General features: G+C 44.7%; 2 protein-coding genes across 6 annotated transcripts in view; both read right to left on the reverse strand.

Moving 5' to 3' along the window:
• yjefn3 (YjeF N-terminal domain containing 3) overlaps positions 1 to 2,385 on the reverse strand; it is a 43,167-nt gene extending 40,782 nt beyond the window's left edge. The window contains exon 1 of the mRNA XM_072660230.1: positions 2,170 to 2,385. Coding sequence (XP_072516331.1) covers positions 2,170 to 2,228 — 59 coding nt within the window. The 5' untranslated portion in view covers positions 2,229 to 2,385. The remainder of the gene's footprint in view (positions 1 to 2,169) is intronic.
• A 7,230-nt stretch (positions 2,386 to 9,615) lies between these two features.
• On the reverse strand, positions 9,616 to 37,042 carry gatad2ab (GATA zinc finger domain containing 2Ab). 5 transcript variants are annotated; one of them, XM_072660620.1, is made up of 11 exons: positions 36,914 to 37,042; positions 20,813 to 21,038; positions 16,304 to 16,430; positions 15,247 to 15,378; positions 14,837 to 14,908; positions 14,629 to 14,742; positions 14,334 to 14,531; positions 13,678 to 13,945; positions 12,949 to 13,379; positions 12,073 to 12,307; positions 9,616 to 11,504 (listed from the first exon to the last, which is right to left on the reverse strand). In XM_072660620.1, the coding sequence occupies exons 2-11, from the start codon at positions 21,028 to 21,030 to the stop codon at positions 11,371 to 11,373; spliced, it is 1,929 nt and encodes a 642-aa protein (XP_072516721.1). In that variant the 5' UTR covers positions 21,031 to 21,038; positions 36,914 to 37,042; the 3' UTR covers positions 9,616 to 11,370. The 5 variants fall into 5 exon arrangements, with proteins under 5 accessions (XP_072516721.1, XP_072516719.1, XP_072516720.1 ...); XM_072660618.1 differs by lacking the exon at positions 36,914 to 37,042 and adding an exon at positions 22,451 to 22,581 and having other exon boundaries at positions 15,247 to 15,375; XM_072660619.1 differs by lacking the exon at positions 36,914 to 37,042 and adding an exon at positions 22,451 to 22,581 and having other exon boundaries at positions 14,349 to 14,531.
• Positions 37,043 to 72,089: the final 35,047 nt, after the last annotated feature.

The following is a 72,089-nucleotide window of genomic DNA, read 5'->3' on the forward strand; positions in this document are numbered from 1 at the left end:
TGTTTTTTTACTTCATGCCACATTTCATTCGTCTCTGCTTGAAGAGAAACCCACAAATAAAACACAACCGCAGGGAATCACTCATCTCAGGAGAAGACGGCCCTTATGGTCAATCATCTACAGGAATCTTTTTTTAAGCTCTGTCGGCTCGTGTAGAATATATGATACCAGACTGTCCTGATTCAGCTTTAATATTTGTCAGTGGTTATTAATGAGGTCATAAACCCCTTACAGATCATTACTACGCAGTTATATTGCAAATAAAAAGGCCAACAGTGCCCTGCTCTAACCAAACACTGACCAGCTTCCACGGATCCTCTTATCCTCTCTTTCAGTCAGTGCTAAACCTCCCAGCTTCAGCAGACCTTTATTAGTAGGTTTCTACCATTGAACCCAAATCAAGATCAGCCTTTTACTCACAGATCATCACCTTCTCATTTCCTCCTGTTCAGTCTGATCTTTCTTCATCTCAGATGCTCCATGTCTGTGCATTAATGAGTTATTAACACTCATCAGCGTTAGTTAATGAGCTCCAAACATGAAGATCAGCACTGCTGAAACTGTGAAGCTCAGCAACATCTCTCAGAGCTCAGACTGTGAGAGTACTCTCTTCATATGTTACTGAGCTGATCAGATGATCATTAGTGAGTAATTAAAGCTCCTGTTGGGGTTCAGCTGTAGTCAGGTATTAACAGATCTCTGCTGAAGCTGACAGCTAGAACACTGGCTGATGGAGAACGGACTGACAGCTCATCTGAAGTGGCAGCCTCTCAGTCATCCTACACCACAGCTCACCAGTGTCGCTCAGCTCTTTTAGAAGAATTATAATATGGAACTATTTGAGCAGTTAACAGATCATTATTCTTACATATACTCATATCCAAATATAAAATTAATCTTAATCTTTCATATATGGCTGATCAGGAATCTGCCCATGTACACTACATGTCCAAATGTTTGGGGACACCCCTTCTAATGAATGCATTCAGCTATTTTAAGTTGCATTCATTGACACAGATGTGCAAATGCACACACAGCTTGTCTAGTCCCTGTAGAGAAGAAGTACTGCCAATAGAATAGGACTCTCTGGAGCAGATCAACATCATGACCCTATTGGCTCCATGCTGCCTAACGCCAGGCGTGGGCTAGAGGGGTATAAAGCCCCCCAGCATTGAGGAGCTGTGGAGCAGTGGAGGAGCTGTGTTCTCTGGAATGATGGTGGTGGAGCTCCATCCAGTACTTTTGGGATGAGTTGGGGATGATGTGTGGTGGAGATCATCCACTATCACAACCTCACTAATGCTCTTGTTGCTTAATGCAATCAAATCCTCACAGCAATGCTCCTCCAAAATCTAGTAGAAAGCCTCCTTCTCTGGACAGTAGAGGCAGCTCTTTAATATCCTTGATTTCAGAAGAAACAATGAAGGTGTCCCAATACTTTTGTCCATTCAGTGCCTTCAGATGATTGTCTGTGGTGGTTGTCTGTATGCTGCAGATACTGCAGAGAAGTTTGAGGCTGTGGAACGGTGAGGTGTTGCTTTAAAGAACTGAGGTACAATAAGAAGCTCAATCTGTTGAGCGCTCTAGTGAACCCGCCCAGCACCGCAGCTCTCGCTCTCACAGGGCACTGTTTTACCCAGAACCACAAAAGGAGGAGACAATACTGGATTAATAGTCAACGTTCAGCCCACACATGTTTACAGAGCGAATCGCCGGCTGTGACGTTACCATCACAACCAAGAGTGAAATGCCACATCGGTCACAGCGCAGCATAGAACCCAGCTGAAGCGAAAAGCACCGCTCAGGCCTGTCGGTTCTAGTGCTTTTAGAGCCACGCCAGGGTTCTCTGACTGCTTGCTGAACCACTGAACTGAAAATGTGTCAGAGTAAACATCTCATCCCTCAGGAGAGCATTCAGTGCTGTGCAATCTGTCACTGGCTCTGCATGCAGGCAAACACGTAAAGCACACCTGGACTGAGCACGACCACAGAATAGGCAAGGAGCCGGAACACAGAGTGCCTCCACCCAGACCAGGCAACCTGGCATCACCTGCCTCAGAACAAAGAAACCATACTGGAGACCATGGTCCACCCATCACCCTTCTCAACAACTGAACAATCACCAGCCCCAGCAGTGGTCCTAGGGTGGCAGCGTGAGTCTGGGCTTACCTGAGGTAGCGCAGGGGCTCTATGGTCTCTGGCTCTTTTTCACTGGAGCTGTGGTTCATGGTGAGCAGGCAGTGAAGCTCTGGATACAGGTGATGAGATTCAGCAGCAGATTCTCCTGCGCCAGTCAGTCTGCTCTATTTCTATGTCTCTCGCTCTCTGAGCCTCTCCTCTCTCTCTCTCTCTCTCTCTCTCTGCTTGCTCAACGGCTGATAAATCAGGCTTCACGCGTGGATCCGCTGCCCTCACTGCCAGTGGCAGCCAATTAAGAAGCAGGCAGACCCGATGAGAGGTGTGTGATTGGCTGAGAGCCTCAGCGCTGCGAGCTCAGCCAGCCAGAGACGTCGCCTGCCGAAGCAGCATCCTCAGAGCATGCACACACACACACACACACACACACACACACACCAACCTGGTTCATCAGGGATATTTTGGAGATCATTTGCATGCTGATAATCCGAACACAGAATTCCTAAATTGTCCGGGCGGAACGCCGGCAGCACAGACCGAGCCCTCAGTAAAGGAGGCCTTTATCCAGCAGATGAATAAACTGTATTAATCACAGGCGTGAGACAGGATTCCACAGCAACACAGCCGAGGGGGCTGCCCTGTTACCCTCTCCTCAAACAACAACAACAACATTAGAGGTTTTCTGGAAACAGGAAGGAGGGAAAACTAGGACAATTACGAGCATCACTCAGGCAGAGGTAATTCTGCTCCTGTGGGGGAACACTGATCTCACTGAGAGCAAAGAAACTGATTTCAGCCTCAGGGGGATCAAAGCACTGTTACTAGATTTAGATCAAAGCCAGAAAGTAACAAATAGGTTTTAATTACAATAATAATAATAATATTAATCACCACAATGAGAACTATTAATGACAAAATCCTTGTATCTCCATTTACACGTGTTCTCCATAATGTGAATCTGCAGTTGTTCTTTGCACTGTATCAGAATTTCATTATGAATGGACCAATAGAAATGCTCCAGAATGTGTTCAAATATAAATAAACATAAAACATAAAATTACATTGACAATCACATTAACATGGACAAAAAAAACACCCCCCCCCCCCCAAAAAAAAAATAAAGGGTGTTACCCTACCCTACCATCTGGAATGTGTTCCTGTCTTACACCCAGTGATTCCAGGTACCCACTGGTCTCTGACCAGAACAAATAAATACGATGAAAAAATGAAATTAGATGAAATGTATTAAAGAAAAATCAAAGATTCAGCGTCAGGCATCTCCACTGTAAATGACCTCACCCAGCCCTGTCCTTATCCCACCATCACACACTGCACTGCTTATTAAAATTAATGATGACGCTGATATAAATATTTATAAAAAGCTAAAAATGTTAATATTAATTAAACCCATCTGGATGGTCAGAACATTGGTATTAGTAAAGGTTATAAATGCAGGAAATTCAGTAAAGGCAGATTTCAGCAGGACAGTCCAGCATCACCTAAACACACAAACACACAACAGCTTAATAAATATTATTATTATTATTATTATTATTATTATTATTATTATAGTGTAAATTAATACTGTTAATATTTTAATGCTTTATGATTAGCAATGATCATTTTGATAATTCTGTAAAATGACTGGGTTTATATCTTATAAATGGCTGCTGTTTTCATTATTGATGATAATAATAATAATAATAATAATAATAATAATAATGTTACTGTTATTGCAGTTGATGATCTTCTCAGAAGGGAGGGGTTCTAATGGAGAGTCAGGGACTCTGCTCTGCCTGCTGGAGCTGAGGGTGAATACTGCCTCCTGCAGCTCGTCTCCTGTTACTGCAGTCTGAGTGGGGGGCCTGTAGGAGTGAACAGTGGAAACTGGGCTCAGACAGCTGGAGATAATGAGGCATTATTTCTGTTCATTAGACACACACCGCCATAAACCCAACCGACTGTACACACACTCCACAGCTCGTAGATTAATGTGGGCGATGCTGAGACCGGACAGCTCCTCCTCCTCCTCCTCCTCCTCCTCATCTCACTCAGGAATTACAGAGCATGATAAAACCTCTCAGCATCACAAACACAGAGCTGCCCCCCCCCCCCCCCCCCAAATCCACCCCCCTCCACAACCCCCCCAACTCAGAGAGGGAGTTCAGACCCAGACTGCAGAGCATTAAAGCACGAGACAGAGAGGATCAGATGATAGAGGAGGAAGACGCACGGATTCCAGCTGCAGATGCTTTGGACTGTGTGTGTGTGTGTGTGTGTGTGTGTGTGTGTGTGTGTGTGTATCTGAGCAATTTTCACAAAAGATGAGAAAATATCGATCATAAACCAGCTGTACTGGTTTATGATCGATTATGATCAGATCATGAAAAGTGCAGCTAATTGATTTATTATCAGATTCAGAATCAGATTTATTGGCCATGATCACACAAGGAATTTAGTTATATTTACATTTACATTTACGGCATTTAGCAGACGCTCTTATCCAGAGCGACTTACAAAGTGCTTTGCTATTTACCCAAGAAAACCTCAGCTAGTTAGAATAGACTAATAATTCAAAAGATACCTCTAATCTTAGACATTACTAAACACAAAACAATAAGGTGACCATAGAACTATTCGTCCAAGTACTCTCTGAAGAGGTGGGTCTTCAGTCTGGGTTTGAAGACAGCGAGTGACTCGGCCGTTCGGACACCCAGGGGCAGCTCGTTCCACCACTTTAGTGCCAGGACAGAAAAAAGCCTGGACGCTTGTCTTCTGTGGATTTTGAGGGATGGTGGGTCGAGCCGAGCCGTACTTGAAGCTCGAAGGGCTCTTGGTGCGGATCGGCTTTTGACCATTGCCATCAGGTACAGAGGGGCTGGTCCGTTCTTGGCTTTGTAGGCCAGCGTCAGGGTTCTGAATCTGATGCGGGCAGCAGCTACAGGAAGCCAGTGGAGAGAACGCAGCAGTGGAGAGAACGCAGCAGTGGAGTGACATGGCTGAATTTAGGGACATTGAAGACGACCCGTGCCGCTGCATTCTGGATGAGTTGCAGGGGCCTGATGGTGCGCAGAGGGAGACCAGCCAGAAGAGAGTTGCAGTGGTCAAGTCTGGAAGTGACGAGAGACTGAACAAGCACCTGGGTGGCCTCTCTAGAGAGGAAGGGTCGAATTCTCCGGATGTTGTACAGGAGGAATCTGCAGGACCGAGTTACGTTTGCAACATGACTTGAGAACGATGACTGATCATCCATCACTACACCAAGGCTTCGGGCTTCAGTAGAGGGAGTGACCAGTGAGTTCTCAAAGGTGATGGCAAGATCTTTTTTTGGTCCAGCAGTTCCCGGGATGTACAGCAGCTCCGTCTTGCAGGGGTTGAGTTTGAGGTGGTGAGCCGCCATCCAAGACGAGACGTCGGTGAGGCATGCTGAGATACGGGTGGAGACCTGTGTGTCAGACGGGGGGAAAGAGAGCATGAGCTGAGTGTCGTCGGCGTAACAGTGGTAAGAGAATCCATGGGAGGATATCACTTTACCAAGAGAGTGAGTGTACAGTGAGAAAAGAAGAGGACCAAGAACCGAGCCTTGTGGAACGCCAGTGGAGAGACTACAAGGAGCGGACGTGTCGCCCTGCCACGTTACCTGGTATGAGCGTCCCTGCAGGTATGATGCAAACCATCGCCATGCAGAGCTGGTAATTCCAAGACCGGCAAGGATAGACAGGAGGATCTTGTGGTCCACTGTGTCAAAAGCTGCGGAGAGGTCAAGAAGGATCAGAACCGAGGACAGTCTGGCAGCTTTAGCTGCATGGAGCTTCTCTGTAACTGCAATGAGAGCAGTTTCAGTAGAGTGTGCAGCTTTGAAGCCAGACTGGTGGGGGTCCTGAAGATTGTTCAGAGTGAGAAAGAGAGACAGTTGGTTGTAGACGGAACGTTCGAGAATCTTTGAGAGGAAAGAGAGAAGAGAGATAGGTCTGTAGTTGCCGATGTCCAAGCTGTCTAGAGTTGGTTTCTTTAGGATGGGCACGACTCTGGCAGACTTGAAGGCCGATGGTACCTGACCTGACGACAAAGAGCTGTTTATGATAGAGGAGATGAAGGGCAGGAGGTTTGGAGCGATTGTTTGGAACAGAGGGGAAGGAACAGGGTCTAGTGGACAGGTGGTAGGATTATTGGAGGTGAGAAGATGTAGGAGGTCACCTGTGGAAAGAGGAGAGAAGCAGGTCAGAGAAGAGGGAGAAGGAGGGCCGAGTGTAGAGAGGGGGGTAGAGGCAGGGGGGGAAGGATCGGCGGATCTTGTCAACCTTTTCTTCAAAGAAGGAGACAAAATCTTCTGCAGACAGGTTAGTGGGAGGTGGGGGAGTAGGAGGGTTGAGGAGAGAGGAGAAGATGGTGAAGAGTTTGCGTGGGTCGGATGCAGATGATTCCAATTTCCCCCTGTAGTAAGATGCTTTAGCAGCAGCAACTTCCGTTCTAAACCTGGAGAGAATAGACTGATAGGAGTGGAGGAAAAAAAACAGATTTTTCTATAGTCAACTTTCTATGATATGAATTTGTTGTTCTAAAGATTTAGATAAAGCTAATTATGAGTTTATATGTATTTTACACAGTTTAGTCAAACACAGAGCCTGTAATCAAACATGTTCTGGTTCAGAATTTACAAATGAACTTCAGTAAAAAAACAACTCGTAACTCCTAAATGCTTCTGATCTTTCAGTGGAAGTCAGTGTAAATATTTAACTCCAGATAATTCAGGAGCGTTTCTATTGGTCCATTCATGATGAAGTTCTGAGACAGTATGAAGAACAGCTGCAGGCTCATGTAGATGAGAGCTGAGCTGAGATTAGCTGGGTTCTGATCTACGTCTACATCTTTAAGGTGTTAAGGCTGAAGGTTAAGGTGGTTGGCAAGCTGGGCATTCAGGTGGACTAGGCCAAAACATTCGCTATGCTGGTTGACCAGTTGGTCAGTTTGGTTATTTGGCTAGTAGACCAGCTGGGCCCTGTGCTGGATAAGCAGCCGTTTTACATTAGTATTAAATCATAGAAGCAGGGGGACGCTGATATTTGTGGATGTGCACTACACTGTTGGCACTGGTTGCACAGCTCGTCCCTGCAGCGTCCAGTTCTCCTGTATTCAGGGTAAGGGTAGTGCAGATCCTGCTGTTTTAGCTCTGTATTTATTTCGTACTGAATTCAGGTTCTTTTATTTGATAAAGCCTCTTCTGTCTCTTCTTCTATATATTCTACCTTCTATTCTCTCCTGCTGTTTGATGTAAGCGGACAGTTCTGAGCCTTTTACTGCTGGCGGTACTGTGTAGAACTCTGTACGGGACAAAACTGAACTTGGACACAGATTAGGGGACACGCTGGACTACGGAGAATCAGACACAGATATCCAGCAGTAAGAAGGGAGTCCAATATTACATGGAAAATGATTATACAGAGCTCCTCAGACCGGACACACGAAGCTGGTATCTGAGATGATTAAGAGTCACGGGTTCGAGCCTCTGCGTAACAGGACGAGCACCTTTTTATAATATAACATATTCTCAGCCTATTTTCACGGTAATATTAATTCTCCCTTCAGTTCCTCTCCACTGCTGTGTGGTTATGATTGAACCCGGCAGCTGTGACTCTTCCCTCAATATAACAGCGAGGTGTGTGAGCAGAGCCGAGCTATTTAGGACCAACTTCAGCACAACTGCGCTCTTATTTTTACACTGAGCTGGAAGGCCCTTCAGTCCACCAGCTATTTTTGAACACTGTGAGAGAAGGGTCACTGGGGGTGCGAGTCAGGGCCTCTTCTTGGCCTTTCTCTCTTTTCAGCTCCACTTTTCCTCCTCCTCACTTTTCAGCTACTGCTCATCACCACAGTGACTGGAGGGAGTAAGCGAGTACGGGATATTTAGGCTGCGTCTGAAACAACGGCTGTTGGGATTAGTGTGTAAAGGAATACTGACGGCTGACAGGCTAAAGGCTAACGGTCAGCACCTTTCTGAATTCTAGCCTTTGTGATTCGGTTCTAGAGGCCTTCATCACTAATCTGCCCTCTTACACACTTCTAAGACCCGCACAACAGCGAGGTATCAAGGAAGCTACCTTCAGTTTTAGACACTTCCTTAGCTACTGGTTGAGCTAGTCCTGAGGTACATTATGTCCAAATGTTTGTGGACAGCCCTCCTTTAAGCTCTCATGGACCAGGATGAGAGCAAGGGCTTCCTGTTCAACACTCAGATGTTCAGGGAGGGTATCTGCAGCGGTTCTCACGAGTCCTGAGTGGAACCAGTAATACTCTCGTCAGTGGAGCTGGAGCTGGAGGTGTAGTTGGAGGTGTAGCTGCAGGTTGTCCGGGTGGGAAAGCCTACATCCGTTCCTAATCAGACTAGTAGCTCAATCCCAGCAGAATTGAGCTGTGTGTAGACCTCGGTCGGATCAGACTATTCTGTGCACAGTCTGTGTCTGATTGATTGATCGAGGGGAGTGGTCTGTTAAATAATCTGTTAAATGGAAGAACAGCCGCCATGTAAACACCTGTACCTGATTACTTTCCCAGAGGGAACGGTTAATGTTCTCCACGTGTACAAAGCAGCACACCATTACTGGAGTAGGGCTCCTCTCCTATTTTCTGTAAGGAAAGACCATCTTTCAACAATTAGCATAAAATCATTTCCTTCAGTCCCACTTTCACCCAGCAGTCTTTGATGCAGAGGTTTTGTCTCATCAGTGGTGGGACTGGCTCCCAGCTCAGGACAGGACCTGCTCCTGTCGTCCGCAGTCCGAGGCCGCAGTCGTCTTCAAACTACTGAAACACAGAACTGCTGCTACTCTGACAGGACTCGCATAATGCTCGTTGCCATGGTAACAAGTACATTAGTTTTCACACTAGAGCTTTTGTCCGGACCCAGGTCTACTTGCTCCCAGAGTTCGGTACGTTGCTGTACTGAGAGCACCGAGGGGGGGATCTACTGCAGGTGTGTGCTGCCGCACGTGGAGGTGTACGATTGGTTGATTTTGTCACCTTCTCTTCTAGGACGGCTCCTTGTTTGCAGGAGTTCCTGCACAGTGAAATCAGTCTTTACTCCAGAAAGCTGTTCTTCACTGCTGAATGTTTGCATACAAGGAAAATTATGAAAATCAATAAGCAGATGAACTGAAGTCATCCTGCTTCACAGAAAGTGTAAGCCCAGTACCGATCCTGGGTGCAGGCTCCCAAATGTATTTAGGACAAGTGGGTGGGGGGGGGGTTCGGATTTCTGGATCGGATGACTTGCAGTTGTCATGTAAACAGAGATTTATCAGATTGTTGATTAGAGTCTACATTTAAACACATCAGAATGAAGTCAATCAGTTTGGAGAAAGTCTTGCAAACACAGCCACTGAAATGTTTAGTCTCAACCCGGAGTCTGGAACCCAGCACATGCGCACCAGAACAGAGGTTACCAGACAAACTAACAAACAAACAAAAAAAAAGACAAAAAGGTTAAATTTAGTTTTTATTATAATCATTAACTGATAGACCAAAAATAAATGGAAAAAGGGGGACCTTTCTGTACAATTCATAAAAGGTACGCAGTGCAGCAAACAGCACTAACATCCCTGGACAATGGAATGGTGTTAGTTCTCAGCAGCAGCAGCAGGCAGTAGTCAGAACAGCAGTGTGAAACAGAGGCCTCCATATCCTTCAGGAAGCTACAGCCCTGAGGGAAGGGCTCAGGAAATAAGAGATTAACAGGTCAAAGATGACCAAACGTTGGCTATAATCGTTTACTTTGGGTGGGGGAGACAGAGGTCCCATTGCTAATCTTGGACTTAACCCCCCTTCATCTCAACTGCATTTAGAGGCGCACTACCAGCACCCTAATCAGTTTCCGAATATCAGAGGGAAGAAGGGGGCCATCATCTCAGAGTCAAATCTCACCCAATATGCCATTCAGTCCCACATGAGATCAGTGACTTACTGTCTCAGAAACTCGAATAAGCAATGACTGATGTGTGCTGGCTCGCACACCGCCTTCTCACAAGCATTACATATTATATACCTGCCCGCTAAATCATCTTCTGACAGGTTTATATGGAACCATCGAGAGTTCCTGTTTGCTGGAAACCCTGAAAAGAGGTGATCTAGCAGTACAAACAATTTGGGCCACTGGAGTTTCCTTCATTGTACGTGAAGTTTGCAGATGTACAGTTTTAAATATCCCCATGTAGACAAAACCTAAAAGCATTAAAACAAAAAAGAAAAGAAACGAAAGAATAAACACCACAAACTTAACCTAAAGCTTCATAAAGAAGTCCCATCCGTACCCCTACTCCTCTGCAAAACCATGCCATCATGTCCAGGTTTGGGGGGTTGCATTGTGGCATTAAGTAATCCCTTTTCCCCCAAAAAACCTTGGTTACATTTTTTTTTTCGTGTTAATTTTACGAAAAAGAATTTCAGTATTTAAAAATACACACTAAACTGGCAGATGTAAAACCACCTCAACAGTGTAACTAAGCTTTTTTTGTTTGTTTTTTTTGTTTTTGTTTTTTTAACGTCGGCCCTCAAAAAAGGACCGCTCAAAAAGTCAGGGGTGGAATAAGTCCACAAAGCTCAAAAAAAAAAAAAAATCATCATCATCATCATCATCAGAATTACATACTTGTACTCCCAAATCATTGTTTTAAGAGGCAGAGAGAGTTCTGTGCCCCACTGAAAATTTAATTTTTGCAAAGCTGAAGCAATCTCACAGAAGGTCCACAGAGTCCGAAGAGAGACCACTCCTGGCTTTATGTGAAGTCCGAGATCCTCTGCCCCGTCTAGAGGAAGCAGGCATGTTCACTAAAACAGAGGAGGTCCATCATTCAGCTCGTACACCACGACCATCCTCTCCCCTGCAGAGCCATTAGCAGCCACAACCAGAAGTAGAGATGAGCGAGACAGTGGGCAGTGGTGGGATCACTGCAGCCCTGCCACGGTGCAGTGAACAGACTGAATACACACAAGGCCTCTTCAAAAGGTCCCCGGATCTCTCTGCCAACGTTGATTTTTGGACCCAGTCTCTCAGGACTCTGATCTCTAAGACCAGACTAAGGGTCTCCAAAGACGCAGAGAGAAAAAAAGGTTTTGTGGTTGTATTATTGCTTGATAGCTGGTTTTCGGTTATGGATCCAGCTGCTGTCCAAAAATCAGGATTATAGTAGGGAGAGATCACTTCAGTGAAAGGAGGGGTTTGGGGAGGAGGGGGGGTAGACACTATTTCCATGTGTTTGTTGTCTGGGAGATTGAGCGGGAGGGGATCATGTCTAGGAGGTACTCTCGCTGACGGTCTACTGGAGAGGTCGTCTTGTGTACAGACAGGCTGGGGTTGACATAGGCCATAGTGACTCCTGCAGAGAGAGGGGCAGTGATCAATATCAATGAAGAAAGGAAGTGATTGGGTAGTTCAACCTAAACACAATATAAATCACCTAAAACATCTGGACAACATCTAGTTCACAGCAGCAGAGCAAAGCAATATTTCTGCATCAGTTCAAATGTTCACTTCTGAACTGAAAAAAGCTTTTAGTATCATGGAGCATCAAAGGATCCACAAATAATGTGGGAAAAGAGTAAATAAAGGTTTACAAGTTGACTAGTTATGTTGCTAGTTCAAATATAAACTATAAAAAAGCATGAAATAAATCTGTTAAATACATTTCTAATAAATGCTGATTTTTATTTTATTTCATATTTTAATATTGAATCCTATATAGTGAGAGAAGGTAAAAGCTGTTCTACATTTAGACGTAGGCATCTGTTCTTTTAAACAAAGTGTGCGTAGTCAACTCACCACCTCAGTAACCCCAATAATGTAACAACACACTCAACAGCAGAATCAGAAACAGGGACAGGAAAGAGTAAAAGAGCAGAAGGCAGACAATTTGGAACTGTCTGGGTTCGGACGGCATCATCTACCTGCGATGCTGCTGTTCTGCTTCCTCCAGGCACTGGTGGCGGGGTTACCGCTGCTGCTGCTACTGCCGCTGTTGCCTTTTGACCCCGCCCTCGCGGCATGCTTACCTGGTCTGCTGACCAGCGCAGCGGCTGCGACAGCGTTCTGCAGCTGAGAGGACGTGGAGAAGCCGTGACTCAGGCCACGCGAGCTCGCGCTGACTGCCTGCTGCATGCTCCGTGACAGCTGGCCTGGACTCTGCTCAGACAGGGAACATGTATTCAAGCATTATGGTGTGAATGGTTATGTTTGTATTTAAACCACATGCAATAATCAGAGGTTAGGTGTTTATGAAACAAAGCTGACCCGTTGCTCTACAGCGCTCTGTAATGTTCATTTGAGGGGTGGTAATAAAACACAGTGAGAACATTCGCAGCATTTCCGTGACTTAACGGTTTAACACAGGACGCAGAATGAACAGTTAAGCCCCTTTCAGACATGCACAGCAACCCAGAACTTTACCAGACATTACCCAGACTTTATCCTGCCAGCCCCAGTATAAAGTCCGGGTGATGTCCGACTGAGCTCATGTGAGAGCAGGTAATTCTCCAGAGAGTTCACAGGGGGCGTGCTGAGGACGATTCTCGAGAGGCACAAAACCAAGATTCTGCTTTTAACCCCCACCCCACAAAAGCTACATTGCAATCAATGTGTGTATGTGTGTATATATATAGCTGGTATATTAACTTAACTGCTACATTAAGAAGCTGTATCATCTAAATATATGCTGATTAAGAGGAGAGATATTCAGTGAAAGGTAAGACTAGACGGATGTTCTGAAGCCAACATCTGCAACCATGTAATATGTGGTTGTCCTGTGGGTTAAAGTGAGACCTCACCTGCTTGATGGTGCCGGAGTGGTAGCGGTTGGCTGTCACTGCCCTATTGGCTTGCTGCTGCTGGGGCAGAGAGACGCGGGCCGGTTTATACTGCTGTGACACCAGCACATGCTGTTCAGACTTTACTACTGGTGAGGAGGACGAGGATGAGGAGGTCTTGGGGCTGGGCGAAGCAGTCTGCTGAAGGATGCGCTGCTCGATCTCCTGCTCCTGCTGCAGGGCCTTGACAAAGGCTGCCTTCAGCCGATTGGTGTGTTCTGCCTTTAGGGCTTTCTTCTGGTTGGAGCTCATGCACTGCTCGCACAGGATGGTGCTGCTGCCCTTCTCCTGCCTCCAGCGTGAGGTGAAGTCTGTCTGGCACTGTGCACATGTGAACGGGTCCTTCACTGATGCCGCCAGAATGGAGGCGTCCTGCTGCGGCTGCTGTTTGCCTAGGATGAGGAGTGACTGTGCTTAGTACAAGAAAAGGTATGATTTGGGACAGTGGTGCTCTAAGTGTATAGCTCTAGTTCTGTAAAGGTTGCTAAACACTTGATTCAGTTCACGAAGAGACCGATAACGAACGGCCGTCTGTTAGTCACAAGCAGCACAGACTTGGCGACCAAATAAGCTTAACCATTCCTCAGCATGGACAAGACCAAAAACCAAGGACCCCTGAAGCCCACCGAAGATGCAACTCTCCATTGAGAACCACCAAAGCAATTCTTACGCATAAGAAAAGGCACTCACTCTTGGTCAAATCCAAAAGGTTCTGCACCACCATCTCCAGCCCCACTAGGTAGATGAACTCATTGTTGGCAGCAGAGGGCAGGAAGTTGAGCTCTGGTGCAGGGGGTTTTGGAGGAGGAATTTCCAACAGGGTCTTCTCTAGCTGCTTCCGCAGGGCCAGCTTGGCAGCAGCCTGTCGGCTGGCCGGGGAGTCATTGACTGTGGAGGCGTTGGTGCCAATGCCTGACTGAGAAGAGACTGAAGAACCCTTCAGAGCAGTAGGTGAACCCTGTGGACAACAATAAACAATCAAACCCTGATCATTCATCAATCAGATTCCTAAGAAAGCAAAGGTAAACTTCCTTTTTGGGTGGCATGGAGCTCTGAACGGTGTGCCAGCGTGTGAAGCTACAAGGTACAGCATCCAACAAACTGTTGTGTAACAGCTTTACACGTTAGCTGGCTGCCAGCCGAAGCACACAAGGGCAAAGCAACATGAATTGCCTCCCCCACACACACACCTTGCCAAAAACTGCAAAATGGTAATGCAATCTATTCTGCCTCATAATCTGAGTGTAATTGTAAGTGATTAAAATGAGGTTTATAAAATATAAACATCAATTTGTAAAAAGGACGAATGTGCAAAATAATGGACATCATAACTACGTAAATCTAACCTGTGGAATATTCACCAGGACATTGGTGTTGGCTACATTGGCCACGCGGATCAAGCCTTGCTGGATGATCCTCTGGCCCTGCACCTGGACATTGGGAACAGAGGTCCGCGGGCCCAGCAGGAGGGGAGGAGGACCTGAGCCAGAGTGTTGCTGCTGCTGCCGCAGCGAGGCTATCTGCTGAGGAGTCACGGCAATGGGCTGGACAAACACAGATCAATTAGTCAAGTCAGAATTAGGACACAAGCTTCCTTCAAACAAGTGTGTGCGTGAGTGAGGTGATCTGTACGCTGTGTACCTGCGAGCCTCTGACTAAGGGTGGCATCACTATAGAGCCATGCTTGGAAGCCTGCGTTCCCCCTCGGACCAGAGGAGGAGGAATGACCGTGCCTGAGCTTCGATTAGACGACACCTACACACAGCCAGAGGAAGAAGAAGCGTGCAGAGGTGTTACTTATTCTTATGAACACTGAAAGTGAAGATTTAGGAGATGCAGGTGTACTGACCTGCAGGGGTCCTTTGCTGGATGAGATGCTGCCTCTCACAAGAGGTGGAGGGTTGGATGTGGAATTGGCCGTCTGTTCACACAGGGGGGAAAGGGGTGGCAGATGAAGGTGAGAGGTGGAGATCATGTATGAAAGCTGGATGATACAGACAAGGTGCTGGATCATGAAACACACTGCACTATGCTTTGTTTGATATGGATAAACACTCTTCTGCTTTATCTATGTGTGTGGACCATATGAACATCTTGATTCCTCAAAATATCCAACAGCATTAATCAGTAAGGTGCGATTAGTCAGGATGCTCACAGTAAACCAAACTGAGTGACAAGCCAGCTCATCTGCCATCAGTACTGAAAAAGGTCAGTAATAAAGGAACTAAGACAACACACCATGTACCCATTTAGACTTACCTTCTGTACCACGCTCTCTTTCTGGATCTGGCTCTGTCTGAGTTTCTTCAGCAGGACCAGCTTTGCCTCCTGCACACGCAGCTCCTCCTTCAGCTGCTTGATAATGCTCTGGCGCTCCTCAGGGCTGCTCTTCTGTACACAACACATGGGAAATGGGAAAAGAAATCTCTGCATCATGCTGTAGATGTTTATCACTGCACTTAATAAATGTAGCCAAGGCTGGAAGAGCTAAACCAGGGCCATGCCATGTGTACTGACACTGCAGCTTTCAGATCCATTCAAAGCAGGGCAATGATCCAAAGCACACAAGCAGATTCATCTCAGTGCCCAAGTCAAAGTCCTTTAATGAATCCTATGGAGATACTGTGACAATTCCTCCACAGCAGACTCAAGAAGACTCAACACAACATATCAGGACTGTTAGACTGCAGTTGTTACAGCAAAGGATGGAACAACCAATTAGAGGTGTGGGGGGCGGGGGGGGGGGGGGTGTACTGCCAATAGAATAGGACTCTCTGGAGCAGATCAACATCATGACCCTATTGGCTCCATGCTGCCTAACGCCAGGCGTGGGCTAGAGGGCTATAAAGCCCCCCAGCATTGAGGAGCTGTGGAGCAGTGGAAGAACTGTGTTCTCTGGAAGGATGGTGGAGGAGCTCCATCCAGTACTTTTGAATAGGATGAGCTGGGGAGTTTAATCCAACCAAATCCTCACAGCAATGCACTTCCAAAATCTAGTAGAAAGTCAAGTGGAGAATCAACTCTTCATCTGTACTCTCCCTGTATTTCAGAAGAAACAATAAATGAGCAGGTGTCCCAATACTTTTGTCTATACAATGTATAATGCATTTCTGATGGAGAAGGATCCCACATGATGTATAGTTTAGCTTCATGTTAATCATCACTGAACTACTTTGTCTGAAGGGGAGAAACAACCATGATGTCACAAAACACAGTAGTTGTCCAATGGCAAGAAAACAGGGTTCTCAAACGGATCCAGACTCTAGGCACTGAGACAAGCTGCAAAGAGAAGAGAGTAGTGAACACAAGCTGTTACCATAAGCATTTCTGTGTCCGCTTTCTTGATGCTGTGGCTGATCCCGTTCATACACGGACTGGAGGGCTCGTTGTCGGACAAAACGATTACATCATCCGGCGTCGGTGGTCTTTCCTTCTTCACTTCGCTGCAAAAGAGACAGAGGAGAAAACATGAGACCAAGCTTGGAAATGCACTTCATCAGAAGAGCTTCTCAAGTCACTAAAAAAAGCAACTATATAAATAAATAAAAAAAGAAATAAATGGCAATTTCAAAACAGTACAGACTGGCCACAAGAGGGCAGCATAAGACCACAAGTTCTGGTTCTTCCAACAAAGTCCCCGAGTTTGCCACGGACTGGCACAGCCTGCATTTCTAAATTCTTCAGCACGTTAGTGTGCAGGTACTGTGGTGATCATTACTGCATGCTCCCATTGGACTTTTGCGCGCACACACACGCGCGCACACACACCTCAACAGAGTAAGACCCACATTTCAGACCAGGCCGAATACACGCTGCCTCTTCCACAGCCCTCAATAAGACAGACGAGATAAGCTGCTCCCAACACATCTGCCTTCTCTTTTCGCAGCAGGGCGCAACGGCTGCTTTGCATGTTGACTCTTTGTCAGGACAATCTCTCCGTGCCCGGAGCGGCCCTGAGGCCCCTCCCAGAGCCTAACTGTTCAAGACAGAGGAGGAGGGGGATGGGAATGGCTGGCGGCCAGACCATTGTGTACGCTCTCCATCTTCAGCTCTCACTGCTGGCAGGCCACCAGTTTCAAAAAGGATGATGCACGACATCTCAGCCCCTGCTGGACACCACAGGGCTTGACCTGGCGGCAAAGAAGGGGGTTGGGAATTCCGGATGAAAGGATGAAGAGATGAAGGTCAGGCCAACTGTACTGGAACAACTGGTGTGACTTCAGGAGTCCATCAAATAAATCCTTTAGATTTTACAGAAACGGGTCCAGGTATCAGCAGGACCGCAGTGAACGATCTGTGACCAAGCAGTCGTCTTTCCTCCAGAACAAACAGGCACAGGTTCCATCTCTGCAGAGTTTCCGAACTTCAGCTGCAGATAAAAGCTGCTGGAGCTTTATGTGGTGATTTGAAGGCCACTTTTTACAGCAGGCTTAAACAGTACTGTAGGTACAGTATATACACACTCCATACCACACCAGGTCAGCACTGTCAGAGGAGCAGACCCACACCAAAACCTCCAATCCACCTCTTGCTGCTTGTTGTTCGCGTCTGTTCAGCCTGCTTTCTGGTCAGCTTTCTGGGTGGTCAGTTTTTGAGGTGCATGAGGTGTCAGAGTCCAGCACCCTTTCAGTTCTGCTTTTTGGTAAATAATTCCACACTTTATTTTAGTAAGCTGGGCCAGGTCAACATTTTCCTGCATTTAAAGAGTTTAGTTTCACTAAAAATGAGAAAGGTGTTTATTTATTTTTGTGTTTTTACATCATACAACCATTTTTTGCTGCTTTCATGTTCATATGACCTTATCTGTGTGTACGTCCTACCGCTTTGTCTTTTAACCCTCTATGAAAGGTGCTCTACAAATAGAGATATTACAATTAAACATTTTTCTGTATTTAATCCACCAAACATTTGGTGTTTGTTCTGTGAAGGGTGCTTTATTTGTAGCCATAGTATCACCATAGTATAGTTGGCCATGCCTTTGAGCCTTACACTACTAAATTTAGTATCTGTATGAAAATCAAAACGCTGCGAATGCCTTGTGACAGGCCGCGCTAGTTCTACTCTCAAACTTTCTTTGCTATCTGTTTCAGTAGCATTTGTTTTGAGCTGCTGACAGTAAGCCTTATGGAAGGTTAGGGTTACATGATGATCATATGTAGTTTATTCAGCTCTGTAAATGAGGGATTAGATGCCCGTGGCTCTTCAAACACAAAGGCACTTCAAAGCAAACGGAAGATAAGCACAGTGCACACTTCTGAACAGCACTCGAAGACAAACGAGGCCTTAAGGCAATACAGACACACATCAAACAGGCTTTTAGTGTGCTACTCCTCACAAGGGCCTGCTTTATAAGATGTAGAGTCTGAGCGGTACAGTATTCCCAGCCCAGTTACAGGAGGACCGGAGGAGCTGGAGAGTGGACCGGGATTGGGAACTCTCGGCTTCCCAGCGTGAGACCAACCCAAACGTTAACCCTCCGGTGATCAACATCACCTGGTTATTAATCAGCACCTAAGACACCACATGACCTGAGTGTTTTCCTGTGATCACATGACTTGCACTCTCCCTTCTCTTCACGGTTCCTCCCACTGTGGAAACCATAGCAACAGCCGGCTGGAACCAGTTTGTGACACATAGGCAGGGTTCAGGTGCAGCAGAAAATGGAGCTGCCTAAAAGTTTAAGTGGAAGACGCCGCTGGGCGAAGTGTTGAAAGCTGGGTGTCGATGCAAAGGGTCCGCATGAAGGAGAACTTTTAAAGGCTTTGGCAGTGATGGGCACCACGCCTGGTATCATTCATTCCACTTTACACCCTTCCCCCCAGCTCCCACCCCCCACAACATTAAGTCCCCCCTTTGTCCTGCTCTGTAGGAGACGTCATGAAGCCATTCGCAGTTCTCATCTGGGTTCATCACAACTGTGCTCTGCTGGGAGTGGGTAAGTTCATCAGGGGGACGTAACAAGCTCCCATATCTGAACGACAAAATCATCCCAGGACGAGAGTTCAGTACCAAACGTTTGCATCAGAAGATCCCATTTGCTTCAAAATGAAAACGGCTGAAGAGACTTCAGCTCTCATTTCAACCTGCATGTCCAAATGTTTGTGGACACCCCTTCTAATGAAAGCATTTAGCTACTTTAAGTTGCACCCATTGCTGACACAGATGTGCAAATGCACACACAGTTTGTCTAGTCCCTGTAGAGAAGAAGTACTGCCAATAGAATAGGACCCTCTGGAGCAGATCAACATCATGACCCTATTGGCTACATGCTGCCTAATAATGCCAGGCGTGGGCTAGAGGGGTATAAAGCCCCCCAGCATTGAGGAGCTGTGGAGCAGTGGAGGAGCTGTGTTCTCTGGAATGATGGTGGAGGAGCTCCATCCAGTACTTTTGAATAGAATGAGTTGGGGATGATACGGTGGGGTGGTGATCATCATCCAACATCCTGACCTCTTGTTGCTTGGAGTCTGGTTTAGTTTGATGTACTGCAGTGTACGTCGTATCGTCAACATACTGTGATCTAATGTATACCATATGTCTCACCCCTAATTCAAACCTCAGCCCAAGTTACCTAATTAAAGACTCCGTTTTGAATACAAAACCTCTGTTTACGGAGTAAACACATGAAAGATTTACTTGTAAACAGAACTGTCATACTCCTGAACGTCAGCACAGCTTCTACACCTTCTCAAAGCTGCAGTTACAGTGCTGTGCCGAGACTAAGCATCCCTGCTACTGTTGTCGAACAACTTCTCTTTAAGTGAGATATTAAAAGCTCACTGAACGAAGACATGTTATTTGTACTGACAGTTTAATGTGGTATAAGAGCTGAATGAACTTTTTGCTAAAGCTGCCTGTAGCACAGTTTATACATAAAGACGGGCTGGCCTGGCCACATTACCCACTACAGTTGTTGTAGCTGTTCACATCCTGTACGAAAGAGCCAGCAGGAGCATCTCTGCAGGATGACTACTTTCACATAATACTCTCGGAAAATACGAGGTGGTTCTTTGAGCCATGTATGAGTGTGAAGAACCTTTTAAAGGTCTAGGGGGGGAAACAACTTCTTGAGGTCAAAGCTGTTTACACACACACTCACACACACTCACACACACTCACACACACTCACACACACAGAGAGAGAGAGAGAGAGATAAACATGGTTCTTTGTGGAACCAAAAGTGGTTTTATCTGAAACACCATCTAAAACACATGTACATAACTGTGCGTGTGCATTATGAGCAAAGGCAGGGCCTTTTCAAAGAGATGATCATCAAAAGGGAAGAGAAGCCTGTTCAGAAAGCACCCCAAAACTACACCTACAACTCCAGGGCTCCGTAATCTCATAACCCAACAACAACCATCAGGTGTGTAATAGAACTCCATTATCATACTGTGATACATGTTATTATGGTACACAATATGCTGTTATGAGTATATTGTGGATATCAACAGCGCTATAGGAGCACTGAATAACTGCACGATTCATTATAAAGAGTGTAATCAGTCCTCTCTCATTGAACGGAGTGCAGCATATTCTGAGTAAAAATCACAGTGATCAGTATGGGAGAGTATTTGGATAGCAGTTTTAAAATATTTACGCTGTTGGTGCATTTTGTCAACATGAAAAATAGTGATATCGTATTTCTTAAAACAAAATCATTAAATATCATGCTATCAATTTTTCCAAAATTTAGTTCTAATCTGAATAACCATGCAAAATTATTAACTGTACACAGACCCCGATCAGTCAGTTTCCATTAATCAAACTCATCAACATCTAAGATCACTTTGGGCAGAAATTCTAAATCATGCCCCGGCCTACCTCTTGGATGTGCTCATGTCTACAGGCTCATCGCTGGCTTGCACCTCCACTTTGATGGTGGCCTTCACTTCGCCAGCCTTCAGGATGCTGGCCACTTTGCCTGATCCAAGTTCTCCCCTCTCCAGCTTCACTCGCTTAGTCTCTCCATCCAGAGCAGGGGTATCTCGCTCCAGCGCCCTCTTCTGGCTGCGAGTCTGGCGCACCACCTCCTCAGACATCTTCTCAGCTGGAAAAGAGATCGGCAGCAGGTTAGAAACATGGAGGCAATTCATCCAAATAAACACGGTGTTCGCTGCGTAAAGCTTCCCCAACACTTCACGAAGTCTGTCTAAGACTACCTAATACTACCTAATGACATCAGCACTGATCAGCAGAGCGTCAGCCTGAACAGCCTCCACGATCAGCACTGAAACAGATCAGGCTGCAGGACATTCGGTTTTATTTTCCAAATTATCGATGAGCTTCAGGGCCACAACAATGTAGAATAAGCCTTTAAATCCGTGAGGAACACTGCAAACAAACATCAGCAACCCCCACATTATTACAACCCTAACGTCCGGACCCCTAAACCTCTGATTTATTAAATGATCAGTACCTCACAGCCCACAGTGGACCTGCTCTGAGGCCTACCTGTCTCATACATATCGGATACCTGGCAGTCAGACGGTGAGCCGAGTCAACACTGAGGCCTGCTCTCATCTCAGTGACATCACTAGGGCTCCACATGACCCTTCCCAAGATTCCACGGGACACACAAAGCACTTCCCTGAAAACCAGTTTAAACCGGTCTGCGGACGCAGCAGAGAGGCTGAGGCAGGTTTTTAACCCCTCGAGAGACGGGCTGGCAGCGAGTGCGGTCACACACACGCCTGCGTTTGCCCGGGGGGGAGGGAGGGGCTTCCAGCATTCCGAAACACAAGTAGGTTGGAGGGGAAGAGAAAGCATCTTCCTCCCTGCTGTTCGTCAAAGAAAACCTGCAGACACACAAAGCCCTCGCAGCCCCAACTCACCCCAACTCAGCCCTCACAGAGACCTGCAGTTCAGGCCTGGCAGAGCGTACCAACCGCGTTACTTTAACTAAAGAACCTTTCTTTAAAGAGCGGAACCGTGCCAGCAGAACCAAAAGAGCTCAACAGGACGAGTCTGAGCACCTCCGGGAGGCTGCAATGTAAAGAGAGGAGCATGTCCTTCATCTGCTTCCAACAATCTGATGATCTGATGATGAGGGAATCTATACTAGCTTTAAACAAGACACAACTACAACCCTGGTTCTTGCAATCTTTCTGAAACACAGCTGGCATTTAGGGCAGGAAGTATTCAATTGAAAAACACTGGACACAGATTATGAAACTGGGTCAACAAGCATGTTCACTTGACACCATACATCCGAGAACCAGTGAAAGAACATCATTAAACAAAATGCTATTTTTAATAAAGAACTATTCATTCAAACCAGAAGAAATTTCTCAATGGGGTCCGGAGGTCCGTTAACACGTGGCATTAATATGCATTTTGTATGTGGATAATATCTGGATCCACTTTGGCCGGATTCTGTTCACACTCGCCACTGAAATGCCTCTTCAGTGTAAGCAGAGGATCCTATTTTTTTTATTTAACTTCTGTGCTTAATTTCCGTACCTTTTACTTCTTGTAAACAGCGGCTTCTCATCAAGGCTGTCCAGCTCTGAGAAACGGTCAGCAGTTTAGCGTTTCCTCTCGCCTGAAGGTCTCGATCGGCTTACAGAATCACACTCCGTTTACACCTGAATCAAAAGTGTTGGAGTGATCCAATCTAATCCAATCACAGTGCACTCGGGGAGTGAAATCTGAATCTGATCCGATCTCCAAAAAGGGTGTAAACTGGCTCCTGGCGGCTTCATCGGCCGTTTCTCTGAACTGAGCGCTGCTTTGATTATTTTAGTCCCGTTCAGAGTCACATCTCGGATATTCCAGGCAGCCGTCGCATCATGTTGGGAAAAGCTTTTGGCTGCTTCTACGTGCCGCACCGAGTCTGATCACACATTCATCAGATCCACCAGTAGAAGTTAAACCACTCTCAATCACTAAACCTACTGATGAAGTCACATGGTTGTTGGAACTTCACCTTAAACTGACATACGAGCCAGACTCTTTCCTACAGTGTCTCTCAGCCATATGGACCCAGTGTGGCCATGTGATGTAAACATTCGGGTAATAAAACTCACTAATCCTGATTTTATTGCCGTCCGGATACAAGAGTCATCACAGCACAATGTTTATTACAGACTGATAAACTATTCCAATCCCGATTGGGTTTAAGGCATCCTTTAATAAAAGTCTGCATCTTCTGAACATGATGAACAAACACAAATAGAAAAAGCTAAGAGATCAAGAGCCTCACTAATCAAGGTGTTCACTCTACAACCGCACGGACGCTGAAAGCTCTATGAATTAGCACTCAGAAAAGAGCACAATCAACCTGAGTGCAGTGAATCCACACACACACACGTCTGTGCAATGACTGAGCTTAGCATCTTCACACCACTGCAGTATAAGGATGCATACAGGTGAAGCAGAGAGGTTACCCGTACCAGGATTAGCTAGAACGTCTGTATAAATACAGCTACTGGAACGTCACAAAGAAGAGACAAGTGAAGTACGAACTTCCTGTCTGAGCGTGAGTCATCAATGCTGGGAGGATTTCCTAGCTTTCACTTTGAGCATGCTCTCTAGGCCTTCAACAAATCAGTGAATTATGGCGTTTTCACACGCGAACATCCGGACCAAATCCCGAACCAGGGCTTCATGTCTTGGTTACGTTGTTATATCTGGTCCGGTTGGTTTTGGTTTCACGCTGCAGTTTAGTGAGCACTACAGAACTTCCCCAAGTCCTGTCATCACCACCGAAATGGGCTGCGTCTCCCTGTACTCGATGCAGACTGGTTTGCAGAAGAACATGCGTCAGACTTCACAGGTACGAGCAGCGCCTCGCAGCAGAAGCAGCGGAACCCATTACCCCCGGTCCTTTCAGTTCTGTTTAGGAAGAAGGGTCCATCTACAGCTAGAGTAGCTCCAGGAAACATGAGGGTAATCTGCTGTGCCCACACTGCTGCAGGACACGCAAAGGGGTGTCAGATCAGGGTCAGATCTTCTGCTGTTTAATGGGTGGTGACAGCCTGCCTCAACCTGCTGTAAGTGGTCCAAAAAAGTCTGAATCATCTAAAAAAAGGTGTTTTACAGTTACAGAAAGTGCTTTTTGAGATCAGGTGTCTAAAGAAAGAAGGCCCATGTGTCAACAGTACTGTAGCGGTTGGTAAAGCGGTGTGATCTGCTGGACGGCATATTTTTGTAAACAAGGCATGTTGAGGGCTGAGACATGCAGAGTCCTTAATGCTAATTCACTAAAAGAGCCAACGACTAGAAGAGAAGTGCTGCTGCTCTACATCCGAAAGGAACGTCTTCCAAACCCCAATGAAAACCTCTCAGTATTGTAAATGTTCACCAATCAGAAAGCAGATTAAAAAACCTTTATCTTTGTTCTGAATCATCTAAAGTAAGTGTTTTCACCAAGCAAACCAAGCGAATTACGGTTCAGTTGATCCACATGCTCCACGGCACACCTGCTATTCTGGTTCGTACCAAACTGAAACGGTCCAGATCAGACAAGGTGTGAAGGCCCCCCTCGTCTGTCAGCTCACTCTTTCTGTAAGATAATAAAGGACCAGCACTGACGCCTCATGCAGCCCGAGCATCCTCACCGCAGACGGACGGCATCAGTGCAGTGCAACACTCATGCCAGCTGTGCCAGCACTCAGAAAGTCTGATAAAGCACGGAGACGATCAACACGGCAAAACTGGATATGTTCATGGTGGGGCTTTTCTGGGGTTTGGCAAACTCTGACAGACACCATGCATCAGGAAATCAGCAGCGGCATGTTTACAGTTGCTCAACACTTCCAGAACCATGATTTCAACAGGAGCAGTGAGCAGCAGGGAGCACGGCAGCACAGCAATGCAGATCAACAACCAAGATGAAACAAGGAGCTTTATGAGATTTCTCTCATTAAACCTTCTTTGCTCTTTCTGTGTGAGGCTACAGCAGGTCGCACCTACAGGCATTCAATCCCCAACAGCACCTTACAGCACTTCCAGAGCGCTGCGACCGTCCAACTAGATCCGTTTAGAGTGTGGATGTCCGTCTCTTCTGCCTGACGTAGAAGAGAACAAATCCAGTACCTGTTGAGGGAACGCTGCATGCTTTTACAGCCTGACTGTACTGCCGAGTCACATTCCTTATCCACAAACACATGCCATAACATTAAAACCACCTGCTTAGTACTGTGTAGATCCCCCTTGTTCCCCTTTGCTCTGACCTATCAAGGCATGGACTCCAAGTAAGCTTTGTGCTACAGTAGGTTCTTTGTGGGATCAGACCAGACAGGCTACCCTTCACTGCTTGCGTGCAATAATGACCCTTCGAGGTTACGTTCACACTGTGGACTCTCTAAGCATGCTCCTCACCGCTGCAGCCTGGGAATAACGCCCCTTAACGACGCCTAGAGGACGAGCTGCTAGAACAAAGCGGTAAAAACAAAGGATCAGAACTGAGCAGGACTTATAATAGCTGATATCTGATCTTTTAAAACATGTTTGGATCTGATTTAAACCTCCCTAATCCCAAAACACCAGGACTGATGATTTACATTCATTGGGAAAAAGTCAACACCAACAGTTTCAGGAGAGGAGAAGCCAAACATTGTGAATTAAATGAAGCTGCCAACTGGTCTTTCAGGAGTGTGTTCAGCCACAGCTGCATCACCACACATAACGCATTGTTTTAAGCAACGGGGCCATTCGAAAAACAAGCCTCTGCATGCCATAGTGAGGTGGGCTGAGAAAGTAGTCACTGCTTCCTCATCTGGCCTCAAGACACAGTAATGACCGCCTGTAGGGAGCAGGCTGAACAACAGAGCCTTCTGAGACCAAGCACAACAACTGCAGCGTACTGGAAGAGCACAAACACAGACCAGTAGCAGGACAAACAGCCAGTCAGCCTGAGGATCGTGAAGTATAATGAGATCACAGCACAAGAAAGATACTGAAGTCAGAATTAATACAGTTACAGAAAGTGCTTTTTGAGATCAGGTGTCTAAAGAAGGCCCATGTGTCAACAGTACTGTAGCGGTTGGTAAAGCGGTGTGATCTGCTGGACGGCAGATGAGACATGCAGAGTCCTTAACGCTGACAGCTAATTCAATAAAAGAGCCAACGACTAGAAGAGAACTGCTGCTGCTCTACATCTGAAAGGAACGTCTTCCAAACCCCGGCAACATAGTTTTCCCCTAAAATGACACCAATGAAAACCTCAGTATTGTAGATGTTCACCAGTCAGCAGATTAAAAAACCTTTATTTTTGTTCTTATGTTGAAAAATCTACAGCAGCTTTCCAGGAGAGGAGAAAACTCCTTAACTCTGAATAAAGAGAACGTAAAAATCTCATGCTGGAGCATTTCTATTGGTCCATTCATCAAGAAATTCTGACGACATAAAACCAGCTGCCAGATTCACACTGTGGTGAGGAGTGGAGACGTGGATGTTTTTGCTTGGCGTATCACAGTGTGAGATCCAGCGCCCGTCTTCACTTGATCTTTCCTGACCAGCTGTGTTCTCACTATCCTGTTTAGCAGAACTTCCTCAATCTGTCCATAATCAAAACAATCAAAAAGTTTCTCAAAAAAAACAAAAACAAAAACAAAGGTGTTAGAGGATGCATTTCTATCTCGCCTCTCCGTTTCTCCACGCTGGCTTCTTCCTGTCCTGCAGTCAGCTGTGAGGCTCAGCGAGGGTGCCCCTGCTGACTCAGTCGTGCACATCAAGGGTTAAGCCCTGCCATTTTAACACCACTGTCAGATCAGGCCACGAGGGTGTTACCTAACAAAATGGACGTCTTTAACCCTGCATCTGCCACAGGCTCCACCTGGTATTGCCCCTAGCAACAGGACAACGAGCGCTGAGCCAGGAAGTGTAGCCTATGTCTCTTCATGTGGGCACAAAAGAATGCTCTCACTCAAAGAACATAGCCTCAGTCACCCCCCACCACACCACACCCCACCCCACCCCCAACACCCCCTTACACTCGCGTGCGCGAGTGCGCACACACACACACACACACACACACACATCGGAAAATCACCTACCCATCCCCCACATTCACACAGATCTCAAACAGACTACAGTGTAAACTGCACACACACACACACACACACACACACACACACTCTCTGAAGCAGTGGATCTGCCAGCACATTTGGAGATAAGACTCAGAGGGAACCCAGAGCAGCACAGAAACACTCTCGTCTATATTTAGCCACGGGACACAAAACCCTCAATCAAACCCGGAATCATTCATTTAGGAGTAAATCCATCCTAACGGATCCATCAGGACATTCTCCATCATAATCCGGTTCCTGAACTGAACCAATCAGCTGATGGCGGTCCAAAAGCCTCAGGCCTGTCTGTGAAGGCCTGGATTCTAGAGAAGCTGACGGAGAACCCTGAAGAGATCCAGACTAAAACAAAGGGATCCAACAAAGCTCAGTAAGCAACTCAGCGACGTCTGCTTCATACAGGAACAGCCCGGACTCCCCAGCGCTCTGACCGACGGGAGCGGGGACTGCTGGATATCCTTCAGCTGGTGGTTGAAGCAACATCACTGGAATGATTCAGTAGAGCAGAGTGTGTGTGTGTGTGTGTGTGTACACATCTGCTGTAAAACAGAACTGCACCCTCATCTTAGGTTAATTCGGCGTGGGCCCCAGGTCAAGAAGCCCATTTTTCTAAAAACTGAGAAGCTGAAAATAACAGCAGCCCACAGTAAACAAACTGCTATTAAAAAGCATCGGCCAGAACTTTAGAAGTGTCTCTGCCTCCCTCGTCCCATCAAAACCGCTCTGACACGCCACCTTCAGAAGGCGTCCTGTGGTATCTGGCAGCAAGGCTAACTGGAAGTTGTGAGGTGGGACCTCCGGGAGCATCAATGAGCCTTGAGCGCCCATGACCCTGACGCTGGTTCACCACTTGTCCTTCACTGGAGCACGTTTGGTAGGTACAGACCAGTGCTGGGCGATACGACTTCAAATCAGAATCAGGTTCATGACTGAATATTTTACCTCGATTACGATTAACGGACAAATACACAAGCTGCTCGAGCTGCTCAGTCGGCTCCGTGTTCGAGTTCTCCTACACTCTTGCTTCCATGTTGCAGACTGGACGGACAAAGACACGCGACGACATACGCAGTAGTATGTTTTTAAAGGGACAGTATGTGAAAACACAGCAGGGAAAGTATTAACAATAATAAACTTTTAAAAAATCGTAATAGACACGTGCAAGGTTACATTAATCACGCCTGTCCATTTCTCCTGCTTTAACACCTTCAAGAACTGACTGTTCACTGGCTAATATACCCATATATATTCTGTATGGTTTTAATGTTATGACAGCAACTCTTCATGTGCTAAAGATTGTTGGTGATCCTGTATCTTATGTGGTTTAGTTTGTACAGCGTACGTTAGGGAATTCAGCAAGGATACGAGCACCCTATTACTTTCACATCAGCTTCAATTAGTGGCAACAACCTGATTTCTCCCTCGTTATGATCGACTGGTTTAATTTGACATCAGTTCCACCTGAATCAGTCCGGTCAATCCTAGCAGTCCAACCTATCAGTGCCCAAATCAAAGGCTCGGCTGCAGCTCATCTCAGAGTGTTAGCAGTCACTTCTCAACATCTGTAAAGAGTCAAATGTTAGTTCTGAGGAAAGTGCCGGCGTGACGCTCATTCGCTCATTCGGTGCGGAAAATGCAGCTTGGAAATTACTTGGAAATGAAGAGAGACCTGTGTTTTTTGCCAAACCACAACTGTTTGGTGCTCACTCAAGTACGGGGGCGGCGTTCACACCTGCCAAAACACACCGAAGGAAAGAAAGCCTGATTGGTGTGCACCTAAGGCAGGTATGAAAAACGTCACTGGATTTCTGACTTTATTGGGATTCAAACTCGATATAATAATAAAAACTATAGTAAAATAGTTTATTATGACACACTGTGTCTAAAAGTTTGTGGACACTCCTAATTCAGCATCCAGCTACTTTAAGCTGCACCCACTGCTGACACAGCTGGTCTAGTCCCTGTAGAGAAGCACTGCCAATAGAATAGGACTCTCTGGAGCAGATCAACATCATGACCCTATTGGCTCCATGCTGCCTAATAATGCCAGGCGTGGGCTAGAGGGCTATAAAGCCCCCCAGCATTGAGGAGCTGTGGAGCAGTGGAGGAACTGTGTTCTCTGGAATGATGGTGGAGGAGCTCCATCCAGTACTTTTGGGAGGAGTTAGGGAGTTGGAGATGGGATGTCCTTCAACATCCTTACTAACGCTCTTGTAGGTGAATGCAATCAAATCCTCACAGAAATGCTCCTCTAAAATCTAGCACAAACAACACACACCTGTAAGGGCTGTGTAGGTACTCCTCTGGGTCCCTGACAATAACTACCTCTGGGACAGTGGTGGTAAAAACGGCTAAGCCCTGGCTGTTCTAAGTAAAGGCTGAGGGAGTTTGGGGGCAGTCTGTCATTATGGAGGTGAGCAATCCCTAGTGTGAATAAATTTCTCATAGAAACACATGAACACAGCCCTTCTCTAAGGCAGACAGAAGACGGGAAAGGTGAATATTCCTGCCGACAGGTAAGATATGTTACCCACTGCCACACCATCTAAACTACGAGGTCCTGGTTCGAGAGATGGTTTCCTTATAAATGGATCAGGAGTGTAGTCCCTGTGTTTTGCAGTGAAATGCTGCACAGCGACTCTCCTTCACAGGTCATTAGCAGCTGTCCTTCTCTGCCCAATTCGAACCAAAGGGCAGGCAAGCCAAGATGACCGTGAGCTCTGTGTGTTTTACACATTTATTATACGCAAGAAATTCTTTGGGTTATGACAAACAAAGGCCGCTGCAGCTCTCGCCCACAAACACGGACGCCACAATAAGCGCTCTGTGCCTTTTCCGAGGGAAGAGGGAGGGAAGTCGTGTGCTCCTGGGTGAATACCTTGGTGGTGCGTTCATGTCACTGCAGCACACAGAGAGTTCCAGAGTTGCCCTGTCAGCAAAGTCCAGCTCTAACACACGGTGGACACCGGCGTGGTCACGTTCAGTCCAGAACTTCTCCAAAGTGAGCATCTTCTAGAGCTCCATTCCTCCAACACAGGGTTTAAAATCATTCCTAAGTATCGGACACTGAAGCTTCAACAGCCCAGATCCTAAGCCGTTTTCTTTTCACTTCGTTAACCTTAAAATAGCTTTTGTGTGGATATACGCTCGTGGGCACTTTATTAGGAACACTTTACCAATGCTGGGTAGTTCCTCCCTTTCCAAGGCCACAATTCGTCATGACATGGATTTCACAAGATGTTGGAAACATTGCTTTGAGATTCTGATCCATGTTGATAAGACTGGGCCACAGTTCCAGCAGGTTTTTCAGAAGCACTTTCAGTGTTCTACAGGATTCAATAGCTGGAAAGGCCTCTGGACACCACTGAGCTTGTTGTCATATAATGATGAAACCAGTTTGAGACTGCTTTTTCCCCTCATCCAACCCCATCCAAAGAGATGCTTTTCAGTGATTATCTGAGTTACTGTAGCCTTTCTGTCAGCTCCAACCAACCAGTCTGACCATTCTCTGCTGACCTCTCTCTCATCGGCAAAGCGTTACCGTCTGCAGAACTGCTGCTCACTGCATGTGTTTAGAATTACTCAGAATGGAGCAATAACAGAGACTGTGCCCCCACAAATCTGAGGGTTGATGTGAACATAATCTGAGGCTGATAATCAGATCTGCATGATGTTGTGTGTTCAACAGCTGCCACACGATTGGCTGATCAGATAACTGCATGAGCGGTAGGTATAAAACCTCTTTCCCCTCAAACTCAAAGATCTCTGTCCCAATAGACTGCCCTGTAAGTCACTAATTAGGCAAACCAGACTGAAATGGGTTTATACTCACAAAAAAAAAGCCATAATTTCACGTTCCTGAAGTCTAGCTCCCATACGTGGACTGAGGAATGAAGGGAATGCGTTATCTCCCACTGCATTTACACACTACACTAAACTGCCTTTTCAAACAGTACAGAAAAGCAGTTTTCCATGATTTAGACTCTTTATCTGCTCTTAGAGCAGTTCCTGTACTACAGCCGAAGTCGTCTTTCACTTCCTCAACTATCTACTCATCAGTTGATCAGACTACACTTTGACCCCAAACGAACAGCCTCTCGCTGAGTGACAACAGAAATCAACAGTCCTCGAGGACCTCCTATGTGGTACAGGAAGTGGAGGTGGAAGACGAAGCTCTTTCACCCAGCTGCTTTAGCCATGCGGCAATTTCTACAGTTTCCTGTTTATAACAGGACTCCATCTTTGATGCCTTAAGCACGGTCTCTCAGACCTGCTTCTAACCAGGCCTACCCAGACTCCTCTAAGGGGGGCTTATTATAGCCAGAAGTAGAAAATCCAGGCTGGGTGTCACAGGACTTAAGATTTAAAAATAAATAGACAAAACAGTCTAGTCAAGTGTCAGCAGACAGAGCACAGGTCTGCAAGACGAGGCTCCGCAGCGTAATTAGCAGAAAGCTCGTAATCACTGGAATTAATCTAACGTATAGCTGCTCATTTGCCTCAACTGAAGTGTTTTAAATGCTGATAGTCACAAACAGGAGTCTCACACCCTTTAACTGCCAAAGAACCTAAAAGCCATTTCATCACTGTCTAGTTTCCCGCCGAGCTACACCATATTAACCCCAGAACAAGATCACAGGAACCACAGTAGGTCAACATGCTAGTCAAGTTCGGTGTGCAGGACCGTGTATTAATTTACCTGTTACTAATCTGCTGTCTCTGACTCATTTTAAGAGATCAGCTAAAATGAACAGTCTGGATTTGGGGTTCTGTCCATTTCTGAGCTCTCTGTGAGCAAGTGTTAGAGAGGAGACGTCTCTACTGCCTGTGATGGGAGCTTACAATCCTACTTGGTGTGATTTGTCTTCATTTAAAGACATTGTGAACACTGTTTCTGTACACTACTTAGCCAAGAAATGATACATTATGAGTGGACTAAATGGCAGAAATACAGCAACACTGTACTTTTAGATGTTTTTATAATACACCCAACACATCATGATTGGTTAGTTTAAGAAGTTTTTGAATAGAATCAAATTAACGTAATATTTCACAACTGTGCGAAGCTAAAACCAACCCAACAGCACTAAGTTCACACTCATTTCACTCTTTCCAAACTAAAATAAATAGAAATATTTAAATATATGCAACTGCGATCTATTACCCCCCACCAGGACACACATACGTTCATGTTTGATTAGACTGGTGTTTAAAGGGCTTACTATCCTGAACAGTCTGTCCAGTTCAGATGAAGTTCAGATACTCCCCAACAAAGACTTCCAAACTCAACCTCGAGAAACTCCAGCCTAACTCTTTAAGCTCTACTCTGATACAAAAAAAAACAGCTGAAGAGTTTAGGAGGTCTTCATGAAGGAGGGTGAATAAGAGACGCTTGGACAAAACTGGGCACATCACCGATAATTCCAACACGCCTAACCTTCATAGCACGCTGTATTAAACCGCTACACCCTTACCACCAATCCAGCTCCATCACTGCCTGTTACCCACCTCGCTCCTCATCCCAACGTGCCCACAGACGCTCGTCACCACAGTCGGCTGTTTACAATTCAAACTCCAAGTATTTTTTTTTTTTAAGATGTCCACCTGCAAGACTGACCACGTCAGCACCACTAAACCTGCTTTACTGAACTGTCATTCGCTGGATCTTTAGTCAGCGAAGTCATGCCTGTCTGGCCGCATTACTCTTCAATGGTTCTCTCGTGGAGTACATCACTGTTCTGCAGGCGAGTCCTCGGCTCTCCGTGAGATTCAAACAGACACGTGCCCTCCTATGAGCCGAGGGGTGCCAAGAGTCTGCGCTGGTTCATGGACTGTAAGGGCTCTGCAACACCTGTCCTGCCCCACTTATAACAGTCGTTGGGGAACCGGCAGGTCTGGCAACATTTTTATGCAAATGAAGAGAAGAATAATAAAAAGAAAAGGGGGAAAAAAATAACCCCACTGACTTCCAGCTATTAGTGACTTAATACATCTCTACAAAACTGAAACTGCACTCCAACAACCTTCAGGAAAGCTTTCTCTCCCAAAACCATGTCTGGAAGTAATTCCATGTGGACTTTTTTTATTAAAAAACAACTTTACACACGTAAACCTTTGGAACGGCCATGAAAACAGAGCACATCTACGTTATAATAATTCTCTGATAACTGATTTCAAACCCCTTTATCTGCACAATGCTGATTTCTCCAGCAGTCACACACTGACCAACAACACAATAGCCCTGACAGCGCCGCTCGGTCGACTGTACACCAGGAAACGGTCTGGGGAGAGGTCAATGCTAAAGCCAGATAAGAAGAACGCACAAATCAGACCTGAAGCAGATTCCCAAAGCTTCACATCACTGAAGCAGCAGATTCCAGATCAGCACTCCTTCACACACAGGGTGGTGGTGGTGTTTTCCTTCAAGTAAAAGAGGTCAAATAAACCAAGCCAAAGACCAGGAGCGTACCAATGCAGGCCTCACCCAGTATTTAGAGGTGGATTATATGACAATATTTATCATATTGTGATCAAATTGATCATGGCACATTATTTTTCACTGGGGATGTCATTAATGCTTAGAGAACAATGCCCAGCTAACGCCTCTTCGTTATAGATTAGCGTAAAGATTAGGTAATTGATGCCGTTTAGCTGAATAAGGATCAGCAGATTCTGAATCTCTGAAAAATATATACACATAGGGGTCGGCAATATGACAATATTTTATTTGTGACTCATTTTAATATAGTGAAACACCATATACAGGCAAGCATGTATGTGTTTAAACATGTGTATATACATGTTTCAGAAAAAGAAATTAGTGCTGTTTAATTGTATGAAGTGCAGCACATTGTAAATAAAATTCACTGTACTCAGTACGGTATTTGATTTCTGATGAATTTGCCACTACGGATACATTTTGTGTCCAAATATCACAATAAATTTGGTGTATCCTGAAAATGACATATATATAAGTATATATAATATCATCATCATCATCATAATATTTTATCATATTGCCCACCCCAGTACGGAGTATGGGACAGTAGTTCTTATTTACAAACAATATCACAATATGATGAAATCTCTCATATTCCTCTCCCGTCAATACAAAAATATAACAGTATGAAAGTAATAATAAAGTGGTAGTTGGAGCAGCGTAGTGGGTAACACCGCCTCCTGCATGGCAGACTAGGCTTTAATGCACCAGCCAGACAAGCACACCACACACTACCAACTACAGTCCTCGGGCCGGACCCCTACCTCTGCTTCCTCCCACCTGTGTAACATAGCTCACATGTAGGAGCTCCGGATAACAGTCAGATAAATGTGGTCAAAGTAATTGCAGTAAGATGAGTAAACAGTAAAGGGACATTAATTAATTATTAGTAATTAACTTAAAATACTCAAACGACTCGTCTTTCTTAAACAAGAATTTCTACCAAAACATCACCCAACGAGCTGAAGGCAATACGGGGCAAACCAGCCCTAAAGCAGCTCAACATAAAGACCACAGTGTCTCAGCTGACCCTGTCTGACCTGCACTCTCCTCTCGTTCAACCAACACCTCCCTTACAATCACAAACCAGCTGGAGAAAACTAGCAGTGTTTTGGGCCGTCCAGACAGAACAGGAACCTTTGCTCATAAATCCAATAATCCTGCCCTTCCAGCAGGACCTGAACTACACTGCCCCACTCTGAGAACGTGTCTGTGTTTATGACACGCCGGCTCGGCTTCAGGGTGACCGAGGACAGACAGGCAGCTGAGAAGATCCTGCTGTGTAAAGTCTGAGAGCCTCCCATACGACCTCCAACACAGCTAGAGCCTCCTGAACCGGGTCACATTTATTCTGTTCTGTTCTGGTGTCGCTTTATATTGATCCACATAATAAACCATCTTGATTTGACCTGATTTCATCCATAATACTGCAAATTGCTCCTGGACAGAAATACAACAACCCGGCCTAAATGGGATGAAGTGTGATCACCAGATAACGAAATTCTACACCTCCTAAGACCAGTTAGCCAAGTTACCCATCGAGAAGACCGCTGTTCAAATGGGTCCTGTTCTGTTTCTTCATTTATATTACTTTTATTTTTACATGAAATCATTTAAAAGCCACTTAGTCTAATATTACACCAGTCATTACAGTCATATCTAAAGAACTGAACTCATTTTACTAACATAACCCCTCAGACATTAGCTACTAATATTTACTACTAATATTATTAGATCTATCAGATCTATAACGCCATTCTGACTAATACAAATTCCACTAATTCAAGTCTAGTCAGATTTATTTGTAGAGCTTATTACAACTGTTGTCGCCACAAAGCAGCTTTACATAATTAGTACTTAATAAAGGACAGAGACAGAGAAGAAATAACATGAAGGATCAAAGACCCCCTGTGAGCAAGCCAACGGCGACAGTGGCAAGGAGAACCTCCCTCAGAGCTGGAGGAAGAAACCTTGGAGGAACCAAGACTCACAAGGGGGACCGACCCGTCCTCCTCTGGCCAGACTGTTTTAAACATTAATGATTAAAATGACCAAAGCAGATACAACAGAAAGTTAATAGTGGTCAAGACCTCTGATTTACTTTACTTTTAGTATTAACAGGCATTCACGCAGCTGTTCAAATATAAACTATTCATAAATGAAGAGATCTACAACTCTTTACAACGACTTTAATTAGGAGTGATAACAGTACCGATATGTAGACCTGGGCTTTTTCTTAGAGGAGTCAAAATATGCTCAATATACTGAAGTATTGTGATATAATGTTTAATACTGCATCAGTTCTCACACATGGGACTGATTTTATATCTATATAAATAATAGTTCAGGTGTAAAGACGGTTTATGGTGTAGTGTTTTTAAACCCGACCACTACAGCACAGCCCTGCACTGCGTCTTCAGACCCGCCGTTCAGCTTTTCTTTACTCAGATTTTATGAACATTGTGTTTTATTAAACTAGACTGGACTCTTTCTAAAATTTAAATTTAAAAAAACTTTTCTAAGCAACATATTAAACCATAGCTCCTGTATCGTGATGCCAGGACTTCAGCAAAACCCAGCCCTGAACTTTCCCAGTCAGAACTACAGAGGACAGAACTGGAACTCCACTTCCTCCCAGTAAAGGCTGAGGATGCCCGTTACTGGACCTCTACTGGTGCCCTGCACTCACTCATACGGGTGAAAGTCCATATTAATCAATAGTAACAAAACACGCATGGTCAAACTAGGGTGTGTGGTTCTGATGGTGGGACTAGAACTGGGTCTGCGGGTCTGCTGGGTGTTATGATCGAGCTGAGCTCAGAACCGCAGAGATTCAGCAGTAAAACCTGAGTTCGGATTCGGATCACAGGTTATTAAACTGGGCCAGTCAGAACCCCTCTCTGAGCAGCAGTCAGCTGGGCCAGCTCGGGCTGAGGGCAGACGGACAATGTTCAGTCAAAAACAGCTAACTTAGCTTAGCACGGCTCTCTAATGAGGCGGATAAAAGAGCGGTCCATTAACCCCACTTTCAGAACCATCCACACTCAAAGTTGCCCGGTTCCGCTCCTGAAAGAATGCCTGTGTCGATCCACGACGAGTCTCCAAACTATGAGTCATTAGTGAAGCTGTGTGATGATCGATTTCCTGAAGTGCGGCTAATTACAGAGTAAAGCGACACACAGCAGGCAGGGCTAGGCTAGGCTAGGCTAGGCTAGGCTAGGCTAGGCTAGGCTAGCCCAGTTAGCCGCTGAGCTAACTCCCCTCCAGCCTTCCTCCGCGCGCTCTGGCTGTTAGCTTTAGCTTTAGCCGCGCGGCTCGAGCTCCAACTTGTGAAGAACTTCAGTTTCATTAAAGTGGCGGAAAACCGCCCGAACAAAGCCCCGAACCCGGACTCACCGAGAAGGGGAGATGTTAGACGCCGTTCCTGGGAGCTCGACGCGGCGAGGTGTGCTCTGGTAGCCCGTGCGGGTGAGAGGAGTCCCGGAGATCCGCTGCTCCGCCGCTCCGCCGCTCCGGTTCCGAATGAGCCGCGGACACACTGCAGTGCGCATGCGCAGTGAAGGAGGCTTCACATCCTCTAATCTGGACTGACTACAGTCCCTGACCAACAAGCCTTCCCTACGCCATCTGTCCAAATGTCTGTGGACACCCCTGATAATGAAGCATTCTGCTGCTTTAAGCTGCAGCCATTGCTGACACAGATGTGCAAATGCACACACAGCTTGTGGAGCTCCTGTAGAGGAGAAGTACTGCCAATAGAATAGGACCCCCTTGGCACCATGCTGCCTAATGCCAGGCGTGGGCTAGAGGGGTATAAAGGGGTGTGGTGGTGGAGCTCTGTTCAGTACTTTTGGGATGAGTTGGGGAGTTTGGGGATGATGAGGTTGGGAGGTGATCATCCTGACCTCACTAACAAATTTGTTGCTGAATGCAATCAAACCCTCACAGCAATGCTGCTCCAGAATCTAGTAGAAGTAAGAACAGCTGCTTCACCAAAAGCAGGATAAACTATTTTTGATGCCCTTGATTTCAGAAGTAACAGTGAATGAGCAGGTGTCCCAATACTTTTGTCCCTATGTTATTTTTAATTATTATTTATATATATATATATAAGTTAGGCCAGCTGGATAAACGGGTTGACCAGTATATAGGGTATGTTTATGAGTACCAGCATGGGCAACCTGACCAAAATAACCCCCCAGAATGCCCGATTGACCAGCATGACCATCAGAACCATCAGAACCATCAGGACAGTGCTGGTCGTCCAGTATAGCTAGCAGCACCACTCTGCGTGACCAACCAGTCAGCCGGTTGACCAGTTTCCTCCAGCTTTTGAAACACCTTGACCATCAAAGACCAGCTGGAACTGGATTTTCCAACAGGGCGTAACCTCGCACGCTGACCCTGACCATGTAGAAGAAGAGGAGGAGGAGGAGGAGGAAGAGGAGGAACAGAAGAAGAAAACAAAGACGAGGAGGAGGAAATGGAGGAGGAGGAGGAGCTCCTGGTGAGGTCAGATGGAGAGTGGAACATCTAAGAAACCGCTGAGGGGAACTCCAGCAGCAGAACCCAGACACTCCGCTCCACCTGCTTCAATAGAACTGCTGACGGCGTGGCTTTAGCGACACCTGCTGGCAGGTGTGGGTACTACACCAACACTCCCTGACTACTACAGCGAGTGAGCGAGTGAGTGAATGAGTGAGTGAGTGAGTGAGTGAGTGAGTGAGTGAGTGTATGAGTGAGTGAGTGAGTGAGTGAGTGAGTGTATGAGTGAGTGAGTGTATGAGTGAGTGAGTGTAAGAGTGAGTGAGTGTATGAGTGAGTGAGTGAGTGAGTGTGTGAATGAGTGAGTGAGTAAGTGAGTGTATGAGTGAGTGTATGATTGAGTGAGTGAGTGTATGAGTGAGTGAGTGAGTGAGTGAGTGTATGAGTGAGTGAGTGAGTGTATGAGTGAGTGAATGAGTGAGTGAGTGAGTGAGTGAGTGAGTGAGTGTATGAGTGAGTGAGTGAGTGAGTGTATGAGTGAGTGAGTGAGTGTATGAGTGAGTGAGTGAGTGAGTGAGTGTATGAGTGAGTGTGTGAGTGAGTGTGTGAGTGAGTGAGTGAGTGAGTGTGTGAGTGAGTGTGTGAGTGAGTGAGTGAGTGAGTGAGTGTATGAGTGAGTGTGTGAGTGAGTGTGTGAGTGAGTGAGTGAGTGAGTGAGTGAGTGTATGAGTGAGTGTGTGAGTGAGTGTGTGAGTGAGTGAGTGAGTGAGTGAGTGTATGAGTGAGTGAGTGAGTGAGTGAGTGAGTGTATGAGTGAGTGTGTGAGTGTGTGAGTGAGTGAGTGAGTGAGTGTATGAGTGAGTGAGTGAGTGAGTGAGTGTGTGAGTGAGTGAGTGAGTGAGTGAGTGTATGAGTGAGTGAGTGAGTGAGTGTGTGAGTGAGTGAGTGAGTGAGTGTATGAGTGAGTGTGTGAGTGAGTGTGTGAGTGAGTGTATGAGTGAGTGTGTGAGTGAGTGTGTGAGTGAGTGAGTGAGTGAGTGAGTGTATGAGTGAGTGTGTGAGTGAGTGTGTGAGTGAGTGTATGAGTGAGTGTGTGAGTGAGTGTGTGAGTGAGTGAGTGAGTGAGTGAGTGTATGAGTGAGTGTGTGAGTGAGTGAGTGTATGAGTGAGTGTATGAGTGAGTGTGTGAGTGAGTGTATGAGTGAGTGAGTGAGTGAGTGAGTGTATGAGTGAGTGTGTGAGTGAGTGTGTGAGTGAGTGAGTGAGTGAGTGAGTGTGTGAGTGAGTGTATGAGTGAGTGAGTGAGTGAGTGAGTGTATGAGTGAGTGAGTGAGTGAGTGTATGAGTGAGTGTGTGAGTGAGTGTGTGAGTGAGTGAGTGAGTGAGTGAGTGTGTGAGTGAGTGAGTGAGTGTATGAGTGAGTGAGTGTATGAGTGAGTGAATGAGTGAGTGAGTGAGTGAGTGAGTGAGTGAGTGAGTGAGTGAGTGAGTGTATGAGTGAGTGTGTGAGTGAGTGTGTGAGTGAGTGAGTGAGTGAGTGAGTGTGTGAGTGAGTGAGTGAGTGTATGAGTGAGTGAGTGAGTGAGTTAATAAGTTAAGATACCAGCCAGGTTCATGAGGTATTTTGCATCTAATAATAAAAAATATGAAATAAGAAAATTTTATAAAATCGACACACATGTAGACTAATGTTTAGTCAAATATGGAACCCATCACATCACAGCAGATTACTGAACATCACAGCAGATCTCTGAACATCACAGCAGATTACTGAACATCACAGCAGATCTCTGAACATCACAGCAGATCTCTGAACATCACAGCAGATTACTGAACATCACAGCAGATCTCTGAACATCACAGCAGATCTCTGAACATCTGAACATCACAGCAGATTACTGAACATCACAGCAGATCTCTGAACATCACAGCAGATTACTGAACATCACAGCAGATCTCTGAACATCACAGCAGATTACTGAACATCACAGCAGATCTCTGAACATCACAGCAGATCTCTGAACATCTGAACATCACAGCAGATCACTGAACATCTGAACATCACAGCAGATCCCTGAACATCACAGCAGATCTCTGAACATCTGAACATCACAGCAGATCTCTGAACATCTGAACATCACAGCAGATCCCTGAACATCACAGCAGATTACTGAACATCACAGCAGATTACTGAACATCACAGCAGATCACTGAACATCTGGACATCAAAGGAAATCACTGAACATCTGAACATCACAGCAGATCACTGAACATCTGAACATCACAGCAGATCTCTGAACATCACAGAAGATCTCTGAACATCACAGCAGATCTCTGAACATCTGAACATCACAGCAGATCACTGAACATCTGAACATCACAGCAGATCCCTGAACATCACAGCAGATTACTGAACATCACAGCAGATTACTGAACATCACAGCCGATCACTGAACATCATAGCAGATCACTGAACATCTGAACATCAAAGGAAATCACTGAACATCTGAACATCACAGCAGATCACTGAACATCTGAACATCACAGCAGATCTCTGAACATCACAGCAGATCTCTGAACATCTGAACATCACAGCAGATCACTGAACATCTGAACATCACAGCAGATCACTGAACATCTGAACATCACAGCAGATCCCTGAACATCACAGCAGATTACTGAACATCACAGCAGATTACTGAACATCACAGCCGATCACTGAACATCACAGCAGATCACTGAACATCTGAACATCAAAGGAAATCACTGAACATCTGAACATCACAGCAGATCACTGAACATCTGAACATCACAGCAGATCACTGAACATCTGAACATCACAGCAGATCTCTGAACATCACAGCCGATCACTGAACATCACAGCAGATCACTGAACATCTGAACATCACAGCAGATCACTGAACATCTGAACATCACAGCAGATCCCTGAACATCACAGCAGATTACTGAACATCACAGCCGATCACTGAACATCACAGCAGATCACTGAACATCTGAACATCAAAGGAAATCACTGAACATCTGAACATCACAGCAGATCACTGAACATCTGAACATCACAGCAGATCTCTGAACATCACAGCAGATCTCTGAACATCTGAACATCACAGCCGATCACTGAACATCTGAACATCACAGCAGATCTCTGAACATCACAGCAGATCACTGAACATCTGAACATCACAGCAGACTTTTGGTTTTCACAGTTTTGTTCCCTGAAAACTCGCTTTGCTGCAGTACAGCACCGAGCCGCACGGTGGCGCCAGAAGACCAGCAATTAAACGCCGATGCGATCATCTCTGATTCTTTTTATTTGAACATTTTATTTGTTAAATAGTTGTTTAGTTGTTAATATTAGCAGCATGATTTCCACCCTAAACCAGAACCATCCTCGGGCTGAAAGAGTTTATTTATCTAATTCAGTTTCTGAGGTGAAGGTGATCGAGGCAGCGCCACCAGGGGGCAGCACTGTAAAGTGATCAGAGGTTAATGTGCTCCTGATCCCACTCTGCCCTGAACTTGACCTTCTGAGAGCAGCTCGGCTGAAATCTGTGATGGGAATCATGTGTTTTACCTGATTTCTGTTTTATTGACGTGATAAACTAAAAATATAGTAAACAATTACACTACAGCAGTAAAGCACCTGTAAAGCACCTGTAAAGCACCTGTAAAACACCTGTAAAGCACCTGTAAAACACCTGTAAAGCTCTATACAACATTACAGTAGCCCCAAATACACATAAAGGTCAGAATGTGCTGTTGGTCAGTAAAGTTATTGATCAGGTTTGGGTGCTGATCTTCACTGTAGTGTGTTGTTTAGCTCCAGCAGCAGCATTCACTCACTGACTGGTTAGATAAACTAGCTGGATGGGAACTGGGGATACTGGAAACTGGGAAGTGGGAATACTACTATAACTAATAGTTCTACTCAAATCAAATCAAATCAAATTTTATTTGTCACATACATAGTAATACACAGTATAACTTGCAGTGAAATGCTTTTTTGACAGTCTGCCCACATCAAAGCTATACAATAAAGATCAAAATTTAAACTTAATTAAACCTTAACTTAATAAAGTAAGGTGCAAAAGTGCAAAAGAAAAATAAAATAAAAATATAGAAATATAAGCAAAACAAATAAAAATTAAAATATATATACAGATGAAATAGTGTGTGTCTGTGTGTGTGTGTATACTATCACGCTCAGATTCAGTCACAATGAGCTGTTTAGTCTTGTTTATCTTTATTTTATTTCAGGTAAATAAAGTCATGTTGTGCAGATTTACAGATTTATTTCTTTTTTAATCAGATAATGAAGACGTCTGCGTCCCGACCAGCATATCGATTAACCACTGATACAGAAACTCCTCCACTGATCATAATCACATCAAACATCAAACATCAAACATCAGATGATGTCCTCTCTGCTCATATAATGCTCATGTGTCTAGTTGATTAATGTGTGTGTGTGTGTGTGTGTGTATGTGTGTGTGTGTGTGTGTGTATGTGTGTTTGTGTTTGTGTTTGTGTGTGTGTGTGTGTGTGTGTGTGTGTGTGTGTGTGTTTGGCTGGATGCTGACAGTCCTGCCAGCGGTGGAGACGGGGTGTTCTGCTCTTAACTTTGAGAGCTCTTCCCCAGCGTGAGGGAGGCTGTGAGGAGAAAGCCGTGGGTCTTTCTGAGGAGGAGGTGCGGTTGCTATAGGTACCCAGCCTCACCCCGAGAAGTACAAAACCCCATTTGCATGTATTTAAATGATGCATGAATAATTTACTACACCCAGCCACCCACATAAACACACACACACACACACACACACACACACACCACATGTCTCTTGTCCACCAAGTGTGTGGGAACGGAGAGGAGAGGAGGCCGGTGTGAAGAAATTTCCTGATGAGTCAGATTTCAGTGCAGCTCTGGAGAAGGACCAATCAGAACCGGAATTAGGACCAGGACTAGAATCAGAACCAGGACTAGAATCAGAACCAGGACTAGAATCAAAAGCAGAACCAGAACCAGCTCAGTCTTGGTGGGGCAGTGGGCAATACACAATACAAGTAGTAAACAAGTTATAAAAATAAAGGCACACGCACACACACACACACACACACACTGTGTGTAAGAAGACATGCATTATTTTATATGTATATTTTATTGTAAATCTTAAATAGAAACATTTCACATATTTATTTACTGAATTTAAGATAAAAAAAATAAAACGAAGATTTATGTTATGTATTTACACACACACACACACACACACACACACACACACGCTATCTAATGTTTTTTTATTGTTTTAATGTTAAAAAGTGTGTTTATATATAAAAGTGTACTGTGTTCATATTATTTGTACATATTTTATTATTAGTCTTTTCAAACCAAAATAAATAAATAAATAAGGTAAATAAGGTTTATTAAGAGAAGATAATCTTTATTAGTCCTTCAGTGGGGAAATTCTCAGTGTCACGGCAGAAAGGGATAGCAAGACACTCAGATACAGAAATGTAGATAAATAAATGACACTATAAACACATCATAAATAATAGAAGTAAAAAAAGCAATAACAATATTATTTACAGGTAATTGCAAATGACTCTTAATTGCACGTGTGTGTGTGTGTGTGTGGGGGGGTGTTGCACATAGTATTTTCACATTGTAGTATTTTGCTGTAACAGCCTGCTACAGTCACCCTTCATAAACTGAGCCACTTTAAATGGGCTGGGCGACATTATGGGCAAACATAAAGCGTCTTGTAAAGAGCGAGGAGCCAAAAAGACAAATAAAATAATAAAAGGAGGATAAAATGAGAAATACACACAAGACCATCATTTCCTGTCTTGAGGGGGAAAATTCCTCCTTTTATTCAGGCTGTATTTTCACACACTTGGCTGCCAATTCACCCCCCCTCCCCAACACACACACATACACACACTCACACTTTCAGGCCTGCCTTTCTGCACTCTCGTTAATTTTATAAGATACAGCATATTGGTGCTTATCGGCCGGCGGTGCAGTAAAAGTGCCGGGGGTCAGTGCATTACTGGAGCGGCCATTAGAGACGGCGTGAGGCCTGGGCCCAGCCTCAGCCAATCCCGAGCGCCTGCTCCTCCATACTATTGTTCCGTCTGTAGGTGGGCTGCATTCTTACAGACCTCCTTCCATATGATTTGAAAATAAATGACACATAATTGACGGACCCCTCCCCACTCTAACCGGCCCTGTCTCTTGAAAATTCAAAGATTATAGACAATGCCAGCTTTTAGCAAGTGCTCCCTACGCTGCGTCTGAAATATGCCCTTTTTTATTTCAAGGCAAGCAGTGATTACACTGAATGCATTAGGAAGAAATGGGCTGCCCTGCTGAAGATGCCATTCAGATGAAGGCAGCAAAAAGGACCCTCCAATTTCATTAATAAGAGGCCAGCTAGCCAGAGAAAGGAAGAAAGGCAAAGTGGGACATGCATCAGGGTTTTACAGCTAATGCAGTCGTAGTGGACATCGGTAATGCACATAAATACGGCAGAGCATGCAGCTCTATGCAGATGGAAAAATTAAACCCACATATTGATGTTTAGAAGAGTTTGTTTGTTTACAGATAACTGACCTTTTCCGGTCAGCTACAGAATTCTCCTGTAGCTACTGTCCTGTACAAGTCAATTTTTCTACCAGTTTGGTTCTGCCGGTTAACCCACCCGTCCGTTAGCTCCCCCTGGCACTAGCAATGCTCCCTGCACGAGGAGCATAAGGCCTTAACACACGTCTCCTCGTCTCCTCCTGACACGCCGGGTCCCCAGCTCCACCACACCAGCTAACAGACGCCAGTGCAGACCCACCCGGACAGAGAACGGCCAGTTATGCTCTCTCAGTCTCTGCTGATGGCAAAGCGGCATGGTTAGAGACTCGAACACAAGACCCCCAGGCTGTAGCGGCAGCGCATTAGACCACTGAGCCAGTCAGAGCCCCACATGCTGGGAATGTACAGCTTATTATTCAGCTTAGAACAGACAGCAAATTAACCACCATGGACAAAACATATACACTATATGGACAAAAAAGTATTGGGACGCCTGTTCATTTATTCATTTGATTCTTCTAAAATCAAGAATATTAAAAGAGCTGGTTCTGCTTCTGTTGGAGTAACTGTCTCTACTGTCCAGAGAACAAGACTTTCTACTACAATCTGGAGCAGCATTGCTGTAAGGATTTGATTGCATTTAGCGACAAGAGTGTTAGTGAGGTCAGGATGTTGGATGTCAGTGAATTACTCCACTGCTCCACAGCTCCTCAATGCTGGGGGGCTTTATACCCCTCTAGCCCACGCCTGACAGTAGGCAGCATGGAGTCAATAGGGTCATGATGTTGATCTGCTCCAGAGAGTCCTATTCTATTGGCAGTACTTCTTCTCTACAGGGACTAGACAAGCTGTGTGTGCATTTGCACAAACTTATGAATATATAGTAAATATTATAGAATTATATTTCTGGTTCTGGTCCAGTGGTTCACAGTCTCTCTCCAGATGGGGTTCAGAGCTCCACCTTTACCTTCAGCTTCCATTCTTTATAGGAGACTCTCCTTCAGCTCCTCTGCAGGAGATTTCTAACCACCCAAGTCCTCCCAAACACTTTCAATGATGTTGAGGTCTGGACTTCTAGGGGGTGGTCAGTCCAGTGTTCTGAGAGCAGCAGCAGCTTCTTTTCTCAGTAAGATCTTCTTGATCTGCTCCACCTCTGTCCAGACCCACAGCTCTGAGTGGTCTTCTCACAGTGGAGGACGGACAGAAGCAGCTGCGGATGTTTTCTGACCTGAGGAGAGTGGAGCTGGGTTTCCTGCGTTCTCTCGCAGAATGATGAGACGCGGGGGATGTTGGTGGTCTACCAGGTCTTGCGAGGAGTTGTTGGGATCACAGTTTCTCTGAATGTTTTCTCTCTTTAATTGAATAACTGCAGTTTTATAATTTCTTTAACGTTCTCCTTCACTGCTCAGGTGGGTCTGATCTGGGATCTCCTCAGAAATGAGAGTAAATGAGAGTAAAGGGTGTTTTGTCTTTTTGTCTTTTTGTGATTCATATAAATAAATTCTATTTGGAAAAGAAAAGAAGCTTCTGTAAAAGCTTGCCCAACCTAAAAACACATTTGTGGGCGGAGCTTGGAGAGATCTGAAAAATGACATCAGAAGCTGTGAAGGTTTTGCATGGTGATTATATGACTGTTTAATAATCTTTTACACCAGATGCACTCACAATCACACACACACACACACACACACACACACACTCACACACTCTCTCACACACACACTCTCACACACACGCAGGCAGGCTTACGGTAAGCCTGTAAGGCACAGCTTTACACTAATGACATGTAACTCTGTCACGCTCTGCAGAGCTCCTCAGCCGTGCGTAGAGCAGCGCGGCGCTGAATTCAGGCCCATTTAGAGACATGCAGGGATTTGAGCACAGGGCCGGTTTTGCATGAGAAAGGCCGGGGTCCTGTGAATCCCCTGCACCCTGTGTGTGTATTCAATAGCAGCAGCACGGTTAGCATGACAAACTGCACTTCAAGTTCACAGTCCCCCCACCCCACCTCCCTTTATCCCACAGCGACCCCCACCTCCTGCTCCTCCTGTCCGGACCCCTCCATGCACTCCACACACACACACACACACACAGCCAGTGAAAGAGCTTTCTGTAAGACGATTCAATAGAAATGTTTGTTTAATATTATACTGTTTAATTTAATTTGTTAGAAAATAAGAAAAGGAGATAAAACTATGTATTATTATTTCATTTATTAGAGAATTAATATACATTTTTGATTCTAGTTTATTATCAGAATATTACTGTCATCTTTAGTCATTCATAACATTTAAATAACACACACACACACACACACACACACATATATATATATATATATATATATATATATATATATATAGAGAGAGAGAGAGAGAGAGAGAGAGAGAGAGGGGGGGGTAATATTACATGGAGAAATATATATATATTAGAAATGTTCTTTATATATTTTAGTGAATATATATATATATCAGTATATAGATATCAGTGCAGTGTTTTAGACACTGTTTGGTGAATGTCTTTAGCAGAAGGAATGTTTAAGAAGTTCATGGCCATGCTGAGACCTCTCACACACACACACACACACACACACACACACACACACACAGAGAGAGAGAGAGAAAGAGAAAAAGCCTGGTTCCCAGACTCAATGATGAAAAAAATTAAATAAAATCAATAAAATGAAAAGAAAATGAAAATACTGAAATATTGTATATTGTTTTGAAAATATCAGCAAAACATGTCTGATCACATATTACTCAATATATGAAGGAACAAACAAGGATTATAAAAATTATAAATACTTTAAAATGAAATGCTGAATATGAACAAGAAAATAAAATAATTCAATATTTGTTTAACCAGTGAAACTGGAGAACAGCAGAGCAGCTCCTACTCACACACCTCACATCAGACTATCACAGAAACTAGGTAATGACAATAATAATAATAATAATAATAATAATAATAATAATAATGCAGATTTTATTGCTCCTGGTTCTCCCGTCCACTGAGATTCAGAATTCTATAAATAAATGTCATTATTGTAGAAATCTGAAATGATCAGGTTTGTATTTACTGAACACTTCAGGACTGTCCTGTTTACACATCACACAACACACACTCGTACACACACTCGAGTCTACACAGGAAATGATTGTCCTGCTATTCTACACCCATCAGCCATAACATTAGTTCCACTGACAGCTGAAGTGAAGAACACTGATGATCTGGGTCCAGTGGCTCCTGTCTGTCGAGGGCTGCAGCCACCTACCAAAAGTGCTCCAAGGCTCCAGAGCTGTGTTGGTGGGGTGGGGGGGGGTCTACACAATATTAGGCAGGTGGTTTTAATGTTATGGCTGATCAGTGCACTGAAACATAGTCAGCATCTAAGAAGCATGTGTGTGTTTTAGTTACATTACATTTGCAAATTGTGTGTGTGTGTGTGTGTGTGATTTGGAGGATCTGATATCAGCAGCAGTAAAACCTCCCCACATGTTCTCCTGCAGTCCTGAAGACACGGTAACGAGGTCTGTCACTGTGAGCATTTCATACATCAACAAATCTCCCACAAATTGGTACTTGTTAAGACGGTGCCGTGGTATCTGTTATTGTTACTGTGGCACTGTACAGCTCCGCCGTGGTTCCTGACATCATTACCGGGAGTTAAACCTCTACAGCAACAGAAGGCGCCTGACTTATTTGTGAGACGTCTTTCTCCCTCCCTCAAAGAGAAAGAAGACACGGCCGAACCCTGAACCGCTGTGGGGGTTAAAGATAAGGGGAATTCCACCTATTTGACAAAATTCAGAATTATTAAAGAGTGTGAAGAAAGTCCTTCAGAGCTCAAGTTCAAGAGAGGGGTCTGCTGGGTTTGGTGGGTTTGGTGGGTTTGTTGGGTTTGATGGGTTTGGTGGGTTTGTTGGGTTTGATGGGTTTGGTGGGTTTGTTGGGTTTGATGGGTTTGGTGGGTTTGTTGGGTTTGATGGGTTTGATGGGTTTGTTGGGTTTGATGGGTTTGGTGGGTTTAGTGGGTTTGATGGGTTTGTTGGGTTTGATTGGTTTGTTGGGTGTGCTGGGTTTGCTGGGTTTGTTGGGTTTGGTGGGTTTAGTGGGTTTGATGGGTTTGTTGGGTTTGATTGGTTTGTTGGGTGTGCTGGGTTTGCTGGGTTTGTTGGGTTTGGTGGGTCCGCTGGGTTTGTTGGGTTTGGTGGGTTTGATGGGTTTGTTGGGTTTGGTGGGTTTGGTGGGTTTGATGGGTTTGTTGGGTTTGGTGGGTTTGATGGGTTTGTTGGGTTTGGTGGGTTTGGTGGGTTTGGTGGGTTTGATGGGTTTGCTGGGTTTGTTGGGTTTGGTGGGTTTGGTGGGTTTGATGGGTTTGCTGGGTTTGTTGGGTTTGGTGGGTTTGGTGGGTTTGATGGGTTTGCTGGGTTTGTTGGGTTTGATTGGTTTGTTGGGTTTGGTGGGTTTAGTAGGTTTGATGGGTTTGTTGGGTTTGATTGGTTTGTTGGGTGTGCTGGGTTTGCTGGGTTTGTTGGGTTTGGTGGGTCCGCTGGGTTTGTTGGGTTTGGTGGGTTTGATGGGTTTGTTGGGTTTGGTGGGTTTGGTGGGTTTGATGGGTTTGCTGGGTTTGTTGGGTTTGATTGGTTTGTTGGGTGTGCTGGGTTTGCTGGGTTTGTTGGGTTTGGTGTGAAATGCTCCGTCCTAGAGAAACTTTCCCAGTCAGAGCCGTTCACAGTGGTGAAATGTATTATTAAAGATTATTCGAGGTGGAGGGATATGTGTAGTTTCTCAGGCAAAATAGTCCCAAAAGAATATATATATATATAATATATATTTAACTTCATTGACATATAATATAAATTCATTGACATATAATATATAAATATATTATATATAGATTTATATAAATGATTTATGTAAATGCACTGGGTATTTCGCTTAGTAAATAAAAGGGCTATATTTTTATATTTGTGTTGTGTTGTGAGCTAGTGCGTTTCTCTGGAAAAGAACCTTAAAAATGAAAATGAAAAATTGGTGGAATTATCCTTTAAAATGAAGATATCTAAAAGGGTCTTGGCTTCAACTTACAGTTCTAGGACATTCTCACTTCTTATGGGACTTTATTATCATTATGCACAATCTTGTTTACATTGTTTACATTACATTTACATAAAGCCCCCATTTAAAGCCCCCTCAACCATCAAAAGTCGTTCTTCTTTGGCATCGCTCCAAAGAACCCTTCTCTGTTCCATCTGTCACCTTTATTTGTCAGAGTGTAAGAGCAATCTCGCAGGTAGAGGGTCTGGACTGACGCCCCGTATCTGCTCAGCGGAGAGCCGAAGGGAGGGGTGACCACAGGACAAGTGTGTCAGCCCTTAATCTCGGGCCCAGGCTGGAGAAAGGCCTGTACTGTGTGGATTTATCCTGGTGAGAGTAAGAGAATCTGCCATGCTCGGTAAGCATGTATATCGGCCCATCTCACGCCCCACTGGACACTCCATGGGTGGCCCCCTCCTGGTCAATACCCCACCACTCTCCACCTACCCTGTCCCGAGCAGGATAATCTCTCCTGCTCCGTGTTTTCAGGGCATGCTCTCAGGTCAGGCTGGGTTGCTGAGAGGCTGGACGAGGGGGTCCTGAGCGGATTCTAAACCCCTCTCTACTGAATGCTTGTAGACTGTGTATATCGTCGCTGTCCAGTGAAAAACATGTATCTCCAAAATGGTGACTTTACAGGAGAAGGCAAAACTGATCTTAACTTTGAATAGAAGTCAATGTAAAATAAGTGTGTTTAATTGTAATTAAATTAAATTAATTTTTGTGCATTTCTATTATTTAGGCAGCGTGCAGAAACTAAAAACAGACTGTACTGTATAATATTACAGTACTAGAGAGACCAATGGCCAGAACCTTGTGTCCTTGTGTGTGTCAAAACCCTTCGTCAATAATTCTGATTATGAGCAAATCAGTGTGTTCGTATGTGTATGTGTGTGTGTCAGTGTGTGTGTGTGTGTGTGTGTGTGTGTGTGTGTGTGTGTGTGTAATTTGGAGAAAAAAGGAAAACAAGACAAGAAATTTAGCTTTCATTTTTATTTTTCATTTATTTTCAATTTGATATATTTTGTTCATTTTGTATCATATATCATAAACAGCACTAAGACATTTGATCATATATAATATCATATATAATTTAATATACAAACAATTTAATGAAGAACATTTAAATGACTGACTGGAACATTATGTTAACCAGAACTTTAAGAGACAACATTAAGGGACATCCTCCATCAGCGCTGCGTCATAGTGACCAAACTGACCCAGAAACTTACCTCGACTTTAAAGTCCCAAATACTTACCCAGCTAATTATAATATCATCCCTATCACCATGTTCTTCCTGCAGGGGTTCGAGCTTGAGATCTGAGGCCGGAGAGTCTTTGTGAGAGAAGCGGATCTGCAACATTTCACCTAAGAACAGAAGAAAAAACATCATTTTAATATAAACACCGTTCAGATCAACGAACATCCGCACCAGCAGTTCTTCACTCACTTCACTGACTCAGATGAAGAGAAAACAGGAGTGACTTCACTGATTTAACACTGCGTAAGAGTGTGAGGGAGGTGCTGCACTCAGAAACAGGGCTGTGACAACGCATCGATCTGAAGGAGGTGATTCAACAGCATGGATTTAGGAAAGTTTAAATACATCATATTATCATTTATTACAGAAACACTCCAAACTGTATGAACTCATTCTCTGAGCAAAATGAAACCCACAGCCTGATTTCACAGAAAGAAGCTTGATGTGCTGCAGATCCTTTATGTCTTCATAAATAACTATAAAGAATTATAATCTAAATGAATCTCAGTAAAAATTATAGGAAATATGAAGCACTGAGTCTCTGCATACAGAATCACAATCAAATTAGTTTAAAGAAAAAAATAGTATCAAATTGCACTTAATCATTAATTAGGGAATCATAATCTAAACGAATCACAGTAACATTAGATATTCTATAACACACTGAATTATTTCATAATGAATCATAATCTAATCAATTCACAGTGAAATTTAAACATTCTAATTAAATCAAAATAGACCCTCATATAGACTATATAGACAGTGTATAGTCAGTGTATAGAGACTATACAGACTGTGTATAGAGACTATATAGACCGTGTATAGAGACTATATAGACAGTGTATAGTCAGTGTACAGGGACTATACAGACTGTGTATAGAGACTATATAGACAGTGTATAGTCAGTGTATACAGACTATACAGACTGTGTATAGTCAGTGTATAGAGACTATACAGACTGTGTATAGTCAGTGTATAGAGACTATATAGACTGTGTATAGAGACTATATAGACAGTGTATAGTCAGTGTATAGAGACTATATAGACAGTGTATAGTCAGTGTATACAGACTATACAGACTGTGTATAGTCAGTGTATAGAGACTATACAGACTGTGTATAGTCAGTGTATAGAGACTATATAGACTGTGTATAGAGACTATAGACAGTGTATAGTCAGTGTATAGAGACTATATAGACAGTGTATAGTCAGTGTATAGAGACTATATAGACAGTGTATAGCCAGTGTATAGAGACTATAGACAGTGTATAGTCAGTGTATAGAGACTATACAGACTGTGTACAGAGACTATATGGACCGTGTATAGAGACTATATAGACAGTGTATAGTCAGTGTACAGGGACTATACAGACTGTGTATAGAGACTATATAGACAGTGTATAGTCAGTGTATACATGGTGTGTATATACACTATAACACAGAGAGATGTAGGCTGAAGCAGCTCATTGGCAGTGCAGCCTCTAACCTGTACATGTGAAGGAGGCGTGGCAGGAGCAGGAGAAGAAGGTGGGGGCTGGAGGCTGATTGACAGCGTGCGGATGCTGCAGCTACTCAGCATCATGTGCATGTGGATGATGCTGTGTGTGTGTGTGTGTGTGTTTGTGCGTGTGTTTGGCTGCTGCTGCTGCCGCCACGCCGCGGCGCATGTGGACGCGTGCAAGCGTGTGAGTGTGTCTGCAGACAGGTCGAGGGGCGGGGAAGCCGACTTTATCAGCTGTGAGGATTGACCCCGAGCCCAGAGCCAGACAGAGGTCAGTGGAAGGACTGTCTGGGCACTGGGCTTGACCCCAAGGCCTGCAGCTCTGAGGCAGTATAAGTAGGGGGTTGGAGTGCCTCCTGGTTCTAGTCTAGGGCCCTTTATGTTTCCTCTGGGGATTGAGGAGCAGACAGCAAATAACCGGGGCTGCTTATACATCAGCTCCATGCCTGCTTCGTCATGCTGCACAGTCATCACTGCACGCAGGAACATGATTCAAATGGAATACGGTTGGTTACACAGCGGGGCGTCTGCATCCGTGTCTGGGTTTTAATGACGCTGGATGTGTTCGTGAGGACTATATAGTGTTGGCGGGTTTGTTACTTCAGGCAGATCAAATAAACCAGCGGCGGATAGAGAACAAATCAAAAAGGGTTTTGCTCCAAAATTACAGTCCATTGCAGCATCTTCAGTCACTCGGAGTCATGAAGCAGAGGAGCAGGGTTTGTGTGCATGGCGTAAAAATACAGAACAAATTACGTCAGCGGCTCCCACCTTTACAACCACACCACAACAGCTTAGAAAACAAACTGAGTGTCAGGCTCCCTCACTGGGCTTTTGTAATTTGCTTCAGTCACTTAGAGTCATATAACATTACTGTACTGTTGCTTTCATGCAAAAACCTTGTATCTCCATTTTTGTGTTTTTTCACTTTTCTCCACAATGTGACTCTGCAGTTGTTCCTTATATTGTATCAGAATAGTATCAGAACCTCCTGCTGTAAAGCTGCTGTTTTGATGACACACAGTTTTTGTGTGACAGCGACGATATACACACTTTCTGGCATGATGTCGCTAAGAGAAGGCTGCGTTCCACGCTTGGAGCCTTTCAAGAGTTCCTGTAAAGCTGCTATAAACCTGAGCTTTATTTACTGGATTAAACTCACTACAGCTAATCAGGAGGCTGGTGCTACTGGCCTGCTTCTAGTTGTTTGTTTATTCAGTTAGTTTGATTTGTTTGTTATTTTTGAATCATCCAGACCCCCCAGCCCACAGTAAATCACTGATATTAGAATAAACACTAATAATAACACTCCTACAGAAAGTGGTGGAGGTTCTCCATCACTGTGTTCATGATTAGAACATCTCCAAAGTTCTCCTCATGGAGTCTAGTATTATTTAGAGTTCTCCTCAGATCAACACCTGGTTTGGTGGTAAATCAGGGCTTAATGATGGTAAATCAGGTGAGCTGCTGCTGCTGCTGCTGCTGATGGAGGTGAACACATCCTCCACGCTGTGCTGGCTGGACTGGGGGGCGTCCAGGAGAACCCTGGAGGAACCGAGCTCTGTTCTTCAGACTAGCTCACCGACAAGATCTCACTCCATTCTTTCTTCAAAATGAGAAGCTCTTGTTTCTCCTTTTTACTGGATTTATGTTCACCTGCATCTGTGAAAACTCTGCTTAGAGACAGGATCTGGAAGAATGGGATTAAGGGTCTAAAACCTATACAGTGCTGTATGTTGAAAAGAAACTAAGTCTCTAATTTGATAATAAACATGGCTTTTGACTCTTTTTGTCCCTAGTTAAACGTCTTCTCCTTGTCAAACCACAAAATATCCAACACAAAGCAAAACAAGGCTTCAAGAGTCACAGAAAAAAACCCAACAGTAATCATCATAAATGTGAACAGTCTACAGCGCAGCCGAACACCATCTACTTTCTAATCAATTTCATTACAAAAACCTCCAACAAGAATCACAAAAAACTCCAGACTAACGACCAGAGCCAAGCTTCATTTAACTGAAGTGGCGGCGCTCTCCACCAAGGAGGTGCTGAAGTGATTGATCTGTAAGTGGGCAGTAGGAAGTGCAGGAACGGCTCTGATGGTGGACGAAGCTGTTTGGGGATGAGATGTCGCGCCGGGAGACCAGCCTAATGTATGCAGTGTTTGGTTGGGGGGGGCAGGCAGGGTGGTTGAGGGGGGGGGGGGGGGTATTGAGGTATGGCGTTTGCGCCATGTCTGGAACCCCCTCAATAGACACAGGAGGCTTCAGAAAGGGTGCGTCTATGAACCAGGAGGGGGTAGAAGGGCATTTTTTGAAGAGGAGGGGGTGGTTGCTAGGCCTCAATTCAGTCTGTCCCGCCTGATGTCCCATTAAGAACTGGGAGCAGGACTGTGGGAAAGGGAGGGGGGCTTGAGTGGAAACTGGTTAACCCCCTGTCGGACCGCTGCTGCTCCTGGGTCCTATTATTTAATGCAGGCAGTCGGCTGCATGCTAATTTTACACCAAGCAGACGTGAATCGAGGCTTCAGGAGAGCGCCAGACATAAAGAGGGTATACAGGAGAGGCCCTGCATGCAGGGGGGAGAACATGGTCAGAATAAGTAAATTGATGATGCTGTTATGATTACAAATAGATCATTATTTATAACATATGTATAAAACATGCTGTCTCAGACCAGAACTTGATTACTATAACGATGTGAAAACAGGCCGTTTAGACGACTTCTAATGGTCCATTCATCAGCGAATGTTCACACAATGTGTTTTAAAGGGCTCGTATACTGATCTGTCTTGTGTTTAATGTTTGACGTTTGTATGGGCGAATTTATCATAAACAGACTGATGCAAATCAGCTCTATTCTGATAGGCTGTTCTATATTGTGTTGTATTAAAAAAGAGGCTGAATAGGGGGGTATACAGTACTAGAACAGCATCTGCACATCACAGCAACCCCTTCTATTTAAAGCGAGGGTTTTAAACTGCGTTGTTGAATTTTTTTAACACAAAAAGCAGCATTATTTTCTGTAAGAGTGACAAAGTGCAGCTGTTATGTTGCTAGTGTTGGGTTTCACATGTAAGTTTCAGCTCAATGCCTTCTAAGATTAATAAGCTGATTTATATTATTTCCTACAGGAAATAATTACACTTCCAGACCCGACTTCGTGATGTTTTATATGTACAGATTTATTTATTTATTTATTTATTTGTTGGTGATTGAATCTTCGCTATATTCTTTGTGTTAGTGGAAGACACGCAGGGCCTCAGGGCAGCGGTGGTGTCAGCTGTATTCTGGCTCGGCGCTGATTCTCTGTTTGTCAGTCTGCCTGAAGTTTTGTGCCAATCCAGCAAGGACAACAGAAATCTCATTAAAAATACATGGTGCTGGATCACAGCTCTCCTGAATGAAGAGTGCAGTGCAGTGTTAGTGACCATGACTGAGACAGAAAGGGAAGTCTGGAACTTCTCTGAGCTGCACAAGGACAGGTGATCACTGAAACTCAACTCGAACCTCTCTGACCCTCAAACAAGCTGAAATATATGAAATACGCCTCGTATGAATGTTAGAGGCGATGAAGCTGAAGAGACTTGGCGTCTTTACTCAACACTGCAGAGCTCGTCGTTTCTGAACACTGACGGCTCTCTCAGGAACCAGCCACAGATAGAGGTTCTGGTATTGAACAGAAAAGACAGTCTAACGTCTCTGAGCCTGGTTAGACCATCTAAACCGGGAGAGAGAGAGTGTTCAGAGTGATGATCCCTCGACCATTTCAGAATCGTCTTTGCACATTAACAGACTTTTGGGAAGCCAAGTTCTGTCCAGAATGATAAACATCTCCACAAACACCTGTAGAGTCTTTCCACAAAACTAAATCAACTACTTTAAAACTTTAGAGGCAGTCTTGTAGTCCTTTGTAGTTTTTTTTAGAAGTTTAGAAGTGTATATAGTTCTTCCTTTGATGTGGGGTGATCAAATATCATCATGTCCTTCGTGAAATATTAGCAGCAATATGCAGATTAGACTTTCCAAGAGTTTCAGTCAGACAGTGAGACAATGGCTCGGTTAATAAAGCTGGAGCTCTGCACACGGGGATCAGACTCACTGAAATATAAAGCATCAGAGATGCCTGGTTTCTTCCCTCGTAGTTTGGTATAGATTTGCGGGTGTGAGCTGGGTGTGAGCTGATTCTCCTCCACTAGTCGGACTAACTGTGCATCCGAGTGGAGAACAATTCCTACATCATAAATAAGCGATGGCACACTTACTGCCGGAGAGTCCAGACTCCCTCTCTAATCCCAGTGTCCGCTCGTTTCAGTCAGACACAGAAATGATCAGACCTAATAACCCTCACCATGCTTGTTCAGATGCATTCACAGCCAGATTTGCATAAACAGCATTTATTTAGACCCAAACATTCCACAGAACCTCCAGCCTATAGGGGCACAGAACACCACCAGACCCCCAACACCCCCGACACCCCCGACACCCCTGACACCCCCAGGTCAAGTTGAATGACAATGAAATCCATAACAATGAACATGAAGAACAGCAGCATCCAAGGCAATGTGTGTAGAGAACCGAGAACACTGAGGCAGAAGACCTGATATATATATATATATATATGTGTGTGTGTGTGTGTGTGTGTGTGTGTGTGTGTGTGTGTGTGTGTGTGAGTCGACATGTCTTTGTTCCATAAACATACAGCGTATTCTCGGCCCAAAGGGAGCGGCTTCAGGCCGAAGCAGAACCCTCACAGCCGTCTGAATGACACACACACACACACACACACACACACACACACATACATCTCACATGCTATGTACACACACACAGTGGAAGGACCCCTGAATCCACCCCCTTTGCAGCCTGCATTGTGCCTGACAGAAACGTAAACTACACATGAAGGCTGCAGGATCCCTCTCTGCCTCTCAGTGCTTCAGGTTCTAGATAACTGTAAATCTGCTCCATCCAGGATCTGATACAATTTACATGTAGAAAAACAGTAATAATCTGAATAATAATCTGAATAATAATCCAGTGGAGCTGGTGTTTGAAGAAGACTAAATACTGAAAATTAGAATTAATATCTGTGTAATTAATTACAGTACAGTAATAATATATAATAACGTGGGATTAGAGAAAAACAGGTGAGAATTTCTGTCTATTGTGAGACGAATCAGTGTGTGAAGATCCAACTGTAGACATTTATATATAATAACAAGCACAGAACTATACACCTAATAACTAATAACTGTAGAGGTACGCTGTAGGATCATCTGTACTGAGACAGTTATTAATATATTAATAATGATTCAATATAAACAAATACAGTCTTGTTTGTTTGTGATAAATATTATAAATAAACTAAACATCTGCACACACACACACACATACACACACACACACACACACACACACACTCACACTGAATCATTATAAAAATAGTAACTCTATTATTAATAATAGTAATTTTATTAAGACCTCTTCACTGGATTAAACAGGTAAAGAATAATAATATTAAACAGATCATGATGACTTTGATGATAACGACAAAATTCTATAAAGTATTATTATCCTAAGATGATGATGATGATGATTATTATTATTATTATTATTATTTCAACACAAATCTGTTCTATAAGGATATCTGTGTCTGAAAGTAGGATGCTGAACCTACACCAAAAACACTACCTAGTGTGTGTGTGTGTGTGTGTGTGTGTGAGAGAGAGAGAGAGAGAGAGAGAGAGAGAGAGAGAGAAGGAGCCGGAGGGATTGAGGGGGTCAGGCAGGGAGGAGGCGAAGCCCCAGAGGCGGGCAAGTGTCAACCCCAGCTGGGCGGACATTTTGTTGGCATGCTGATAGGGATTTAAGCAGTGGGTGGGTGTGTGTGTGTGTGCTGGGCGAGAGAATGAGTCGAGGCAGGGGGAAAAGCGCGAGAGAGCCGCTCACAAAAGTGCTCTTACTAAGCTTGATTTCAGCGGGAGGAGCTGAGACGATTAGGGGGACCGCAGAGAAACGGGGGTCTCTCGGCAGAAGACGTGGGACCGGTCCATTGAGATGCTGCCATGCTCGGGGACCCGGTAGGGGGGGGTATGGGGTGGGGTGGGCTCGCTCTTTCAGAGGAGCTAATGAAGCATATGTTGAGATGAATAATGGAATCTTCCAGAGGGGTGGGCCGGGGTGGGCCGGGGTGGGCCGGTGTCTTCGTCCACTATTCAGGAACTCGGCTGCCTTTGAGAAAGTGTCGTGAGGGAGAAAAGGCTCTCCTCTTAAAGGGATATCATTGTTTACACGGCAGGGGAGGTCAGCGTGAATACAGGCGACGTGGGGACCTTCCCAACGAAAAACACACACACACACACACACACACACACACACACTCACTCAGAGCTACACAATGTTTATATATCAGATATGAATTGATAGTGAGAGGTTGTTTGTCTGGATGTTTTTTAGTGTTTTTAAGAGATGAGATCGATATGATCAATTAGGAAACCAGCTCAAATCGACCCGCCCTCGTCTGATTAAGCAATAACTTCTATTAATAACTTAATAAATAAAAATAAATGAATGGATAAGAGAAACATTTAAGCTTGTGTAATATTAAAATACACATATAAAAATTAATGTTGCACTTTAAATTTGATTAAACTTCATTAAACTTTTATTAAAATTATTTTATGAACTGCTTTCACAAAATTTCATTTTCATTTTAAAATGATGTATATTTATAAATATTACTCTCCCAGTGTAAATAATAAAGGTGGGATCATTTCAGACTTTCAAGCAAACTTTCATCCTCGTCCTCCTTAAAATTTGAAGTAATATTTTATTATATAAGTACAGAAAAATCATCATTTTGTACAACAGTGTTGGAAAGGTATCAGCAATGAGGCTCAAAACCTTCAACCCTTTCACTCTGTAAATAATCTTGAACGTGACGGGGTTGAGGGGCTGTTCCATTGTTGAATGTTTTGAGAATGACTCAGATAAGACAAACAGACACACGTTAAAACACAGACATGAACACATGAACAGGGTTGTGCGATACTCTCCCTCTCCCCTTTAGAGCGGTGCTTTCACTGTGTCCAGTGAGAATTACCAACAGTCATCAACACACATGGAGTAAATGATTTAGCTCTTAATGCTCCAGACTGGCTTCATTTGTAATATTATTGACTGTTTTAATGTGTATTTCTAATATTACACTCCGATTCATAATTCAAATATGTGGCAGCATAATCAGGACTAGTACTTAGTTCAGTACTAGCAGTCCTACCATCCTGTGCCGACCCGCACAGTGACCCGCACAGTGACCCACACAGTGTAGTGTAGCTGATATGCAATAGAAATACTCCAAAATGACCTGGAGTCAAATCTTTTCACACTGAAGTTTTTTGTTTCCCCGTAAAGCTGGATGCTGGACATAAGAGGTTTTTGTGCGACAGTGACGATAACCTGAAACGGAAGCCCAGCTGCAGCTGTTAAAGTGGACGCAGTGGAGCTCTGTGGCTGCGGGTCAGCAGTGTGGATGAGCCTCCTGGCAGCGCCGGCTGTAGTTAGCTTTATTAATAAAACCCAGCTGAGGGAATCAGCCCTGCGCTACACAAATTACAGCCCCACTTACGAGACGGCCAAACACACTACAGACCAAAGCCAGACAACCTACGTGTCGGAGCAGACAGCGGCCCCCTTTGACCTTGACCCCCGGGGTCTCTCCTCACCTGCTTCTGAATGGGGCTTCAGAGCAGCTGGGTCGTCTAGCCGCTGCCTGGCGGAATATTTCTCACTCCGGTGTATTCCCACGCTCGCCGAGCAGACGGGTCACCACCGCAGGCGGGACTGATTATTTTAATTCAATGAATTAAGAGTCAGTCCTGTCTAATCTGAACAGTCCCCGGTTCTGATCCAGCTCCATTAACAAATACTACCAAAACAACTACATATAATACTTTCAGATTTTTATTTCTAATATTTCACTAAACTAAAACCCTAAACACTAAACAGGCTGGTTTTACCAGTAAACTATGGGGGTTATGCAGATCCTGCTGTGATCACCATTATCAATAATAATAATAATAATAATAATAATAATGATAATACCAGAGAGTGCTGTACTCAGAACACCACTGGTACTGACAGCTCCTCAAAAGCACTGATTATCTGCTTATATGGTAAAAAAAAAGACCATAGATTTAGACTATATTTATTTATAGTTGTTCTATTATTTTATATTATTTATTTAATTGAATTGTAATGGTTGTTTTTTCCTGTATTTTAATACGTCATTTCTTTTGTAAATGATAAATGAAAACTGCGTCACTTTTTTAACCTGCTTGGAAAACGTTGAAATCAGTAAATATGGTGATGCGCTCTGAATATTCTCCAACCCTTAAACACACATCATGAATCTGAGCTAGACTTTCAGTTTGGGCTTTAAATGGGAAGAATTGAATTTAGGAAGGTTTTAGGAAGGCTCTGGTGAATGAAGCTCGGTGTGTTTGAAGGTACTGTGATGCTGTGCTTCGGTCATATTGGTCAGTCCTGCCTTGTTTAAACAGCAGGATTGAGGAGCGGCAGAGAAAACATTCAAATACCGCCTCCCCATCTCCCCTCCTCCGGCCCAGGCACCAACAAAATCAGCCACTGGCAAACAACTAGCACTCTCTCTCTCTCTCTCTCTCTCACGCACACTCTCTCGCTCTCTCTCACTCTCTGTAGGTGTGTGTGTGTGTGTATGTGGGTGTGTATGGCTGTCTATCTTGCTCCCTGACTCCCCTCTCCTCTCAGTAAATGGTCAGACCCGGGTTGTTGCAGTGTGTTGTAAAGAGAACAGTGATGGGGGGGTGGGGGTGTTGGGGAGGGGAGGGGGCGGGGTTCAGGGTGTTTTCATTACGGCCAAATCTCAGGCCCGGCTCTTCAGCGTGGCCTGTGCCACCAAGCCGACAGTTTAATCATACAAACAGCACTCCATTCCCATTTCCCCCTCTCTCCTTCACACACTCCGCTCGCCGCTTCATAATCCCGCGCTCCGCACACTCCCGAGCGGGGCCGGCATTCCGGGGGCTTTAAAATGACATAATCAGTGACTTGGATAAATGCCTGACTGTTTTCCCTCTGACTGTAATCAGCCACGGTCAACACCGGCCAGCGTTAAAGGGGCCGACTGTGTCTCTCGCCCCCTCCTTCGCTTTCTCCCGGCATCTTACTGTAGCTCTTTCACAGTGAAGGATGACATTCAGACAACAAGCTTCTCCAAAACAACACACGCATACATAAGCAGTCCAGCTGCAGTCCAGCCTGACTGGCTCTCTGAAAGGTGGAGACTAAACACTTCAGATTCATCATTCAGTTCCTACAGTCAGGGGCTGATGTGAGGGGGGCACGGGGGGCACGGGGGGCTGCTCTGGGTTCCTGTCATTGTGGGAAAAAGTCGAATAATTGTAGAATCTGAACAATATAGATCAGCTCTAAAATAGCAACAACCTGGCAACAGCAATAGTTTATAACCACTTTGAACCCGGCGGTCCCACTGAAGCGCTCTGCTGAAATATCTGTATTATATTCATTTTAGTGCAGCTGTAACTCTAATTATTAATTATTATAATAATGCTTTTCTAATATGTTTGGCATCAGCCCACAATTCCAAAATGTCTGCATCCACACTTCTAATAGAGGAACATGGCGCTTATTCAGAAACATTCAGCTTGTATTAAAATGAACTATGAGTTTATGATCAGATTAAAAACAGCTTTAACATAATAACACAATTAATATTTTCAGAGATATTAAACAGGCCAAGTATAGCGTTGCCAGATTGGGCAGTTTAACACCCCAACAGCATAACTGCAGTACGAATAAGGTGAATCCTAAATGTTAACTAGCCTCTTATTAAATTCCTACAGTAGTTCAGGTACATGTGGGCTCTTACACTCAATTAAAATACCAGTCGTTCTAAAACTAGGGACAAAATCACGGAAAAATTAAAATTTACTTTTCGTACATTTTATTTATTACATTTTTTATTAATGTTGATGTTGTTTATAAACACTGCAAAAATTTCCAACTGTACCATTCAGTCTGTCTCTGTTTTAGCGATGACCACACACTGAAGCTAAGTGCTTTTATTCTTATTATTATTCACTCTTTGCTTTTATTTTTGCAGTTTGGTTCAGAACAGAGATGAAAAAAGAGTAGCCAATCAGAAAAGACAGATCATTTGCATATGTTTGAAAGCCACTGTAAGAAAAAACAGCCTGTTTAATTGTTAGTGATCTAGGGAGGATGGAAAGTGGGTCTTTTAAAAAGTAATAACACTGTTTTTGGTTCAGAAACCAAATCAGAACATCAGAAGGGAAACGGCAGATATGAGCTTTTTCATTTGGAACATGTCAGGTTTTATATGTTTCAGAATCGGACACACTGCACAGCGACGCCTGTTATCACGTGTTCTACCCTTTCAGAGCTGAACAGCTACGTCTGATTGAACGTGATCTTTCTCACATCAGATTTCCTTTAACAAACCTGTCAATTATCTCCTCTGAACGTGTGTAGCTCATATCAGCTCCTACATCCACACACTGCCACGCTTTAATCATACAGGTCTACATTAGACACCTACTGTGTGGAACGTCACCTCTCCTAAAGCGTCAGCGGAGGAGGATGAAGGAACAGCCAGGTGCCGTGTGGGTCTGCTCGAATTGAGCAGTGGCTGTAAATGCTTTCAGCAACTATTACGTCTGTGGGGGGACTACATTCAATCAATATCCAAGCATATAAAAGCAGCGGCCACTCAAAGCCGAGGAACCCCTCACACTGAACACCACACATTCGAGTCAGGCGCTAGAGTAAAGAGAGCTCCGCCATGACTGAACACACACTGCGTCGGGTCGACTGTCCACTGCAGGGCGGCAATTATTTTACACATATATTCAAATATATCACGATATTATGGAGTCAGATCTTATTTAGGTTTATGAACCCATGCTTCCCGAGTTCTACAAGTACTGGTCAATAGCATCCATGCTGAAGCAGGATTTCCAGAAAGGAACTCAGTACTGAGACTGATACTGAAGCCCTCAGTAAAACACATTCACGCTCAGAACCTGACCGATAAATTGGTTTGCTGATAATATTGATCAATATTGATGATACGGCTTCAGTTTTATGGATACTGTGGAGAATACTATTGTCACTGGTTTTTAAAGCTGGTGGGCAAAATTACACTATTTTATTGTTTTGTGATTTTTTAATTTATATTGTGGATATCATGAGTGCCTAAAGAACACTGAGCAACTATACGCTTCGTTTGTGTAATTAGTTGCTCATACGTTCAGAAAATCAAAAGTCAAGTCAAATGTATTTGTGTAGCTTTTTACAACTGTTGTCGTCACAAAGCAGCTTTACACAATTAGTAATTAGTAAAAAACAGAAAAAAAGAAAAAGAAATAACATAAGAAGACATGAAGGATCCAAGACCCCCAGTGAGCCCCAACGGAGACAGTGGCAAGGAGAACCTCCCTCAGAGCTGGAGGAAGAAACCGTGGGAGGAACCAAGACTCACAGGGGGACCCGACCCGTCCTCCTCTGATCAGAACTATTTATAGATTATTGATAAAAATTACCAAACCATCTAAACTGCTGAACTGCTCTGACCATAATCATAATATAATAATAAAAGAGTAGCGTTTAAAATCGGACACTACTGGTGTAATCTGTCTGCATGTTGACTTCATAATAAATGCAGTGTATTTATTATGTAATATTTCTTTAAATATTGTGATATAATAACCTGAGCCAATAAGGAATTATTAACACGAGTTATTAACACGGTATGACACATTTATAAAGATAATTAATGATTAATGAATAATACAAAATAATATGTTATAAACAGAAAGAAGAATTGTGGTTAACTCCACCTCCAGTGCTATAATATTTAAACTGACCGAGTTTCTGCTCTTTGTCTGAGTGTAGGAAGTGAGAAGAATCTGAATCAGTCAATAAAACACACAAAAATGTTTTAATTAAAATGACCGAAGTATAACATTAAAAGCTACATTTACATAATACCAGATGTTATAATCATTTAGCAGAATTTCTCAAACTGTTTCCCTATCGGTCAGGTCCTGCTATCAGTGCTGTGCCACCAATACCGACATACTGAGATCTACAATATATGGTCCAGCACCATTCTGTGCGCCCAAATCATTCATGGGAAATGCGGCAGCAGGTCTGCTCTGTACCTGAGGAACGGGAGTGTGAATGGCCTGGAAGTGTGGACGCCCCTCATTCCAGGCATCCAATAGACGACTCAGTCACCTTGACAGCCCCCCACATCCCCAGTCTCCTCCCCCCTCTCCAGGCTCCTAACAGGATTTACAGTAGTCGGCCTCCTGCCTGGCTTTGTGTTGAATTATGCATAATTGTGCTAGCGTACTCGGACACATGGCTACGAGCATGATTAGCATAAAAGCTCTCTGTTTCCCTTCCCTTTTTTAAGGAGGGGGGGTGTGTGTGTGTGGGGGGGGGTTGTGTCTTCAAGTAAAAATGAATGGCAAGTGATTTGTTGCGAATGTGTGTGAGAACTGTGTGTGCTCATGGATGGGAGCCATGGGGTGTGGTAGCTAGCGTGTCAGGCTATATATAATGTTGTCTGGCCCCAGCTAAAACATATGTGCTCCCCAGCTGTTGTAAATATGCAAATGAGGGCCAAAAGCAGACTGGCTGACCCAGACGTACCATTCTGCTCCAGAGAGGGTCCAGTTCAGACAGACAGATACACCCCTCGGACCCCCCAACCCCCCAAAAAGGACCCCCCGCCAAGTCCTAATTTAAACCTCACAGCCTGGAGCCAAGGGCAGTGGCGGAACAGGCCGAGGAGAGCGACTGCTTCTCAGACTGTGATGGATGCTGTACAGTAAAGCCTCATTCAGAGAAGACCAAACGGAAAGCTATACATTTCACATCATTTTCAAATCATGTTGTAAAGCTCGAAGGGCCCATAATCTACATTCCTCCTATATTTAAATTTTATGAGGTGATTTTTTATATTAGTGTGGGTTTATGTCATCATAAACAAACATAATTAATTATACACAGCCAATTACCTATACATCTTTATACTGTATGTCCCATGGAACAACATATTAGAACATATGAATATATATATATATATATATATATATATATATATATATATATATTTATTTATTTTTTTAATTAATTTTTTTTTTTTAATTACACCCGCTGTTCTGATTGGCATTCCTTATAACCTCAATCCATGCATGAATGGGTGAATGGGCGGGGCTAAAGAGAGCTGGAGGCTGAACTGGTGGGTATATGTAAATAAGTGGATTCTATTAACTGGGGTGTGAAAAGTACATTTAACAAAGAAGTGATCATGTTTCAGAAAAGTTAAAAGTTTACAAGTTTTAGGTTTGATGACAATAAAGTGAGGATAAAAAATACATAATTTCCCACATTAAATGAATAGAATTACAAAAAATAATACACACAATAATTAAAAATCAAACCAAAGCAGTTTAATCCACATTTTATGAAACAGTGTAATTTGCAGGTGGTGTTTATGTGTATGTGTGTGTGTGTGTGCATGTGTGTGTGTGTGTGTGTGTGTGTGCGTGTATGTGTGTGTGCGTGTGTACCTGCTAAAGAGAGCTAAATTACTTCAGCCTGAGGAAAAACAGCCCATAAATATACTTTCCTGGTAAAGCAGTCCAATCAGAACAATCTGCAATCAACTGAAGCAGCTACACTATATGGACAAAAGTATTGGGACACCTGCTTATTCAGTATTCCTTCTGAAATCAAGCGTATAAACAAAGAGCTGATCCTGCTTTTGTTGGAGTAACTGTCTCTACTGTCCAGGGAGGAAGACATTCTACTAGATTTTGAAGGAGAATTGCTGTGAGGATTTGATTGCATTCAGTGACAAGAATGTTAGGCAGCATGGAGCCAATAGGGTCATGATATTGATCTGCTCCAGAGAGTCCTATTCTATTGGCAGTACTTCTTCTCTACAGGGACTAGACAAGCTGTGTGTGCATTTGCACATCTGTGTCAGCAATGAGTGCAGCTTAAAGTAGCTGAATGCTTTCATTAGAAGGGGTGTCCACAAACATCGGCCGTAGCCGATGGCCCGGAACCATCGGCTATGGCACCTTGCTGAGAAGGAAGGTATCCCACCAATACTGTATTTACATGAGCTCAGTTCAGCTCAGAACAGGCCGGTCCAGGCCCTGATCCGGAGGGCAGTGAGGGCTGTATTGTGGGGGGAACACATTGTGGACTGGTGAGTGTTTGTGTGAAGGACGCACACTGCTAGGTCCCACGGCGCAGCAGCACACCCAGGCCTATAGCAGAGAGTGCTGTGCATGCTAATGAGGTCATTATGTGGGACTGTCTGGAGTTTGGTCCTGCGACGGAGGGATTTGCGTAGCCTTGCTCAACTAGCCAGTCGCAGATGTCACAGATGGCAGAGCTGTCAGGCGCTTTGTGGCTGGGAAAGCTACATTTCTTTCTCTTTAAGCAGCAGAATGTGAACGCAGCTGAACGCAGCTGAACGCAGCCGAACGCAGAGAGGGATAAACTTCCAGAAAATGCCACAAAAGACCTGAGTGGCAGGTAGGTGCTACAAAGCAGCCCGCGAGGCGAGCGGCAGGGAGGAGCGGCGCACTGGCCAAGCCTACAGTAACAGTTGGGGAATTAACCATATGCAAATGCAATTACGAGCGATTTGCATGCGGCCTCTGATTAAGCAGATGGCTGGCGTTCATGGCGGCGCCATCTTGGGCGAGGAGACAGCTGGCTGATGGCGGCAGCCATTTTGTCGGCGGCACTGCCCGGCGTGGCACGTGCTTGAAAGCTGCTCTGGCGGTCGGGACTAGATTAACTGCAGGGTGGGCGCCTCGTTCACTAATAGCGCCCTATATAATGTGCGGACTACGCCAAGGCTGCAAATTAGCGCACTAAACAACAGTGTACGGCATCCGGAGTGTAGGCTAAGCCCACATGCAGCACATGAAAAAAGCAGTTTTACCCATCATGCAGTGCAGGAGATGCCCACAGAACTGACACAAACGACAAGAGGAGGAATCAATGGGAGGAATCTGAGGCAGAGAGCTGTCTAACAGGACTGCAGCGCTGGATTTTTATGGCAGGTTTTGAATCTGATTCCTTTAAACACAAAACTGGCCAATAGTCCTTTTCCTCTATTTGGTCAGTTTTTATTGGGCAAAGTTACGACAAAACAGGCAACAAAAACATGTTTATTTTCTTTTTTACCTCAAATGAGCTTAAACACAAAGCGAACAGGCAGTAGTTTGGACTGGAACATGCATTCAAACGCAGCACATGTGGCAGGTGATCTCCAGCTGTGCCGGGTGAGAGCAGATTTTTAAAAAAGCAGATAGAAAAACTGTGCTTACCATTTTGAACACCTGAGCAGGCCGGCAGGCAGGACTCCCAGTGACCATCTCCTGGTAAGCTTCATTCCTGGTAAAGCATCCAGGAGGACAGGTATTATTACCCTCAACATCATCCCACTATGTTCTTGCGTGCAGAAGGAGAAGAGATGGAGCGTTCCTCAGGCCTGTAGGAAAATTCATCCCTGCACTGAAGCTTAGCTTGAGCTCAGCCAGGGCTCAGCCGGGGCTCTGTCCACTCTGCCCTCTCTCTACATGTGGTCTTATCATAATCTAGTACTGCAGGGTTTGGTAGGTTCCAGGGAGCAACATGTAGATGAGGCCAGCGGCAGGCCTCCTGATGCAGATCAAAACCGAAGCCCTTTTGCAGAAGCTCTCAAAGGGTTTTGAGTATTTAAAAAAAATCATGTCATTTAATCTGCAACTGAAAGGGTGAAGAAATGTCCTCCAAATAAAGGAAAAAGAGAAAAGTTCAAGCTGTCCTCTCTCTCCAGCTCATCTGATGTAGAGCACTTGGAGGAGGGCCTGTAAAAAAGAGAAGGCCTCCTCGATTCACAGTGAGAGGGATCCTCCGTCAAGCGCTCATTCAAACAGTCACGGGGAATGTGCACTCACGGTAGAAAGGATTCGAGGAGGGTGGGGGAGAAAAAAAAGGGCCTTTGACACTCTTTTTCTACTCGTTCTCCTCACAGACAAAGTTTTATCAAGTGGTGCTGAGGCTGCAAAGTCCCTCCGGCAGAACCACACACATGTGCACACTCTCTCTCTCTCTCTCTCTCTCCCTCAATCCCTGTCTTTTGCTCTCTCTCACATGGAGCATCGTCGGTGCTCCTGGCCTTCTCTCTCTCTCGCTCCCTCTCTCAGGCTGATGTGAGTTGACTGGGAGTGGGTAGGGCGAGGGATAGGCGAGCGTTTTGGAATCCCACGGCGCCGCGGCCGGAGGCTGCATTGGGCGACCCCTGGCAGCCTCTTTCCTCCGCATCGATTTCCCTCCCTCCTCGGTGCCGCTGAGCCGCTAGCCGGCGGGCGCAGCAGCCCGCCTCTGCCTGCCCACTCCAGCGCTCGCTGGCTGGCCCCTGCCGTCTCCTCGGAACCTCCGAAACAGAGAAGCCATGGGGGAAAAAAGAGAGAGAGAGAGCGAGAGAGCCCATGGCGGTCCACAGCTGTGTTCACCTGCTCCCGAGTTCACTCCGTTCTCCATCCTCCAACTCCTACTCCATCCGCTATCATCAGCGTACGCTCGTCCTCCGCGCCGCCTGCCAACAAATAACAACACGGGTGGGAGGGGGGGTGGGGTTGGGGAGAGGGAAAAAAAAGAGAAACAAACAAGTTCAGCTTAACTTTCACCATCTGGCCCATTCCGAGTGTCAATCCACGACTTTGATCACAGAGATGTGCAAGGTGAATGTTTTGGCATGCGCTCACACTCTGTGAGGTGAACTTCCTCACCCCCAGATTTAAAAAAGACTGAAGCCTGAGATTTTTTCTCCAGTTAAGCGCGTCAGCCCGAAAGAAAGCGCCTGCCAAGTGCACTTACAGCTGAGCCGCACCCGATGTTTCTCCGCTCGCAGTAAGAAGTGACTTTTTCTTAAGGGGGGAACCGATTCAGCTGTTCCTCTCCTGAAATCGAGGGAGGAGCGATACACCCGGGCTCTGTTCAAAACATCTGGACTCTGGACATCTGGACAGAGCCCTGATTATACATTCCACAGTCCGGGTATATCTCGAACAATATACAACATATATACACTCTAGATGTCCAAAAGTTTGTGGACACTCTTTCTAATGAATGTATTCAGCTACTTTAAACTGCACTCATTACTGACACAGATGTGCAAATGCACACACAGCTTGTCTAGTCATGTAGAGAAGAAGTACTGCCAATAGAATAGGACTCTCTGGAGCAGATCTACATCATGACCCTATTGGCTCCATGCTGCCTAATGCCAGGCGTGGACTAGAGGGGTATAAATGATGATGGTGGAGCTCTATCCAGTACTTTTGGAAGGGATGAGTTGGAGAGTTGGGGATGATGAGGTGGGGTGGTGATCATTCAACATTCTGACCTCACTAACACTGTCGTTGATGAACACAATCAAATCCTCACACCAATGAATATATTTAAAAATCAGTTTTAGACCATTGACCCATTGAGAAATTAATGAACATGTGTCCCAATACTTTTCTCAATGTAATGTTTATACGGACCAACATCCACAGTTTTATAAGATACTTCAGTGACTCCTTGTTTGATTACTGACAGTGTTTGTTAATAAAGCCAGCAAATGTAAGATCCTCCACTGATACAGTTTACAGTTAGTAAATACTGATATCAAGGTATCAATCAATATTAGGTCCCACTGCTGCTTTTGTTGTATACATATACATAAATATACAATAATTGATAATACATAATGAGAAGATTAAGCCCCTGTTTCATTTCTCAGTTCTATTACTGTGGAGACAACTGTTACCTGTAAATGATTAGGGAAGTGCACAGAGTGTGGATGAATCAGATCTGGTCCATTAAAAAAGGTCAGTATTGGGCTCCTGAGTGATGCAACTGTCTAAGCGCTGGCCCATCAAAGCGTTGGACCTACCATTCTTCAGAAACACCACAGCCATGCAAGTAGCTGCCCAGACAAAATCCATAGGTGGATTTTCTGTCTCTACATCCAAGAAAGTCTCTCTGCTCTCTCTCTCTCCCTGGGTGAGTAGACAGCCCTACCTCCCCTCCATCACTCAGTGTCAGTGATATTACCCAGCATGGGCGTCTGTTAGCTGAAGTAACTGAATTAGCAGTTAGCGCTCTCCTCCAAGCGTGTTGAGCCCCAGTTTGAAAACGTGTTTCAGAGGAAGACCATGCTAGCCTTCATCCTCCCAGCACTGGCAACACTGTCTACAGAGCGGGAGGGAAATGACTGAATTGTGGAGAAAAGTGGGAAACATTATTTTGATCTAGAGCTTATTATTAATATTTTTACTGAGCAGGGACACGCTGCAGAGACGGGTTTCTTTCAGGCCAAAAGAAGCCTGCTCTCATGCAAATCAGTGAGGCGGGTTTTCCTTTATGCATGCTCAGCTCTATTGTGTTCATAAACTGAAAAAATCCCCTTCATGCAAACTAGCTTAACCCGACCCCCCCCCCATCCTCACGCTGTATATACACAGACCTGTATCAACAGCTTCCCCCAAACTAACCAACTAAATCAGTCTGTTCATCTGAGATCAGATACAGAGATGAAGGAGCAGGAGAGGTTGGTTAAGGCAGAGCTGACACAGGGAGCTGGACCAGGGAGAAGAGCTGGGAAAAGGGGCCAGAGGAGCGTGAGGAGAAAGGGGGGGCACCGAAGCTAGGATAGAAGGGTGGTCAAGTGGGGGAGCGGGGTGGAACTCGGGGTGGAACCGGGGGTGAGCTATGTGTCTCAGACACAATAATACTATTCATTGGACTCAGACATGGGTGTTAACTCCCCTCTGGCTGCACACAATGGGGCTCGGCGGCATTGAGACAGCTCCGGCGATGCTGTTAGTTCAGGGGGCTGCGTTCAGCCGGCCGCGCGAGAAAGCGCCCACATTGTGGCCGAGCGGCGGGACGGATGGAGAAAGAGGGAACAGAGCGTTTGTCTATCTGCCAGTTCAGAGGGAGGAGTGCAGGGGCGATGTGGAGGGAGGAGTAACAGAGGGGGTAAGAGGGTCTGCCCTCATGGCATTGGACTTGGGTAGGGAAAAAAGAGCGAGAGACAGAGAGAGACAGAGAAAGGGAGAGAGAGAGAAAGCGATTGTGATATAAATGTTATTGAAGCAGCCCGGCAAGGAACTAAAGAGACGTGGACAGAGGGACGGAGGGAGGGGGCGGAGGGTGGAGGAATAAAAAGAGGAGCCCGAAATGAAGGCGTTGATTTTGGGATGGCGTTCGGAGGCGGGGCTTGGGGTCCAGCAGCCTGTTTAGGTGTATTTCACGCCGTAGTTATAAAGCACAAGGGACAACACAATGACACCGCATGCCAAAGGGGGAGAAAATAGAGAGAGAGTGTGCGAGTGGGAGAAAGAGAGAGAGTGAGAAAACAAGAGAGAGAGAGAGAGAGAGAAAGAGAGAGAGAGAGAGAGAGAGAGAGCTGCTGCAGTTGCCTCGTGGTCAAGATCAGGCGAAGCGCTGACGTCCAACTACCGCGAGACGTTCT

Source organism: Salminus brasiliensis, chromosome 17 (genome assembly GCF_030463535.1).
Source record: "Salminus brasiliensis chromosome 17, fSalBra1.hap2, whole genome shotgun sequence".
Classification (NCBI taxonomy): Eukaryota; Metazoa; Chordata; class Actinopteri; order Characiformes; family Bryconidae; genus Salminus; species Salminus brasiliensis.

Coding starts and splice junctions, on each gene's coding strand:
- gatad2ab (XM_072660617.1), bottom strand. CDS start 22,481: ATGAGAAGCCGCTGTTTACAAGAAGTAAAAG. Junction 14,532..14,628: donor CCTTAGTCAGAGGCTCGCAG/GTACACAGCGTA, acceptor GTGTTTGTCCAG/CCCATTGCCGTGACTCCTCA. Junction 12,308..12,948: donor ACTCCGGCACCATCAAGCAG/GTGAGGTCTCAC, acceptor CTGTCTGAGCAG/AGTCCAGGCCAGCTGTCACG.